The sequence below is a fragment of the Clinocottus analis genome, unplaced genomic scaffold (assembly GCF_023055335.1).
Source record: "Clinocottus analis isolate CAN_PGR_092001 unplaced genomic scaffold, fCliAna1.0.p SCAF_18, whole genome shotgun sequence".
NCBI lineage: Eukaryota > Metazoa > Chordata > Actinopteri > Perciformes > Cottidae > Clinocottus > Clinocottus analis.
The window spans coordinates 11,550,583-11,622,671 of record NW_027175909.1 but is presented as its reverse complement, the minus strand read 5'-3'; the positions used below and the strand labels follow the sequence as shown (position 1 = coordinate 11,622,671).

Sequence of the window (72,089 nt, the reverse complement as noted above, 5' to 3'; positions counted from 1 at the left end):
GGTCAGAATAATCATCAGAAAGCCCCACATTTTCAGAATTTACCTTCAGTGTTTAATTTTTGTATTTGACTTTTATCCAACCGGATAAGTCAATTGATAACCAGTTCTCATTTGCGATGATGACCTGGACAAAAAGTCAGCAAGAGGCAAGTCGTTACAAAGAAATAATACATAGAAACAGCTCAAAATCATAATGTGTAGAACTATAATAAACAAACGAGTGTTCATGGAGGAGCAATCTCAGAAACATTTGCAGTGATCAGAGACGATCGTTTGTAAGGACTTATTGACCGAGGGTCAAGGAATGAGGGTCAGGGAATGAGGGTCAACGAATGACGATCAAGGAATGAGAGTCAAGGAATGACGGTCAGAAAATGAGGGTCAGAGTATGAGGGTCAGGGAATGAGGGTCAGGGAAATATGATGTGGCGTTTCAGCTCCTTCTGCAACTCATTCCCGTCGCCCGAAGCAGCAAACTGGAGTGAGAAATGGCCGAAGGCGCTGAGGACTTTTGGAATCACCAAGTTGATGAAATTGTGGTTACTGTTGGAGATGATGAGCAGTGAGCGAAGATATGTGGGGGTTTCACCAATGATAGTGTGATAGATGAGCTGATACCAGTGATGGCCAGTTGACTAGAGAGGACAGGCTGCGGTGATGAATGTTGAAAGGACCCCCGGTGACGAAGCGGATGGCGGTTTGGTAGATGACATCTAGTTTGATGAGTTCCTCTCCCGACTCTCCAAGGATGATGACATCTTATCGGCCCTCAACATGTGGCTGTTAAACAGACAGAAGTGCATTTAGCTTGTCTGAATTGACACATGATGAATGTGCAAGTTTTAACTGGCATGAGGATTTGTCCATGACTAAATTGTCTTCTTTTTTTTTTTAAATACATGTCTTTCAACCAGGGCTCATGTTACCAAAAAAGGATCAGAGGATTTACTAATGTTCCTTTTATGTCTTCAAGTCTGACGTCTTCTCAAAATAGGAGAATGTTGGGGGAAACCAAAAAAGGAAGTGTAATGTGTTCAAATGTGTCATCATCTCTCTGAGCCCAACATCATTTGACCTTTACCAGGCTGAGTGAATCCAGCATGGCTTTATTTTTGTCACTGCAACCCCTTCTTTGTCGGAAATATCTCCAGGAATTTCGTAGTAGTTGCTCCAGATAAACTGCCGTTATTCTTCTGAACTCCTCTTTCAGAGAAGAAAAAAGACAATAAAACAAACGACATGACCAAGATGATCCACCTTGCTAAAACAATAAACAAGTAAAATGTACTATTGAGCAGCAACACTAACTGCAGCCTCCAAATTTACAATAGATTTTAACCAATATCTACAACTCAACATCAACGTGCATCATTAATTCAGACTATAACCTACCCCAGTGGCTCTGGTCTATGAATTTTCTCTTTTTCGGTTAAACTCTGCCGTCCCTGCTCAGGTCTTGCTATTTCCTCTGACATTACCCAAGTGCTTTGTCTTTGTTGTGTCAGTTGTACAATTCAAACTGATAATCAAGATAATAATTATAGGGTCAAAAAGTATCTTTTGTCAGTCCTGAGTTGCTATTGATTGTTAATATAGAAGGCCTTAACTCAAATGGCCCCAGCTAGACAGCCATTGGCACACTTCACAATGCACTGCGACAGTCACAACGCCGATTTCTACATTAACAACCATTTATGATCAGTGTGTCTTTTCATATTTATTTGTGTCTGATTTGGCGACTTGCTCAGTAGATTTAGGGACTTATGGAGCTAGGTTTGCTCGCTGCTTTCGTTGGAAAAGAGACACATTTTTTCCCGAAGCTGATGTCGGAATCAGTTAAGGAGTGAGCCGTCTCGCTTCCTTACCTTATATGGTAACTTCACAGTGCACATGCACAGTACCATTCATGCATTTGTGAGAAAATGACAGCAGGCAGAGACAAAGTTTATAAGGTGAAGTGCGGATTTTCAATATTCTGGAGACAGGAGTTTAGTCGGGTGGCCTTCAAGAATGTGGGAAAAACTCTAGATGCATTCACTTAAATTAAGATGACACATCTGTTGGAGTGATACCAGACCGTTGCTGCCAGTCATCTTTTTGTTTTTGCTTTTTCTTTGTTGCCACTCACAACACCTACACACCATTACACACACATGTACATTACTGGTGTTACTGACTGCCACACTTCAGGTAACTATTTCTTTAAAGGTTAAATAAACATCTGAAGTATCCTCAACTGTTGTCCTCTCCATATTTGTCATGGCCTAAGAGCCAAAGAGGGTTATGACATACTTTAATACAGTGACTTACAAGAATCTAACTGAGACAATAATTAATTATTCATAACAATCTTGAGTTCAGGTCAGGAGAGAAAATACCTGATATTCCAGATGCACTTCAGTTCGCTTTTGGAACTACTTTTTCAGAAGGAAAGATTTATTTTAATGTTCAGTTTCGAAACAGAATCCTTTATTAAATCTATAAAAGTCTTTATGATATTCATAAAATCAATAAACAATCCTCTCAAATAATAATATGGTAATTAAGAAATGGACCTTAAGATCTTTTTTTTTTAGAGGGTCAATGCGAGGTTTCTTCAGAAGTGACTGCACTACTGCGTTCTTCCAAAAGATTCATTCATTACTTGATCAAACTAAAAAAAAAAAATAGAAAGTCTTGGTTCTAGACTCTCAAATGTGAAAATATCCTTTTTTTTCTTTTTCTCATATGATCCTAGACTGACTCTCGTTTTAGCCATATATCTATAGTATAGAATTGATGTTGGAACAAAACCAACATTTTCAAGAAGTAATCTTTGGCCAAACAGAAACTATTTGGCAAGCTAATGCAACTAATTGATAGTTGCAACCTTATTAACTGGCTTATTTTCTCCAGGCAATGGTCCAAAAAACAGATTGAAAGATATTTAGAATCTTTGAAAACTAATATCATGCAGAGAAAAACAATGCATCCTCACACTTGAGAGGCTAAAATAGACAACTAATAAATGTAAATGAGCCGATAATCACGAAACGAACCAACCACGTCTGTCCCAATAATCGTTTGTATCATCGTTTCTCGATCAGAACACCAGTGTGGCTCATGTTTGCTTTTACTATTCACAGTATGACATGAGCAGGTCCCGGGGATTTGTAGGCTGATTCAATATTGTGAGAGCAAAGTGCTTCTGGTGTCATCATTTATCAGACACAAAGAGCAGGATGAGAAGCAATTCCGTTCCTCTGCCACCTGATGTTGTCTCTCAGGACCGCACTTTTGGTAGATAAGTGTCCTTATCCTTGGGTGATACGGGACCAACCTTGAGAAGAAAAAAAAAAGGCTCATTCTATTGTTCCTCTGCCATCCAGCCAATACCTCGTCACGGTTATTCCAGACATCCGTCATAACTCCCTGGACATGATCGTGGAGAAGCTACACCGAAGCTCCTCCATGAGCATTCATCTCTTCTTCTACTTGTCCAGTCTCCTCTGATCTTCTTGAAAGCAGGACGCGCTGAATAACAATTCTCTTTGACGATCCCCAACTATTCCCCCTCTCTGCATCTCAAACTATACTGCCGCCAATATATGTGAATCTCCAGAGGGAAATATGTGGCGGCTTTAAGTTAATTACAAAATATATGGGCCATTCAATTTGTTTGTGAGGAGCGATCGGGGGGGAAAGAGCACATGCTTTTTATTCCCTTGTCAAAGACATCGGCGCCTCATGCAAACATATACTTATGCTTTGCAGATGAAGCTCATTTCTGATCACAAATCCACTGAAAGTGCAGAAATGTGCCAGGCAGGCAGCCACATTAAGCGAATATGCATTGCTGTTAACCCCCCCGCTCGCCGCCTACACCCACTCTCCCCACCTCCACCCGCTTTCTAGCCCCAATGGCATTCCTCTATTCAGCTGATGAAAGAGATTGCTTGGGTCTTGCACTAATGAATTGGCATTATTATTAAATGATGTTTGTAAATTATGACCCAGTTTGCTCCCGATGAATGGCGCCGGAACTCAAAACCCACATCATCTATTAGGGGATCACAGGCACCGTGAGCAGTTATTTTGGGAGTTAAACTGGATTTTGGATGCGAGCGGAAGTTTGGGAATTCCATTTGCAGCTCACTGCCGCTACCTTGTGGACCGAAGACCAACTTTCTTATTTTCCCGCTTCAAGCAAACGCTCTCACAAGTAGGAATACATTCAATTATGAGTTATTGCAAATGATATCTGAGTCCCACAATCAATTTAAAAGAAAACGGGTTCTATGAAAATAAATATGTATGTTTAGTATAGAGAAATCCCTTAACAAGCATAGTCCGTTGGCCAAAGCATCCAAAGGCATGAGTTAAATCATCTTAAAATACATGCTGCGAAATCTAAAAGCGGCTCTTTCATCAGGGCTGATTTTGTGTCCCGTTCTCAGCCACAAGGGGGAAGAAGAGTGGAACGGATTTAAGCACAGAGCTTCTCATCTCAGTGATCAAATGTTTCTTTTTCATTTGAAATTTCGCTTTGTTGTTAATGATGTTGACGTCAACTTCAGTCAGCTTACGATGAATGAGCGTTTGACGAATGCAAATGTGGATTAGGCTTTCACTGCACATCTGCTGAGGTTCATTCTCACAGTGATACCTTGTGGAGGTGGGCAGACATTAGCAATATGTTAACTTTACACTTAGGAGAACATGTGTAACATTCACTATGTCTTATGGTCCAGTTCTGGTTATTGTATGCACTATAGTGTTCACCTACTGCATTTCAATTGTCCATCCCATCATCATATTAAGTGTCTTTGGCCATTTTGGGGTTTCAGTTATGTTTTCTAGTTATATATTCTAAACTCCATTTTGTATTTATTTAAATAATATATATTTATATATCTATACTGAGAGTCCACCAGTTCCATGTGTCGTTATTGACCAATACTTGTGAACTTTAATTGACCTTAAAGTACACAAGCGCCTATCTCCCTCATCTTATTCCCTGTTCAGTGTGGACAGCTGTTGACATCCAGCACATTGAGTGTTTTTATTTGTATGGCCAAGTACACACATGTAGTAGTGGTTTCAGTTCACTTTGATTTTAAATTATATTGTTGGAAGAATGAAGGAAAATCAAAATGCTTTCTTGAGCTGCTTCCTAATATGCAGTTAATTTCCAAAAGATGATCAGGGGTGTTCCTAATTTAGTTTGCTCTGTATTACGTAACCGGGACTTGTATTTATTGCATCTCATATGTCAAAACAACATCACCCGACCTCCCATGTGTACAACAAATAGACTGTTGCTCTTCCTTCAGGCACTTAAATATGGTCGATATTATTTTAAACCTAAACTTAAATAGACTTTCAATGACCATCATTATCTCTATCTGCCCTGGATTTCCCAAACACCGAACCTCCTGGGAGTGAAGGTTTAGTCTTACAGTGTTACATTATTGGCTCCGTTCGACTCCCATCCTTCACTGACCAGATGTCTGTCCCACGCAGCAGAGAGGAGTGTATCCAGCCATAATCTATAACTGTTCACAGAGCTCTCCCTCACGCATAACTTTAAACTTCGTATCCCTCTTCATCATCGGTGCAGGGGACGTTACCTCCGTGGAAAAGATGTCATTTGCGGGAATATCTTTTGCTTCTCTGTGAATATATCTCCTCAACAATCCCGGCAGTGTTTATTCACATTCAGCTGTGCGTCTGCGTCATGGTCCCATTTAAATACCATGGTATTTCATCAGATTTCAGTAATAGCACCATTCATTTTGGCATTTAGCTTTATGGTCCGTCCATGCCTGCACATAATGGAAGAAAAACTCACTTAATGCCTATTTTTGTGTGGTACAACCCTACAATTTTACAAGTCTGGATTAAAGCGCATCACTGCAAATAGCAGTTGGGGGAAAATACCCAAATCGTGCTTTCATATTTGGACTCTTATTATTTTCTTCATGCAGCTTAAAGTGCCTCAAGTTAACTTATATTATGATAATGCCTCCTTTTCTCTGGCTCCCCATGTGTTGGGAGGTTCCTGCTTTTGAACCCTTAATACTCTCCGCTGCAGATGAATTTCACAGCTTTGTCACATCCAGACATAACAGCCGTGGGGGCTGGGTGGTGGGTCAGGAGAGCGAGAGGGTCACATTCCACACTGAGGCTAAGCGGAAATGATGTCACCCTTGCCTGAACTACCATGACTCATTAGTTTCAGGCTGGGCTTCATTGGTGCCCTACATTTGGACCTCTGGCAGTTACAACTGTCTTGGCAGTGCTTCAGAAACTTGATGAGGAAATACACCTCTGATGCCGCTACACTTCTCTGTCAACTCCCTTTTCTTCTTGTTTTTCCAGCAACGGTTTGAATCATGCTCGTCAAATGTTCCCACAACAATCTTGAATCTTTCTCACTGCTCTTTTATACATAACAAATACATTTTAGCGCTCAGTTAGCAAGCTGTAATCGTATTACTTCCTGTAATACATTCCTGTCTGCAGCAGTGGAGTGTGGCTCACGTTTAGAGCAATATGCAGGATTGATGGTTTGGGGTTTTCCACAGGGGCAAGTCCTGCAATTTACATTATTTTCATTCCATCATGGCTCACTTGAGAGCCGTTTGACATCATTATTACAAATTGTGTGGACTCCTGACTTTCCCTGCCAATATACATACACTTTTCTTATACTATCTCTGGATATCTGCATTGTGATTAGTGCCGTTGTAGAGATGGTATTCACACAAATGCATGCAAATTGATGAATAGCCTGCCAGGTTTTATAATTTACTTATTTTCCTTCTGTGCAGTGCAACATAAGATTAAATATAGTAGGGAGCCACTAAACCTACACACCATACATGCAGCAATACGGAAAGTCCAGCGTGGAGTTAGACTGTGAGATTTCAGGAGCAGAATCAGCACATGGTGGGTGGAACAGAAGGCAATCAACACACCCAGCGCTGAGTACACAACTATACATAGCTGGGTGGCCATGAGTATACGTTTAACTGGCTTCCTGCGCAAGTGAAAATTATAGGAAATTGTGTGTGAAAGTGCACGTAGGCAAACAAACTGCAACCACAGATTGACCCCCATATTTCAGCCCTCTGACTAAATCAAATGAGTGGGTTGAAAGATTCTGTGTGAGTGGGTTTCGTGTAGGATTGCTCGCATACAGCCCGGTCTTGCATAATACAGTTGCTGTATACACTTAGTTACTGTATGTGGTCTAAAGATTTGCTTAAACGTTACAGTATATTCATTGTTTTAGGTCATACGGAAAATCATCTTGTTTGAGTTCTAAACTCTTCCAATTGTGTGTTTCTGCAAGATGTGAATGCAGTCGAGGTTTTGGGGAGATGACCCACCAGAAGAGATGAGTTTCCCATATGCAACATAACCTATTGCAGCTGTTTAATTCACTCTTCATGAGAAAGCCAGCATAAAGACAAGTGATGAATTGTAAGGCCATCTGTTGTGTTTCTGGTGGAGGGGAAACTTAGACTCCCCTGCTCTTCCCAATCCTAAAAGCCGGCTGCCTTTAAGAGGTAAAGTTCCAAGAAGCAGTTTCATTGATGATGATTCATAATAAACCACAGAGATGAGTATTACATGAAATAACAATAGATAAGTAACACTAAACCCTAAACGTCCCAGACAAAACTTTACAGAAACCCACCACAATATACATCCAACTTAATGCTGGCCAAGGTAGAGTAGAGCAAATTGCTGTCATTGGAATAATGTCATCAGCTTATCCATTCCAGAAGAAACAATACATACATTTTGGGGAAAATTCTGGGACACGAGGTGTTTGTCATCACCCTCCCACAAGGATACAGACACTGAGCGAAAGTCTTGAATACATGTATGAAATGTAAAGATGTCTTTAAAAAATAATAGTTTTTAATATTCCCTTTTCTGGCATCAGTGGCCAACCAATTCAATACAATTTTAAAAACCCATTGTTTTACAAATACTCCAGTGTGAAGTTTTGCCAAATTGGTGCGTCACAGTTTCAGCAAGCAGCTGTCCGATTGGTGCAACTCTCGACACAGACGAGAAAGAGGCAAGATGGCTCCCTCGTTTGCTGCTTCCATCATCTATTTCACAGGCAGACATCGTTTTTTTTTTTTCTGGTGCTGATGATGGATGCAGCTAACGAGTGAGCCACCTAGCTGCTTTCTCCTCTTCGTTGAGAGTCACACATGTGCGCAGTGCTGATCAGGAAAGATTTACCGACGTGGCATTTGTTGTTGATGTGATGTTAAATTATATAACCACGTGACATAGACATTTTGGGTAATTGTTATCAAGCCTCAGTGACATAATGGTAGCTGGTAGAGAACAACAGTTTCCGTGGTTTGAGGTTTAAAGCCCTGCGCGTCAGGCTTTGCATTAGGAAAGCTGGATTTACAGAAGTGGAAACATATGTCTGCTTTCAGGGTGCACACTTCCTGTTATGAATCATAGGTATTATATAATTCAGAAAGGTGGATACAGAAAGAGGTCTGAGAAAGAGAATATACATTTTGACCCTGTGAACCAGTCTGAGGCTTTGCATTCCTGGGAGGTAGTGCTGCTGGAGAGAACTGTGGGATTTCTAGCTTTCACAGCTCACTTTGGTTTCTAACCTCTGTGTTTATGAGCGTGCGTTGTTAGCGGACGGCAGCCCGAGGGTGGGGGCGGGGCTCCCTTGTGTGCTCCAAAATGACCACCATTTGACATTGGCATTGTGCTCCACGCTTCTTTCTCAACCCAAATCCTGACCTTCATAGACTGAATTTACCCTGACATCTTCCAGAGAGGTTTACTCTGTAATTGTATCGAACCAACCCTAATATTAAACAGGGCAGCACCTGGCAGATATAGCAGTAGAGCAGTTTATCTCCTGCCACCGAAAATATGAAATAACTGATATGGACAATAGTCATTTTCTGATAAGGAGAGGAGACACTTTTTATAAAACGTTACCTTGACTGCAGCTTTGAGGTGGAGTTATTTATTGTGACACAAAACACTTTGAGAGCAGTTATTTGGGACATGGAAAGCTCAGACATGGCGTTCAATTTGTTGTTCAGTTTGATAACGTCTTTGTAAAATGTGTAAAGATGCAGTATTCCAGCTTACTGTTTTTGATTCCCTTTTACCATGTTGGACCATTTGTATTGAGTGATTTGAGACATGACTGGGATTAGCAAAAATAGAAAACACAAAAGGATCATTTCAAATGCTCATGTCAGATCAACAATTTGCTTCTATTTTTGTGCCAGTCTGAGGATGCCAATGACAGCTTTTGGTCCACCACTTTGGATTTAAGTTAATCCGTTTATTTAACTTTCAGCAAAACAGGAACAAGCTGCAGAACAGCCATCATTGCTTTTGTAAAAGTTATTTATCAATACAACTTCTTGTTATCAAGTATTATATTGTTCTGAAGGTGCCCCTAACAGTAATATGCAGTATAGTATTGCATCATTGTCAGGGTTTTGCTATCGACTTTTTATCTAATGGTCAAACTTTTTACTTCTTATCTCGTGACATTTCTTGGCATTTACTGGGTGGATTAGCACAGACGGATGGTTGCCAGAGGATGTGTACTCATGACTTGGTCTTTTCCTCTTGCGCCACCATCAGATTGACATTTGTGGTTTTGAGTTGTTGAGATGTGTCGGTAGCTGGCTGAAGAAAAAACAACCTGAAACCCATCTATGGTTGCTATTAGCTTTCCTTTTTTTCCCCTTGATACAGCATTTGTTTGCGTGTCATGTGCCTTCCTAGAAAAACTCCCCTCATGAAATCTGATATTAAAGTCTTGCATGGCTAGTTACACTTGACCCAGATCATAAATTATCCCTCTATGTAAACTTGTGAAAGTCAAAACCAAATGATGTTATGGGAGGGTGCCCGGGCGGAGGCACAATGCCACAACACTGAGCACCGACCACAACACCCAGCTTTCCTTTGTACATGCAAGAGAGGTATTCCTTAAGTGGAAAAAAAAAATCCCTCTCTTGTGGTTGGTCTTTTAAGTTGAAGCCAGGAAACCAAATAAAAGGATTAGGGTGGATCACCACTGTTTTTCCTCGATGTGCTGTGGTCACCGGATTGCTAGTCTGCTCCTGTACTGCTTCTGGCTCCTCGGAGGGCAAAAGGTTCACATGGATTGTTCAAAACAAACACGCCCTTCCTGAGCGATTCTTCATCACATTTAGGACCTTAGGTCTTGATAGGACTTCAAGATGTGCTCAGTACAAATCCAAAAAGAGCCACGCAACTTGGAGCATACAATTATATCATGTAGATAGCTGGCGTGAGGTCACAAGCGACGGTGGGAACGCTCTCATGTCACGAACAGGGTGACAACCCTGCTCTTTTTCTCTCGGGGCCGGGCACTGCTGCAACTACTCACCCATGATTGAATTGTTGGCATAAATATAGACTCGGACATGGAAAATATGAAAGTGGTTGATTTCATTTTGTGTTCGGAGATAAGTCGCTGACGCCTTGTGGCACATTCAGATTAGTGAGACATTTTACTCCCACTCTCATATTACAGCTGATGGATGGCAATTTCAGCATGTCAGTGTGTTGTTGAAATCTACAGTTATGCTGAGGGCATCTGAGATGATTTCAGTGATGTCTTCTTTCAATTTCCATTTCTTCCACGTAGATATAGCTGCTACGCCACTATCAGTAGCCTGAACTGACAGCTACTGACTTCAGGTACCAGGCCAGCACAACGCAAACATCTATGTTGTCAACTCAAAGTCTTTTATTTTCAGATTGATTTTCAAAAATATTGAGCAGGCCTTACTGATGTTATGTCTTAAGACCTACGCAGACATCGACACAGAACCTACTTTTATACTCTTTGATGAGGGAATTTACGTCACACGGACCCTCTCGTACTCACAAATGTGGAAGGATGATATAGGTTTCAACAACTAACAGACAAAAGGCATCACATACTTAGTCAAATGCCTTTTTATTGGAGATGGTTATGGTACATTGGCTCTTTCTTCTATGTCACTACAGTAAAGATGGTAAAAATCACACATAGCCTGAGTAAAATGTTCACCTGCAAGGCTTAATCAGGGAAATAAAGTGTCTGTGTGTGTGTGTGGCAGCTCTTATTCAAATGCTCTACTTTACAACAGAAATAAACATTTATGCTAATTTTCACATTTGTAAAAACTGTACGTGTTTTTGTACAACTTGCCGGTTTAAATACATCAAGGCTCAAACGTTAAGGGACTGTTAAAACGTTGGAAGAATAACTTTTACTATTGATTATAATACTTTGGCCCTGCATGTCTGATACATCAAATTTGGTTTCTGGAAATGGGTGAATAATTTTTGGACGATTATAAATCATAAATAGAGACTTTTTTTAAATGCCAGATTCCCGTGATGTATCGTGGACATGGCGAGCGTGGGTGGCCATCACCAGCACTCTGCCAAAAATAACAAACAAATACGGATGAAAGTAGCACGGAAATTGAGTGCACGTAAACATAACAGAGACAGTTAGAGACATCAACAAACATTGCAGCAAATCCGGTAGCATCATCTGACATTTGGGCTCTAACGCTTGTCTACAAGAACCGTGAGGACAGACTTTTAATTGCTTCATTGTACCTCTCAAAGGGCAACAATTCACTCTCCCGAATTTTCAAGATGATTTCATGAGCGTGCTTCAACCATCTCTCACTAAAAGTAAAGTTATCTGCGTCTTCAACGTGAGAACAAGTTGCAACAATCATTGTTAATTCAGTACAAACAGAATATTGTATTTGATACAACGGCCTCTAACAACCAGTCAAGTCAGAATTTTGTGTTTTGCTTGCAGTGCATCGCTCCCTGAGAAGCATATACAAGTATTTGCTCTTTATTACATCATAGCTTTCACTTGTCAACGCTTGATTTGCAGAACCTCTTTGGACCTTGAAATTGCATCAATGCTCCTCACTTCATAGTGGAAAGCTGTGCCCACACGGGGGCTCTGGGGGTCTGAACACCGGCCTCCTGTCGCTCCTTTTCCTACACCCATATTGACCTACGACACGCAGCATCCACATAGACCATGGTGCACGCACGCACACACACACACACACACACACACACACACACACACGCACACACACACACACACACCCTGACTCCAGAATACTCAACACTCTTTTTCTTTCATTTGCAGTTCAACTTGCAAAGTACTAATTGAAGGCACAAAAGCAGACTAAACACACTGAGGGATCTTTCAGGCGACCCCGTAATGGCTCATAAAAGGCGCTTTGTGCAACTTTTATTCCTCTCTGCTTACTATAAACTGAGCTTCTGTGGCTTTTGACAACTCCCCATCCTCCACCCGTCTTCTATTCCGCTTTTGTCTTTTCCATAAATCAATATCTGTCTGGGAGTGTTGGGCTGCTGTGTAATTTGGCTAAATGGTACTTGCACCCAGTTTACTCTGAGATGGTAAACAGTCTGTCTGGTAAAAAGGGAGTGTGCTGATAGTCTTCAAGCCTACAATCAGCTATAATTGGTGTTGTGGACTGTGGACATACCTGATTACGTACCTGGGAGATAGACATGATGGCAGGCTCGTGATAATACGTACTATTTTGGTTAGATCACAATACAGATCACATTCACTTCATCACGTTTTACCTGACACCTCTGAATCCAGTCATTTTTCACAAATATTATTAGCCTAATATCTGTTGGAGAGATTCTCAGCACAAAAGTATCAGGGACTTTGCATATCGGCTACATTCACATGGACATTTTAAAGAGCCCATTAAATGTTTTTTACAATGTGTTGGGTCTGGTTCCGTTGCCAGAGACGGTGGTTTCAAGTTGTTAAAATTAAAGACATAAAGATGCTTTCTCTTCAGCCGGTAAAGCACTTGAACTTACCCTATGGTGATGGACATTTAATCAAATATCAAATGTATATAGAGTCCAGTTAAATGCAGATTATTGTAATCTTTATTAGCCCATAATGGTGGACATTATGGACAGTGTGCTATATTAGCCGCTGTAAAACCTTTATGTCTTCATGCATCTGCTCAATTCCGTTGGTTTAGTACCTTTCTAACGAACACGTATCAAAACAACAGCAAGCCTCATACTTGTACCTCCTCGCTCTCATTTTTCAGGGAATGTTAGAAATGGGGGCGCTTGGTCTTTAACTGCCAAGTAGCAAATTACACAGAGGGGGTCTTGTTTCAAGCTTTCAAACATTCCTGTATGAAATGTATCTCGCTCAAGCACACGGCTCCTTGAATACGTTGTTCCCTGAAGTCTCATTTGTATGAAATGTAAAGTCTAATAACGTTGACTTCTCTTGAACTGCACACACAAAGAAAGAACGGACACAAACTCATTCAAACGCAGGCACACACACACACACACACGGACAAATACACACACACACACGTACACACACTGCATCCGTGACCAGCCTCATTGAGTCTTTTCTCAGTACTTTCTATCCCAGTACTTTTCCACTAATGTCTGACTCACAATTGCACTGTGCCTGAACCCAGATACCCCCAAATCGCTCCACCACTCCACTCGGTACTCCAAACATAATTTGGTAAGTTTACAGTGAGTTGACAATGCATATATCACACAGATGTAGTTGGCATGCTTTACATGCTTGTTGGATCATTGTATTCTACACACACGGTTTAGTCTCGTCTTCAACTCCATTTCCAGTGAGTCAGTTGTTGAGCACATAGAGTATCTGTTTCAAAGCTGTTGCTTTACAAGGAAAGTATATGAGTGGCTGATGATATTCTATATTTTAACTGTCAACAAATGTGCATTCAAAGAGTGATGCAGCTTATTTGTCTGTTCCGTAGACATCTGTTGTTTCAAAAACGATGTCAAACCCAATGAGCCACACATACCGTCCTGGTGCCAGATATACTCAGTCGTGTTGTTAAAAAAAAACAATGCCCTGCTGTTTTAGGAAATTAAAAGGGAAAAAGGGAAATTAAAAAAAAAGGAATTTTAGAATTAAGTTAATTGAAAGTATATATTTGTGAATGTGTCTGTATTTATGTGTTCAGGTGGAATGAATGGGCTTTAGTTCAGAAGTCACTGACATGACAGATGATGCATTGTTTGACTTTTTCCAGATTCCTTGTGGCACATACCAGGTCACAAGCTGGTACTATAATGCTTCGGTCCTGGCCAGGTTAATAGGTGACAACGTAGGCCGGAAACGGCTCATGAATGCCAGGAATGCCTTCGAACCACGGACACCAGATATGACCACACAAAGACCGGCCTTAGGCATTTGCTTTCCCACCTCATTGCAAACACTTTAAATCCTTTGTTTAGTCAGGACTGTTAGCCGCAGTAATAACTACATCACTATCTGTCACTGGGCACCCTGCAGTTAGTGGCACAGTTGTGTTTACTTTGGTAAAGGATCACGTTTCCATTCCTACACTCAGTGACCCCAAGTATGGCTATAAAAAACAGGGACTGGCTTCTTGGTTAGTTCAGCTTTGACTGGAAAAACATGCACTCCGGAGTTGAATCTTCTTATTCCAAATACCCCCAAAAGATCCGAAAAACAACCTGCATTTGGCTTTCAAATACCCTGTCTGTCTTTGTTTATTGGAAATAAACCAAAGCTAAAAACATGTTCCTGCCTTTTGATACAGCTATTCTTGTGACTACCTGCTAGTTTAGTAGGTATGCAGGTTTTTCCTGCATGCCTCGCTGGGATCAATGTCACCTTTCAGAAGGTCTGAACACAGGGCAGACGTGGGGAAATGATGGCCACAAAGGGCTCTTTCAGCAGGAGAGAGCCTTTCCCCCATGCTGACCTAAATCTCCTCCTTCTCCTCTCGGCCTCGGAGCAGCTACTCAGACATTCAGCCTTCAGAGCGAGCAGGAACGTGCGCCTGGTCAGGGAGTCCACCTCGCCGGGTAAACACATGGTCCTAAAGGGCGGAAGAGGTTGGGGGGGCGGGGAGAGGGGTTGTCTCCAGAGACTCTGGGTGCTAAAAGCTAATGAGATTTGATAGGAAGGTGAGACCTTATATGATGTTTCATAAGTGAAGTACTGATCTAAGGGGGAGATTGTATTTGGTGTCTGGGTGGCACAGACTGAGAGGCTTGTTCCTGCACACAGTTCATCTGTTTCCAGTATTCAACAGTTGATCAAGTTTCATCAGTTTGTCCCTGTTGCTAAATCCTACTGGCTGATTATAAGGGAGAAGCTACAAATAAAAGAGCACCGATACTTCCTTGTAGATCTTGCAGATCTTCCGTAGAGGCCCTACCTTCCATAATGATAGAACTGTCATTAGTCTTCCACGCCCCAGCTGTGCACTTTCACAAGGTTACACGTCCATGTTTACACTGAGCCCCTAAAGTAAGCTGAACTTCATTTGCACTGATGTACATCATCACACCACACCCCAAACCCTCCAGTGCTGATCCCTGCAGCAGAGCGCTGCTCCAGTCCCGGCCCTGATAGTTCCTACTTGTGACGTGTTCGGCAGAGAACAACTTGACAGTCTCTCAGATGAACCGATGCTCAAAGAGGCTGTCTGCAGCGGAGAGTGATCTTTTCCAGACACGGCTTTCCTTCTGCCAAGTATCAACAGAGAAGACGGAAAATCTTGCCGTTGAATTGTTGAGTTATGCTGTGTATATATAGAACTATTGTTTGCTTTAACGCAACATCATTTGTGTGCCTTATGTCAATAATTCTTAGTAAATGAGAAAAAGATTCTTTTTTTTTTTTAAAAAGATTTTTTTATTTAGTTTTGACAATAAGTTAAACAACTTGCTCAGTTAAAAAAAAAAAATCCATTTATACACATTTCTCAGAAAGAAATATTGCAGAAAAGTCTTCAGGAAAGCACCAATTACCAATTTCCAATAAAGAAGGACTCTTTCAAGTAAAACAGAATATTGAACTTCATTCAAACATAATTCATATTGAATTCTGCGGTCTTGTTTTTCTGGTGTGCAAAATTCCAAAAATCTTTTTTTTTATCACAGGGAACGTATCAAACTTTATTTTCACTAAAAATCACAAATGGAATCTAAACCGTTTCAGAGTAGAAAAACACGGACACTCCGCCAAATATTCACTTCAATCTCGAATGCAGAAACACAGAGTTGATAAGCACCATGGTCACTGAAGCATTGACAGGTTTTTATAGTAAAAATGCTTCTGCGGCATTTGACCTAAAACACAAATAGATACACAATGTCCATGTATGCTAGCATGACACAGCTAAATGCCAGCAAACTTATCATGACAATGTTAAATCAGTAGAGTAAAAATAATAATAATAATAATAAGCTACAGTACCAATAATTGCAGCTCGGTGGTTGGTTTTAAATCAATGGAATACTTGAAAGTGGGAGTGGCACAATTGTGTACCCAACCAGAGCATCTTTATTTTCCTTTGTGTGAATTATTTATCTTGCTTTCCTTTCCCATCTACACTCTGTTTGACAGAGAACCCTTTCATGCATTTATTGATTCCTTTCAAAGCTTTAGTTTTGTAAAAAGAATTGCTTCAGCAAAACATGTCGGGGGAAGGAGGAGGAGGGAGATGAGGGGGGGGGGGGGGGGGGCACAGAACGAAACAAACATGACAGGAAACAAAGCAAAGCGGGGGCTAAAGACAAATGTACAGTACAATCAGACAGTTCAGGGGTCGATGAAGGAGATTGCGATGTAGCGGGTGCCGTTGGTGGTGGGCAGGCCTTCGTGGAGGTGAGTCAGCCGTCCTGGGTGCATGAAGCTCCAGCCTTTGCGTGGGGCACTCAGGGAGCAGTTGTACCGATGGAAACGGCAACCCCCGCCCTGGTAGGGAAAGCGAGGATTCATTTACTTGATTAACGATCGTCGCGAACGTTCGCAGGGCTATCACGGATGTTAGGAAAAGTGCAATTGGACGACATCCAGATGCGCTGAGGTGTTGCACCATAATCACGATGTCGCGCATGTCCCCGAGTACGAGTCCTTACCTGAAAGTCTATGTCTTTGTTATTGAGGGCGATGTTGATGGTGAAGGTGGAGGAGTCGTGATGGGGCCTCAGGTATGCTTGCCTCTCAGGCGTGTATTTTACCACGAAGTTCATTATCGAGTAACCCTGCAATGAAGCGCATGAATCAAGTTCGCTGACAGTCAGTGTATCATTGATTCTATCCAATAAGCAACCTGTCGGCCACTGTTCAGTCACATACTCAACATGTTGGAACAGGTTTCCATGAAAAGAGGTAACTATCTTTAAGTTGAGCTCCAGGGCGAACGCAGGCGTCGACCACGTCAAGTGTGTGTCGTTCTTGCGTTTCCCCACGCGGTCACACTGACCTTAGTGAAGTAGCCGGAGAAAACCTTTAACGTGATGGGCGATATGAACTCCCGGATGAAGTGGAGCCACTCTTTGTCGTAGCCGATTTGCTTCATGTGAATGTCGTCCGTGGGCACGGTCTCGTAGCCGCCGGAGATCCGCTTGTCCTGAGAAAGATAGTAAAGAACAGTGCAGTGTGACTGGCGACGGAGAAAAGAAATTACCCTCCGTCCTGGATGTGAGCGATCACAAAGTGATTCAGACAACGACGTGTCTGTGTGTGTGTGTGTGTGTGTGTGTGTCTGTGTGTGTGTTTCCCAACACCGCAGGCTGCACTGTCGTCTGCCTGCATGAGGCTTAATGACCCATCCACTTCAGCCGTTCCCGGAGTTAGTCAGAGTATCTGTATACATTTAGTCTCCCGGGAAAACTTTTTTTTTTTTAGACACATTAATTACCAATTTCAAACTACATAAAACAGGCCACATGAAATAGACACCATTAACATAAAACACAACATCATAACCATTTTATATGGTTATATTCAAATTACGGACCTGGAGAGGATGGTTATAAAAGTAAGCATGTGTGTACAAGTAGGACCCTGAATACCACTCATGTGTCTGTGTGATATCGTGCATGTCCTCGCAAAAATATGATATCAAAATGTCAAAAAGTAGTGACTGCCGCCTGCATCTGGCAAACAAAAGGCAGAGGTAGAAACGTAGCTTGAAAGTAAGAGCTCACCATCAAAGACAACAAAGCTGTCATAATGAAGTTTACAAGGCAACTTCAGGGATTATTTCCTTTCTTGTGCTTCTGGGTTGGATTAATTACAACAAACACTTAACCACAACGAGACGTTGAAGGCGTCATCCAGCGCTAATTATCAAACTCAGGCCATTTCAAAGTTGTGTACGTTTGAAGCGCCTGCTAAAATAAATTACAGCAAATGGATGTTTCTGGGGGTGAGAACATGCGCCCCGATGTTTCCAACTGTGCTGACTGTGTGAACTATTACAGGAAAAGACGCGGGCAACCTATCGTCACAGACTTTTGATATGTGTTATTTAGCACGAAAATAATGAATTTGCTGAGAGAAAATTGTTTTTTGCGTGAAACAAAGAAGCTTCAGTTAATTCATTAATTAAAAATGTTTTTTTTTTTAGCCATACTCGGGACATTAGCAAGAGGACATCTGGCAACAGAACGTGTGTACCACATTGTTTGATATTTTAATAAACAATACATTACAGTCTACTTAAATGAATCAGTACAAGAGCCATAATATTATTTGACACACATTCTTGCCCTTACAGAAATGTGTTTACACAACCACGGAAAGAAACAAACAAATGTGTGCCTGCAGTGTGTTGACTACCGCTCTGTGTTCACTAACACAGAGTTCACAGTACTGACCTCATGTCTGCCTCCAGACCATGAACCGTAGTGCTCCATTTCCCCAACGAGTTCATCACAGGCCTTCTCTGAGAAGACTGGGAACCAGAACACATCTGGACAAGGCTGCAACACACACACACACACACACACACACACACACACACACACACACACACACACACACACACACACACACACACACACACACAAAGAGACCAGTGAGAATAGACTTGAGTCACACCTTCACCTTGAGCTGTCGTGACTGTAATGTAATACAAGCAACGTTAAAAACAGATGTGGAGATATCACTCCTGTCTGTCTGTATCTCCAACACACGCAGATACACACACGCACACACACACACACACACTACACACCTCCTCCAAGTAGTTCTCAGTGAAGATTTGAGTGTAGTTTCGGTGAATATATTTCTCCTTCCAGTCCTGTAAGAAGAAAAGAATTTAGGATTAGTTAGTTTTGTAGGACTGTTTGCTGACCCACATACCTCACAGAGTTAATCCCCTCTCCCACAGGGCAGGTCCCGGCGTGCCAAACACAGCCGTAAATCACAAAGCCTTATCAGTCAGGAGTCTTATCACGCTGAGGTCATTACAGCAAAATTGTCTCGCATCTGAGATCCTTCCATTATGGCTAATAACCTTTACAGGTGGCTGCTGTTTATCTCAGCTATTTAGAAGGAAAAAAAAATAGCTTTCTTTGTGCATGTAGAAGGAGAGATCGTAATGACTTACCACGGGGTTTTCAAATATCTGCCACAAGTCATTGTTATAATGAGAAATGTTATAATTGGCTGTGGAAATGAGCCTCCCAAAGTCGTGACGGTTTGTTATGTACATGAAGACTCCCTGCAGCAAACAGGAAAAGTTCAGTCAGTTTCACAGAAGTTGAATCCGTTTAAAGTTTCACAGGCAGGATCTCGAACAGATTTGTATCTACAGAACCATAATACAGGCACTTTAACACACGACAGGTTATAATTATGAGGCTCATAAAAACTGACAAAGTGTTATCGTGGCAAACTACTTCAAACCCTAATTTTCCCGAAAAAGAAAAAAAAAAAAAAAAGAAAGTGTGATTTCAGTGTGTTTTTACACACTGAAATCCATTAGATTCAACGTGGAACCAAAAGAGACAAACATACCATATAAATAATCTGGGATTATTTATGGGTGGTGGGTGGGAGGGCTGCAGGGTGTCGGTGGGTGGGGAACAGGAGAGGGTGGGGCGGTAAGGTGAGAGCAGTGGTAGAGCAGGGATAGGGGGGTGGGGGGGGGATGTTTGGGGATAGAGGGGCAGTTTGGGACAAAGCGAGTCCAGGAATGACATTTCCTCTACAGGGAAGCATGAGGGAAGGGAGGGGGAGTGTGGGGAGGGGAGGGCTGGCTGGACTCACTATCAGACTAGGCTTTGTAGGGAAAAATAAATTATGAATTAGTAATTTAGCAATATCCTTGGTGCAAGTGTTGCAGAAAAAAAGATATTGTGACAGCTGTGATTCAGTTCAGATGGTTTACACAAGTGAAAAGACGTATTGTTGGAGCCTAGTCTGAGATCAGCCAGTGTGTTTAGAGGGAGCAGATGGTTACATGTGTTTCCTGGAAGGTTTGGCCTTTTGGAGTAAAAGCATCAGGCGAGGGGACTTGCATATGGATGAACTCTTCAACCTTCTTTCTCTTTCTTGATCTGCTCTTGTATATTATTATAAAATAACACGGCAGAAAACAAGCCTTTGTCCCTAAAATATCCGACTTTGGTCCTTAACTCATGCAAAAAAAAAAATCAACATCAATTTCCAAAGAGCTGCCAGGCAACCTGATTCCTTACGTAAGGATAAATAGGCAGCGGCATAGACAGACTATCAATATTCCCTTTTATAAATTCCACAATTATCTAAGTGCCCAATCTGAAATAATGATTGATAATGCTCATATAAATTCCAATGGAGAAATGAGTGTTTTACTCCTTCAATACCTACACATTTAAAATACTGAACTCGGGTTCAGGTAAAAGTCGAGCCAAAGCTCAGAATGGCTCCATAGTGCTAACCCATTGGAAATGGACGTTTCATAAAGCAGATAAAAACAGAAACCTTTGGGGGTCTGAGCATATGGAATGATTCCGGAGAAGGAGATTCTTTTTCTCTGTGACTGGTCTGAATAGAAGGAGAAGCATCATGTAAACAGGATAACATAACGTATGCTTTCAGATAACAGTGACAGGTCAGATGTATATGTCACATACATATAGCAACTCTGGAGATGGAATGCGCCTGCATGAAAAAGGAGCAAGGGTCCCTCTGAAGCTGATGTTTTCGTGTGTTAACATGGGAGGAATGCATGCTGGGAAAAAGGCCAAGCAATCCAAAATTACACCAGTGTTTGGATCAGACATGGAAGTTGTTTAGTTTAGAGCACAGATGACATGTCAGTGACATAAGAAAACACACAGATTACAAATGCAAAGAAAGAGACATAACAGACGAGACAAACATTGCATTGCGGCAGGTTGCACCGTCCGTGTCATATGACAACAAAGGCAAGAGAAAGTGAAGGATGATGGGAGCACAGAGCAACCCTAATCAGAATAGGTTCATGCCTTGATGACAGACAAAGACATTTCATTTGTTTACTTGCCATTCTTTGCAACGTTTCCATTGAGCTGTTGACTTTTGCAGGGTCGAGATTCTAAACTAGTACTATGAATCAGTTCTATATGTAAATATACAAGTATATTTCCAAGTGTATTCGTCCCATACAGGGACTAAGTGCCCTAATCCTGACATACTATTATAAAATAGTAAAAAACAATATATATACACTATTGAGATGAATCCATTAGGATGGAGGTTGAGTATTCTTACCATTTCTCTGGCATTTCTACACAAAGCCATATCTGGGTCTAGTTTCTCCAGCACAAAGTAGTTCCTCTCTTTCAGTTCATTCCTCAAAGCACTGCCCTTGACAAGGTATACGTGTGCCATGAATGGAATGTTCCACATACCCCTAGAAACGACAAGACACGGAGAAAGGAAGAGCTTATTTTACAGTAAACATTCTTGCAGTGCTGTCGAATAGATCTTTCTTTACGCCCTTCCTCCTTCTGAATATGTTGTTTGTACGTCACTGTTCTTTTCCTCTGAAATGTACTCTGTCTCAGTTTGCTACGGTCTATTCCACCTGCACTATATAATCTGTCCTTGGGTTCATCTGCACATCCCAACCCTTTCCGCCCACGCACCCACAGACCAACCAGGATGAGCTGCTATAGTGCGGCGACAAGGACCTGATCCCTTACTGTCTCCCACCCCCACAGGCCCGTGGGCGATTACATCTGACGTTTCCACTTTGGCGGCTTAATGTTTACTCCTTTGCGCCATCTGGCCGCCATTTCAACTTATTTCCGAACACATAAAGAGAGGAAGAGCGAATGGATGAATATGGATATGCTTTCGTCATGCTACTGCTTTGGTGCTTAGCAATAAATCTCTGCTCAGGTTGATTGTGGCTATGACTCCTCACATGTGCGGCCGAGGATGTAGCCCCTAATGAAGGCATCGTATGTGTGTTGTTGTTTATGACAAGATTTATTTTAGTCATGGACACGCTGAGAGATCTAAATGTGTGAACCATAAAAATGCAAATCCATTGCTGTGTGTATGTGTGTGTGTGTGTGTGGCAGCCTTTTTGCACTCGTGACTTACACGCGTTTTCTCTGCACAATGTCGACATAATCTTCAGAGCGTGCGTAATAACCATCCAGACTCAAGGCTCCCCAGAAGTTGGACCACAACTTGCCGTGACGAGTGACAAGGGGACCAATTATTTTTCTGTAGAGAAGCAGGGGGCACAGTGGAGAGATGGTAATTCTGTCAGAGCAGATAAAAGTCAATGATATCTCACAGACAGCCAACTACCTAATGTACTGGGTCCGGCAGTGATGCTGCATCAAGGAGATCAACCTCTCTGTGGAAAGATATGATCACGGCCAACAGATCGTTGAAGTGCATAATGTAAACCAGAGTCTTGGATCATGCAGAACTGCATTTCAGTAAGGATAACTGCTTTCTGCAGCAGGCTGTTTTTTATACCATGAATCTGGACAATTTCTTTGAATTTGAATGGCTTTCAGGAACACTGGATTTTTCCACTGCTGCTCATTTAGCTTTTACAAACCCAAACCACAATATAAGGTTTTTTTTTCCATGAAATAAACTGGGCAGACTTGAAAAAAATGGAGCAATGAATCACAGTGTTGGTTGATATGGATGCTGTATAAGATACTAATGCTCTCTTTTAGTAAGGATGCATTGGCATATTCTTGCCATTTCAGTGCCAGCAAAGAATTCTCATGCTGTCTTGAAATATCCTGGAAGGGGTTTTACACCGCATGACTCCCAGGTCACAATGCAGGACCGCTGCCACAATGACATAGTTCATGGGTTTCTTAACAATCACAAACTACAGAAGCGAAAAAGGGTTTGCCTGTTTGTTTTATGTGTAATGCAAAGTGGCATTTCAGGGTTAGAGCCATGGACTCTTGCACTGTTCCCATGTGGCCGAGCAATAACAGGAAGCCAGAGCGGCATATTTTTAAACTTTTTTTCAGTCAGCTGTAATGTTCCTGTGGTGTTGCCACTTGCAACGATCACAACAACCAGGGAGGCTTGTTGAATGAGATCCAGTGTGGTTTCTTTTCCAGCCACCATATGATTACCTGTTCTGCTCAATGAGGAGCTTCAGAGTCTGCCTGTTGGTGAGCATCACATCGCTATCCAGGCTGAAGTAGTAGTCGCACGTGGCATCCTTACGGCAAAGATCCCTAATGAGATCAAAGACACCGACACGGCACAGGAAGCAGTGATTATTCAGGCCGGGGCTGATTACAGTTCAATGAAATACTCGGAAGTAATCACGGCCATGTTGAAATGCATTAAATCCTTAGGATGAGATGTAACTGACTCTCTTTAGGCCTCTGGTGGATAATGTGATTTTAGGAAGATTAGAGCCTGCTAATAAACTGTAGACTTCTTCATTACAGGGCTGTCTTCAACGATGCTTTAAGGCTTACTGTGTTTTTGATAGGATCGCACAGATTTAATTATCACTGTGACAACAGACTGCTACTCACTATGGCATTGACCAATGAGAGAGCGAGGGCCCATATAGAGGGAATCAGAGGGGAAAACTGCTCTTACTCGACTGCTGTGTCAAGAAAGGACACGTCACAAATCTGTGCATGCAAGCACTATCGAGAGACTTTGACACAAGCAAGTTTTCCTTGATTTTGAGATCAACTGGGGCCAAAAACACCATCTGGTTTAATTTATTTTGCATTTCAAACCACGGGTTCTGAGAGATGATGGATTTAGAGACATACATGCCCATGTTTCTGGCCTCTCCTTGGCTCAGATTTTCTTCTGGTCCCACAACCTTGAACATGTTGAACACATTTCTGTTCTCTTCCCAAAACTTCTGGATGTGCTTCTCGTGGTAAACCTCCTGAGCAGGGAGCCAATATTAATGTATTAGAAGCCACATATAAGGGACCCGTGCAGGGTATATCTCTAGAAGACCAAAAAGCAGACGCAGCTGCCTACACTTACATTGTTGTGGACAAAAATGTTGAGTTTATCTTTGGGGTAATCCAGGGTCAGCAGCCGCTGGAAGAATTCAGGAAGAAATGGAGTTGGCTGCTCGATAAATACTCCAACCAACACATTTGGATACTCCTGTTTAGATAGAGGAGAGACAAATGAGTATAACTTCACAAAACGGGTCTTGGCGAAGGAGCACTGTTTAACATAAATCATGGAGGATTTGACATTTGACGTCTGACATAAGCAAAAAGTGAAGTTGACACAGATGTTGTTCATGACGGCATTCTTCAGTGTAGGAAGGAGGATTGCAATGGGGGCAGCGTTAGAGGGCTTCATTATAATATGTTTTAGTCTCTTATTAGCTTCTCTGTGATACAGACTCTGTTGCAGAAACAAATACATTGAGGTTGGAAGTTTTTTTAGTTTCCCACTAAATCCAGATATCCAGGCAGCTGATGGTTACTTCTGGTATCTGGCATTATACATTTGTATAACCTATGATAATCTGGTCACCATCTCCCTTTCTCCTTGTACTCATAGAACTAAAGTTACATCCAGTAACTATTCATATTTGTCTATTGTGTGTCTTTTTGTTGTTGTTTGTTCACAGCTGCCACGTGTATCTCTCATGTGAAATCAGCGCAACATGAAGGCCCAGACAGTGAGGGCAGAGAAGATATAAAGAGGAATAGAGCAATCCACTCAGAAGAGAGGAGGGAACATTTTCCCATGACAGCTCCAGCCCACACAGCCCGTCTGGCCTTCTCATCCTCTTGACCAGTTCACAGCAAAAGGTCCGGGCCAGGGATGAAAAGGGATCTGAGCCGAACCGTCTAATTTGCGTGTTCCGCAGTCTCAGGCACAGAAAAGGGGAAACTCGAGTATTTCGCCAATGTGAGCTTAAAATGTTATGGACATACCACAGAGAGGCAGCGAAAGGAAAGAAGTGGCAAAAAGGGCAGAGGAACAGAACAACTAAAGCATGTATCAAAGCAGAAAGAAGACTTTTAATAGAACCCAAGAGACAAAATAGGTAGAGACAGGATCTGGCGTGCTCAGTTCAGGGTAGACGTGTAACACCCTTTGCAGAGCCTGAGCTTATTCCCAAAGCCAAAGGACACAAAGGACCAAACTAGACAGCCAGTGGTTTTGGGTTTAGCCCACAAGAAAGGCCTGGATACAGTTTGACCAGTGTTTCCACATGACGTGATCTTACAGACGGCTTACAGAGTGGCACAGCGGAATGAAATTCTTCGCTAACTCGCCTATTATTGAGAAGCGGCAATTTTCTTTATTTGTCACGGAAGGTCACTGAGACTTTCATTCAGAAGCATTTCACGTTGCTGGGTTTGTATTGAGTCAGCTCCAGTGAAACAATTTAGGCACATTTGTTTATGGAGCCGATAGAATCAGAGTAAACGTTAAGGGATTCATGACTCGTGGAGAGCGAAGACCTTGATGTCATTTCATTGCAGAGACCAATTTTGTTGCACTTTTGTACCAAACTCAATTTCAAAAACAGTGATAATAGAATATAATAACTTGAATGTGTATTAGTCAGTGGTCCGCAAAAGAGAGAATTCCCAACAGACGCAGCCACACAGCCAGCATCATTTGGTAGTGCCTGCCATTCATGCTGCCTATGTGTCGCCAGCCTTGGCCGAACTCTGTGACAAATCTTCGGCGTGACCACTATAACTTGCTATTGCGGATAAAACCCATACTGAGAAAGCCCACTAAAAGGCAGGCTGGTCAACAGTGACTCCCCTTTAAATGAGCCCTTCTGCAAACCCCAGAAGCCATATCCTGCACCACAGCAGTTCAGGGCTTCCTCTTCCCCAAGTAGTTTCCCTGGCACTTATACTCTTTTAAAAGGGTCCAAAAAGGACCAACGGGCACATAACCTGTTATTGTTGGGAAGGGAGTGTGTGCCGCACAGGCCGTCTTGCATATCTGTTGAAATTTAACAACTGGGCTCCACTCCTACTGTCTAGACAGTCACTGATAGGTGGATGCTTCAAACTGGAAGACCAGGCAATATTTCATCCAACTCCCTATTTCCGCAGGGAGTTGTCTTAATGCAAACTGTCCATAACATCACTTTAAAAATGGACAAAAGAGAACGGCAATTATCAAGAAAATGACTTACTTTTAACTGAGACAGGTCCACAACATCGTCGTCACAGTGGCTACAGCCGTGCTCGTAGTTCCACGAGTTGGGGACATAGTTCGCCAAAGAGTTCAAGTACACCTGTAAAGGAAAGATTTCAGCAGGTTACAGAAGATTCATGTCAGCATAAGCAAAAACTCCAAATATTTTTAATAGTTTTTTTTATAATGTTTTTGGGAATACTTGAATAAGTATTCAATCCTCTTCTTTTTGGAGGAACTAGCTGACCAGGCAGAATAACTTTATGAAATGACTTAAGACAACGAGCTATAATTGTCTCTTTTTGTGAAATGAAGACTTCACAATCTGGTATAATTATCCTTCTCGGTTCTCTTCATGAATTTCAACATATTGTCACAATCAACACTTTGGTTCATTACCAAGGGAGGACAGAGACAGACGCTGGCGGTGCAGTGAGGCTTGTGAAGCGATGGGGGGGGAAGGGAAAAAGACTGAGAAAGAAAACCCCTCCCCGGAATGATGATGGTATCTTACAGACATCCTGCTTTTCTGCCAGTCCATCACTCTAATTTAAAGAGAGCGATTGTGAAAAGAAAAGGGGGCGGGGGGTGGGACATATGGTCAGAAGCATTGTAGCCTAGCTTTGGCCAGACCACTCTCCTCCATAGAAATAATGAGCTGGATTTCATGGCTAGGAGTCCAGGAAAGTATCGTATGAACAGTATGTATATACGTGTGGGAACGTATGCAGTGAAATGAAATCTTTGGTGACTAATGCACATTGGATAAACATCTAAAAGACGTGGGCCAAGGCAGAAAGTCGACTGCAAATGGAAAAAAAAAAGAGTTCAATAACCCAAAGCTATAGTCCATAAGGCTGATTAACCTAAAGTAGCTTTGCTGGGCCACAGTGAGCTTTGAAAGGTGTGCCTGAAGGCATGACTCCTTACTTACTTTGGTGTTTCCGTTACCATGGACGATCACTGGCAGAGAGTCGTACACTGTGTTTCGAACTCTCACGCGGTCTGTTCCAAACTTGAGTAGCACTTCATCTGCCAAAAAGAGGAACAGGAGACTTCAGGCCAGGTTATGAAAATGGACTTGCCACATGGGCTGGAGCTTTACAGGTTTATAGCGCATTGGGTAAATTGCCAAGCCGACAAGTTCCCTGAAAACATCCAATCGTTACACAGCGCGTGAGCAAAATAACATGGTTTTTAATTTTCCTTGCTCGCAAGAGCCAGCATACAACTGGGGTCTCAAATCATTTAGTTTCACATTTGACATATAATATACAGATTGATTAGGTTTCTGTGATTTCTCACCAACGGCCCCATTCAGGTTCTGGAAAATCTGGCACTTGTGGTCCAGAGTCATATTGAGGGTTTGCTGAAAGACGCGGAAATGTAAATTGGATCTTAGTCATCCGATATGTGTTATTTGGAGATGTATTTTAATCCGAAACATTGACACAAGACACTTACTCGCTGTAAAGGATCCAAGTACATTTTGGTGTAGAAGAGCTGGTCATCATCATTGTCATGGAGGTTCCACTGTGAAACCACTCTGTTTATGTATGGGGCATAGCCGATAATACCTGCAAGTAATAAACAGCATGGTAAAGTATAGGGTTGAGAGCCGCTTACAAGATTTTTGGTGATAATTACAGTTTACCGCCTGAGGCATTTTTTTGGCAATAATCCAAAGCACACAAAAAAAAGGGACAACACTCTCTCTTCACATAGTCTGTAGGTAGAAAGGAGTGCCATAATGGGAGGTAGGAAAGCTGCAATATATATACATTATAACTGCCTCCTCGCAGTGTGTGCTGGTACAGTACCTCACATGCTCTCAAATTGTACATTCTCATGGCCATCTTTTCTCAAGGTTTCCCATCTTCTATTTTTCCTTCTCTGGCTCAAGGACACTGACCACAGTGACAGATTACAGGGTTTGGATATGTTGCTGGTGTGCAAAGTTTTGCATCCCATGATTAAAAAAGGAAAAAGAAAAGAAAATGCCGTGGACACTGTCAACAAGTTGGCGGATAGACATGACATCATGGAAATGGCAAAAGGATTTAAAAAGTGAAGAGATTTTTTTTGTAAATCATATTGTTTGTATTATATTCTTTAATTATCCCAGAGAGGGCTAGGAAGTGCATGCCTTTTTGACGCAGTGCAAAAAAAAAAAAAAATCACTCTTTTACACTGCTGGAAAACACAATGGAACTTCTTTTCATATCTGTCAATTTTGACAGAAACCGTTTCATTTATAGCTCTTGCAACTGTCGCTGCTCGCCCTGGTTGTGCCAGGTCCTTTGTTACAATCATATATATATATTTTTTACATGTGATTAGATTCACTATATGTAATTAGAGACACTCAGACACACACACAATCACAACCCTACTGTATCTTGATTCCTTGCACATATTACTGTACCCTTTGTGACAAAGTAGTGTCCAGATGCTCTAAAACCTTCCACAATGATCACATGGGCGGTAGCCTTAGGGACACAAACAAAACCTGCAATTTTATACAAACTCTGGCACACTCAGGGGGCCAAAACAAATCCACATGTCATGTCAATGACAATGAACACTAAAACCAGTCTGTCATCAGTCTGAGACGGATAGGCTCCAATACGGGAGGTCAGCCCAGAATGATGACCACAGCGAAAGCAGTAATTCACTGTCCTGAAGTGTCCTAAACAACTGGCAGGTTACAGCTAGCAATGCATGTCATGTCCTATTGTTCCTTTTGTAAAAACAACTTCTGCATATTTGCGGACTTCTGCGTTTCCCTCATTCTGCATCTTGCATGTAGTTAATGTCACAATCACATTGGACATGAAATTACTTCATATGAAATTCAGAAGAGCGCCCACTGACGAAATCAAGAGTCAAGAAAGGTTGAAAAGAAACAGGAAGTTTGCGGTTCCCCTAATATTTACATTGATGGTCTTCTGTCACCTTCTTTCCACTTGGACAGGAAATACCAAAGTAAACAGTTTGCAGGAAAAATATTCTTCCATTTTACAGCAGGAGACAATAATAAAGTCTTGTGGTTTTATATTTTAAGACTAACTCCTGTCTGTTGTCATTTCTTAAAGTCGCTCCACTGCTCTTAGGACCAAAAGCACTGAGCCTGCTGCACGGCTGCTCAGCCCCCTGAATTCCAACGAGGCCTGCAGGTCTTCAACGTTTGACAGCTGATGGTGGAGCGTATAAACCAATGCCCACCGATAGAAGTTAGTGGGTTAGCCACCAGATTACTCAATCCCTAGTCCACCCCAACAACATATTGCTACGCACATAACATACATTACATTTTGTCAAACTTTATGATTGTGGAATCCAAACATTATATTATTATTATTATATTCATACAAGAGAAACACCATGACAAGGATGAAAATTATACTTGTCTTCACCGGGTAGCTGCATGATTAAGGGTGGCCTTTGCACAATCCAAACTCCGTAGAGTGCAGATCTCTGCCACGTGTGTTTGATTAAAGTCAAAACAGACTTTATTCAAATTTAACAACAAGCAGCACTGTTATGTTATGTATATACACAAAGGGATCAATGTTGCCGGCTGACTGGTGGCAAGGTGCAGCAGTGGGTGTACTGGTAGATCTGTCAGCCAAACACGGTGTCCAAAAAAGGACTCAGAAGAACACAGCCGACTCACATAAGCTTACACCTGAATGTGTTCAAACAGTATCCTGTCAGCCACCATGACAGACGGGATCCAACAGGTCAAAAAGTTTCATTTTGATCATATTTTGAATATTTTTGGAACCCACCTCCGGAGTTGAGGTAGCGCTTGCCACTGCGGATTGAGGGGTACTTGTCAGCTAGTTTCTTATCCGGCCATATCAGTCCCTCTGCAGCAAAAAGCACTTTGTGGTTGGCCTGCTGGAACTTCCTGAGAAGTTCTTCTGGTCCTCCAGAAAAGACAAGATCATAGCTATAGAGCGAAAATAAAATACAACGGATCATTATCATTTATTTCCCTTTTAGGGACAGTTTCACAACGTTTTCTTTAAGTTGATTCCTTTTTATCTAACACACAAGCTCTGTTTGTACTTGCTTGAGATGGATAAACATATCAATCATAACAGTAAGTATTCTTCATGCATTTCTGGATTCTACTGTAAGGTATTTCCAAAAGTGTCCCGCTTTGACAAACATTAACACACAAGACAACACACACACACACACACACACACAACACAGTTCTGTGATAGTGCCCCATCCTCTTTAAACCGGTCTCTGGGTGACTTGTTTTAAAATCAGGCTGCTATGCAAATAGCTGCTATCTTTGAATGTGGAAACAATTACTACTGAAGTTTGTACTTTGAGATGTGAACTCATAACAATAAAAGAGCGAAAAGAGACTATTGCACTGTTTCTGGATGTGACTTTGATTCTGTTGTGTTTGTGCATGTACTGTACCAGTCTGAAACCTATCCAAAATCAATTCTCTATTATATACACACAATTTATAGAAGGTCGCAGGGAAAGTGAAAGCCAACCCAGACAACATGAAGAGAAGACAAAAGGTGGGTGAAGAAGCCTGTTTGCTCTACTGGATCCACATCTGACCGACACATGTTCACACAAGTACCGTCTGTCCCTATTAACTCATCAGTCATGATAATTGCTTCAGTATGCAAGTTCTTCATTGACACAATATTCATGACAATCTGCAGGGGCTGCCGATATTATCTAAGATTGCTTCATGTCTTTGCTTCTACAGCAAAACGGTGATATTTTGTTTGGACTTGGTTTTAAAGTATAAATCAACATTAAATTACAGTATTAGTAGTGGAGTCACGGGTTGGTCTTTTGACTCTCAGAACCCATTTACGTAGAAGTCTCATCAACAGCAGTATTAGATTAACTCCATCAAAAGCTAGCAGGTCAGACATCAGGCTGGTCGTATGTCTTCTCTTCAAGCAATTCACAGACAATAATAATTACACTTTCATTGATGCACAAAAGCTTCTCGCTATGTTTGTCTATTGCGTGACACTGTTCTATTGGGGTCAGAGCGACTGGAAATGTTGACAATGGACGTCTCCGTTTCAGGTATTTTGAATTGCATGTAATCGTTTTCTTTTCATTTCAGGAATTTCAGCCCGCGCTCGGAAGCCAAACAACACAGTTAATGGATTTGAATTTCACTTATATTACATGTCGGACTAAACGTGTCACTGTAACTGAATCAAACCTTGTGAAAACAGCCGAAATGGCCCTTCAGGGATTATGGATTTTAAAACACCTTTGGATAGCTCAATCTTCTCTGAAGTGCAGATGCAGTTTATTACACTGCAATTATTTCCTCTCAGGGAAGAAACATTCCAATTTTCTGTTTCAAGGGTGTGACAACTTTGCACAGCAATTACAGCTTACATTATTAATGTGACATTGTGCACTAAGTATTATCATCATCGTCTTCGCCATTTGAGGAAATATGGCCTGCAAAGCTATTATTATTGTAAACCACTCTCATTAACTCAGTAAAACTTTCGCTCGGCTTTGAGAACTCATGATTCAGCTACCTGTGTGTGAAAATGACACTTATATGCCTTTGCTCTGTAATAATGCCTTTAGAAGAATGAGTGGGGGGCGGTTTGGAACTATAAAAGTGTCGAGGAACCTCTCAGTGAGGATGCATCACTTTCATAGCAAGGGATACAGTCTGTGATTGTGAAAATGCGTTTCACTTTTAATTCATACATCCACATAGCAATTAAAGGTAATTTGCCTTCCTCTCTTGTTAAGAGAACTATATCTCTAACAAGTGAGCAAAGAAACTACAACATTTTGATCTTTTTTTCTTTATTCTACTTGTTGTTTGCAAAAAATATGGAATGAGAATGAGGCAGCTTCCTAAAGTATTGAAGGTAATATGTTGCTTGGGAATATGACAATGATAGTCAGTAAATATCCAGGTTAAGTTAAGCTTTGAGATATATTTGCTACTTAATCCAAATGATTCAGACAAATCTGACTAAATAGGAAAGGGAGCATTGTTCTACACTTACCATGAAAATGTTAAAATCATTCTGTCATGTAAAACGAAATAGAACAAAACACATAAAAGCAAGAAAGGTCTGTTCATAACATACCTATCCACGGTAAGGACAACAAGATCCTCCTGGTCAGCCAGAGCCTCCATGGCCTCCTTCAAGAGTCGAACCTTTTGCCCTCCACCGATGGAGCGACCCACATCGCCACCTTTCCATGTTTCCCCCATCCCCAACACCTGCGACAGAACACATGAAGTTGTAACGCCATGAACTGGTTGACACCACACGGCACCCCAGCAGCACTGTAATAATGCCAATCGTCTTCTTTATCTCTCAAAACCAGTTAGCAATTTTGCCAGTGGGAGAGAAGAAAAAAAAATAACATGTCTTTGAATGTGTGGGACATTTCCAAGAACTGTTCTAGAATAGGGCGAAGTAAGAAATGTCCACTAATATCTATTAAAAGTAAAATAGTATATAAAGAAGCTGCTTTGAAAAAAAAAGAGGCAATTTTGTTACCGTAGCTAAAATGGCACAGTGTGCACAAGTGCTGCCAAAATACACTTCCACATAATCTCACCGCGAATGAAGAAACACAGCTGTATAGGACGACGTAGATAAGAGTGCAAGCCTTAGAGTTTAAGCCAGCTTCATACTGATTATTCACATGGGCGGAGTTTCCTGCTGAACTGAGGTAACACCTAAGTTGCAGTCAAATTATAAGCAACGAGATAATCAAGCAAAGAATATCAGAACATGCATGTATGTTAGCTCTTATTCTGGATGGTCTCAGTAAAGGCCCAACAAAAATGAGCCAAGTAGCTTGCAAGTATGTGCCTGCAGGAGATTGGATAAAAACAGGTGCAGCACGGTCACACATTAAAGCAGAGGACCACCCAATTTTGGGCGGTGTCCTAAAACCCAGTGTTTTATTTTAGTACTCGTTTCAACCTCAGAAGGGAATTCTGGACCCATTTTGAGGAATATCTCTTTAAGATGGAGGTTTTTGCAGCTTGCCCTACTTCATTGTTTTCATTAACAGGCCTAATCAATCAAGTGTGTGTTGAAAACATTTATGTGTGGGTGTGGGTGTGTGTGTGAGTGTGTGTGTGACAGTTTATCCCGTCCGGGATAAACTGCACATTAGTGGGCATCATTTCAGAAAAGAAAATCTTACCTTCACAGTGTAATTGAAATAGTTTGCAGACTGCATGAAGCGCAGGAAGCCATCCGTTTCCTCTGTTGCAACAGTTAGGACGAGCAATTTCTCTGAAAAAATAAAGAAAATTCAACAAGCTTACTTTCAGTCCAAAAGCTTGGACCTATAAAGTCACCATTGTTTGTTTTTGTTTTTTCGTCTACCAAATTATAGGAGGGTGTGGATCTACTTTTGCAGCTAAAAGTTATGAATTCAGAGCAAATTCTTGTATGACCAGTGTTTGACGCCTTTATACAGACTAAGTATAGTGATTCCCAATTCTGTAATCCAGGTTCCTTAAAAACCTCAGACCTCTATCAACAAACTGGTTCCTATTTGGTTTAGCAGTCTAAACCTACATCTCAAATTAGGAACATCCACTATAGGTTTAATTTGATTCAAAAACAGAAGCATATTCCTAAACTTGTACTTTTCCCTCTTTGGTCAAAATTTCTTTTGCCTTGGGTTAAAAGTGTCCCACAAAACACCAGGATATTGCCAGTGGCCATGAGTGCTGACGTTTGAGGTTTGAGGAAGGGTTAGACCGAACACAAGCTAGCACCATGACCTCACGTGAAGCTACAGAGAGTTTTGGATCTTTATTAATCCAAAAGATCATTTTAAAATGTGCCAAATGTTCTTTTGCCCGAGTAGGCCGGCCAACAAAAGTTGACAATTCACAATATGTTTTTTTAGAACCACTTGAATACTAATCCTGCTTTTTATGTTTCAAGAACCACTCTACCTTATATTCAAAATACTACTAGCCCTACTTTACATGAAACCCTTGTAGATAATTTATTAAACATGCGCAAGTAGTATTAGTATGAAAGAACATAGCAGGGCCGTATAAAGGGCCCCAAAAACACAGTTTAAGAGCTGGAATACAAAGATGTACATGCTTTCATTGTTGTTGTTTTTTTGGAAGATATTACACCTTAAGGGCATACAAAAGACTAGGTCCTATTCTAAATCCGTATTTGTCAGCGCAATCAAAAACACCCACTTCCCACCCACTCATCCACACTTAAGTACATTACAAGCAGCATCCTTGCTGCTCCTTTCCATCCATATCCTGGAAATGTGACTCAGCCGTTCTCTCATCCCTGTCTAGGCTGTGGCCCTGTCGCGTCCTTTAATAGCTATTCCAGTTCTCCCCTGACACAGAAGTTCTGTGAAAGGTTGGAAATAGTTTTTGCCTCTAACCTAACACAGCATCAGGGGACAGATCGCCAAGACCTGGGCAGATTCAGAACAACGCGAGTTGCTAATTGAGCACCACACAGAAGGCAATGCTACCTATACTGAGCCCCACACAATAAGTGTGTCCATGTCTATGTGCTGATCTTTGGATGACAGAGCATAGTGTCGGGCTTAGCATGTCCTACATCTGGGAAACACATTTTCAGACACTTAGGTATACCAGGTGTAATATGTGCACGCATGAAAACGATTCTATTACATTGTCCAAACCTATTTAGGGTTTCTCGAGCCGATCCCAGCTGACATTGGGGCGAAGGCATGGTACAACCAGGACAGGTCACCAGTTGTATCACAGGACACATATAGGAACAGACAACCGCGCTCACATTCACCTGTGGGCAATTTGGAGCCTTCAATCAACTTAAGCCAAGTGTCTTTGGACTGTGGGAGGAAGCTGGAGAACCCGGAGGGAACCCACGGTGCCATGTGAAGAACATGCATATTCCACACAGAAGGACGGGGATCGAGGTATCTCCCAGAAGCCATTCATGACGTTACAGACACAAAAAGTGCCATTAATAAAAACTTTTAAAACTAAACTTTAACTATATTAGTTGCATAGAGAAAAAAACAGAACGCTGTTCAAACGCAGCTTACTTTCTTAACTATGTCCAGTTGGAAAGTCACAGCTTTAGGTTTATGCTTGACTTTTTGATTGTTTGTTGTGTGAAGAAATAGTTGGACACGGCTCACTCAATCCAACAGAGGAAAGGTAAGAGGAAGCACAGAGCTTCTCCAGAACTATTCAATTGTCTGGCAAGAAGTTCTGACTGTGTATACTGGCACTTGTTTTGGAAACGTCTAGGAACTGTCTGTATTTCATTTGTCATCCTATTGATTACCGTCAGGACATACGTTTTGTATTTATCCCTCTCTTCTGCCTTTTTACTGAATTCTTAATGTCCCCATATTATATAAAACATATATCCAAAGCTTTATCTGTAGTTGAGCAATAACAGGCTGAGAGCTCACACCGTTTACCCCTTGACTTCCCCATGACCTTAAGGAACCGCCCTTTGTAAAACATGCAGATCCCATTGGCTGCATCCCAACAAGAAAGCTCCCAGTTAAATACAGCCTGGGGTTGCAAACCACCTTTGATGTAAAATACACGAGGCAGAATGTTATTGCTTACATTTAACATAGTTAAATGAGTCGGCAAATCTAGTATATGGTTTTCTCACACACAATTCTTCCATACCATCCACAGTCTTATGTTTGTAAGTTTGCAGATCTAAAAATATGCAATGTTTGTTGGTGCATTCTTGGCTTCTACAACAAAATTAATCTTGTGGTAACCTTTTTTTCTCCTTACTACTTACTACATACTGAACATTTTAACGAAGTATGCTTGTCAGGTCAATCCTTGAGCCTTGAGGTTTGTATATGTTTGTTCCCGCCGTCCACAAGCATACTGTGGTATTCATTTCTGTGTGTACGCAGATGACATCTAATTCTGTGTAACACAGGATGATTGATCTGCATTCATTTATTATGAAAATGCACATTTACTAATCTTCTGTTAACAACCATGAGTGCTTTTCTGTTAGCCCTAAAACACAAACACCAACAAAAATTCACTGTGATTGAAAATAATAAGGTTTCATTTGATTTCTCTTTGCCTACTATTTAGAAATAGTGTCTGGATATTTGCCCTTTTCATACTGTTATTGATTTATTTTCGTGAGGACTGTTGTCTCGTACTGCTTCACGGTTCAAAGGAATCCCCAAGGAGAAAAAAAACAACACAATTGTTTGAGGATAACAGAAGTAGAAACCTACCTTCCAATCTAACCAAATGTCCAGTTCTCTGATGTGTTTTAATGTCAATCACATGAATAAAGAAGCTTTATATAAAAGGGAGAGACAAGTGGCAACACTCAAAAGGAGAGTTTTTTTAGACAGATTTTGGAGGATGAGTGACAAGTCAGAGTAAACACAAGAACCTGTCAGTACTGTATGAACAGTCCACTGGCGGAAAGGAATGCAGCTCATACAGAGCTGCTGTTACCGTGTATGGACACCAAGTGGGCCTTCTCCCTCACTCTTTGTCTGGACCACATGGGCCTAGCCGTCTAGGTAAACTTTCCCACTTCTATGTGCAAAAGTTCTGACTCACTGGCTGGGGCGAAGCTTACGTAAGTGTTTCCTGCAGAACAAAAAACACCATCATGGGACTGTTCCCTGGACTCGAACCTCAGTATAACAGGATATTTCCTCTTTAACGAGACAGTCCTGGACCTTGAGCACAAACTCCTGTTCTTTCAATGTTGGTCATCCAAGTAACACTGTTCACACAAGGTTTCAGGCAGGCACAGGAAAGTAGTAATTCAGTTTTAGACCAACACAAGGGAGCCTGAATGTTCTAAATATGTTTGCATCAAAAATAGTATTACTGACAGCGATGCAAATGTGCTACAGTAGCAACACCAGCTACTGGTATCCTTTTGACCCAGAACAGAGAAATACACCTTTAACCAACACAAGGGAGCCTGAATGTTCATATTTCTTATCATTATAGCCTACTTATGACATTGAATCTAACCGATGAGAGGAAATTAAAAACCTTTTATAGCCTGTTAATGCTGCCTAAGTTTAAGTTCAATTTTGAAGTATTTAACATGTCTTCTTTATATCCTTTCTATAAGACATGCGTCTAACAAAGTTGTGATTTATCAAATGTATGGCTCTTTAAAATTACTAGTTTGCTTATTCAAGATCATATGAGGTGATCAATCGACAAATGGCAGTAAAAATGGTCAAGATAGTCTATTCATGCACAAATTCTCTCTTCTTACTATTGTGAGTTGAGTCTTAATGATTTGTCCTTTTTAAAAAGTGGGTCCCCAGGAAAAAAAGATTAGGAAACACTGTAGTAGACATTTTGAATATGTCCATTCCACTAAATGTGGTTGGTCGATGTCTTTATTTGTCGTGTAAAAGATCAGATGAATCAACCTTGTTTCCTTAATAATTATGCCCCTATTTCTGTTGCATTAGAATAACACTCTGTGTGAAAGTACTCATGACTCCTGCGTCTATTTGCTGAACCTATCTTTAACTCCAGTACAGCAACAGACTTTGAGACGGGAAAAGAAAATTGATTGATTTTAATCAAATGATGATTATAACAGCAGTAATGATGTATTCTGCTTTTTTGAGTGCGATCTAATGTGCCATGTCTGAACCTGGAGATTTGCCTGAGGATGTGGATTTAACTTATACTCAAGTCAGTGAATTGAAATAATGAAAGGAGACATTAGGGTTCAGGGAGAATATTAAGAAATGGTTTCAATGAATGTTAGTGACTCCCAGGCGTTTATTCCTCATGGACGGGGCTTGGCCTTTGAGCTGTGCCAATATGTCAGCAGTGATGTGCACTCGAGGTTGCATCAGAAATAAATCATAGGAAAAAACAGCTTTCTGTTAGTATGCAATGCATCGAAGAAGTATACAAATAGAAACAGACCTTTCACACATGTACGTGGTTAGTGAAAGTTAAAATCTTAGCAGAGATAAATAAAGAGGCAAATAAGTTAGAGGCCTGATTTTCAAAGCAGGAAAGAGAAGACAGACATTTTGAAGAAGTTACAATCCATTCTTTAACACTGAACAGGTTTAATCAGAGCAGAAACAGAGCGTATCTCTCTCCACAGAGACCTGCATAACATTCCTCAGTCACGCTCATCCATCTTGCGAAAGATAAAAGGGAAAGTGTCATGTTCTTGTGCACCGTAAAGGTTGCTGTTACTCTGGCACTGCTAAATACTTCAGCTTTGAAAGGTGCAAAAACATTCACAGAAATAATCATATTGAAATGGTAGTGGGATTGGAAAATGTGGTCGGAGCTGTAACCAGGACAAAGTTTAATCTCATCAACAGTGCAAACGTGGTATTAATCCAACTGTAAAATAGCATGTAGCAGTAATAGTTTGTTAGCACCTTTTATTTTAGATTTGGGGATTTTCTTAGCAAACAGCTGCTTATTTACACATCCAGCAGTTATGAAGCAACATTATGAATCATCTGGACTCCCGTTTCTCGCCACCTGGCAAGTCCAATGTTATTTCTTAGCAGTTTTTGGTTTTCTCGATCAACTCCTCGGAGAAATATCTTTAACTGCCATTTTGTACTGAGCAGGTTGTGTACACTGGGTTTATAAATCTCTCTCACTGAAAACAGCTGCCTGCTGCAGCTGAAAACTGTGAGAGCAGTGAGAGTGAACTCAATCAGCAACGTTGTGGGGCGGACAGCTAAACAATGACCAGGAATTCAGCTATACATCTCTGTACATCCAAGGGAGCGGCATATTCAACCGATAAGTCTCTGAAGACTTCTTGAAGACATCTGTAGATTTTGTCTATAGATCTGAATGTACATACAACAAAATAAACCAAGCAATTGTGTTACTTTAGCTATACATTTACATACATACAATGCATGGAATACCTTTCTGTAGCTTCTTAGATTTTACTTTAGAAAATTGCTTCAGAAATATTTATTGCCAAAAAACCCTTAATCTGCTTTACTTCTCACCTAAAGAACACCTATGTGCAAATTTGAGGAATGGATAGAGATGTGAAAACCTAATGCTTGCAGGTCGGTTAGTTGGATATTATTATAGTTGTCCACAACCCATATGAAGTTTATTTTTTTGCGACGTTTTTAAAGTCACCATAATTGACAAAACACACCATTTTCATAGCACACGTGCTGTGTGGCACATCTGCAGAAAATGGCTGTGTTTTCAATTACACATGTCAACCACAGGCCCTTCAACCCTAGGATGTGGCATGATGTCACCAGCACTGGGCCAGGAAACTATTTTGTAGTCTTGTCACGTCATTTTGACATAAGAATAGCTAATTCATTTTACCCGACCAAAACAGCTAAATTGCAGACAAAAACAACTGATTATGGTTTATGTCATGCAGTTCTCGTGTCGTGGAGAATGGCTCCAGTTAGGGTCATTTCCTTTGTCGACCACAGTCCGGTGTTTCTGTAGAGCTTTAAATCCTTCACTGTGGACAGGAACACACAACTAGTTTAATTCAGCATGATGCATTTAGAGGTTAACGATTGAAGTTCAAACAATTGGCTCAATTTTCTTCGGCTGAAATTGCTGTAAATGGAACGCAGAATACCATTTTCTGATATAAGCGATTATATTTTGATAATATTCGCTAAAAAAAAGGTGTATGAGCCGAGTGTTTGTTTGATGTACGACCACATGCTGCCTCTTTGGAATGGCTCCTGCTTCTCTACCCGGACAGTGAATTGAAAATACTTTGAAGAGCAACAGCTCTGCTCCCTGAGAGCGTAGTTTGGCACAATGCACAGTTGATTTATTTTAACAGGCTTCAATGAACTGAAGTGCAAACTGAAACCACCGGCTCCTAAAAAAAGACTACCGGTACTTTGAAATCATTAGAATATGTGTTGTAATTCAACCGATGGAAAACTTCTAGTAAAAAGCTGCTAGTTGGTCCTGCCTAGTTCTTACAATTGTTACACTTCTCTCCTTTTATACAAATATATCACATTTGTATGTTACCGTAAATATCTCAGCCTTGGTACTTTTATACTTGAGACTTGAAGTTCTACAACTTTAAAAACAAGACGTGGCTATTTCAACAGTACATCCCATCAGTTGTGTCGGTTCAGCCAACTCACTGTAGGTCCTGCCAAAGATCAACAGCTGTTAATTCACACTTTCTCACGGTCGCCATTTAAATGGCTTGTTGAGGAGCACAATGGGATTTTTGTGCCAGTCCTGAAAACTTTGCTGGAATGCCACTTTGTTTTCAGTATTGCATAAGGGGAACACATTGCATCATGGGAACTATGCACCTCGTATCCTGCTCAACTTATCTATTTGAAGGTTGGCAGAATACCTCAGACAGTGAAGACAGAAAGAGACAAAAACACAAACAACACGGCGCATATTTGGCTGAAAAGAAGCCACGGAGCCAACTGGTGGCGATAAAGCGACAATGTTCAAAGGCATGACTGCAGGGTTGGCCCGCCGACAGGGTTTGTTAGTTTGTTAGACTGGAATTACATGCAATCGAGAGCGCCATGATACAGAATATGAGGCATGGACGACTTTAGGTGGAGTTTCCTTTTCTTCTCTATAAAATGCTCCCTGTGTTGTTGTCTGGGAAACGTCTAATCTGAAGATGCCTATCCCATGAGACAGCGGAGCAGACCAGATCACATCGAGTGACGGCCTTTATCCTAAGTCTCCCACACACTCACTCACCCCAAAATGTGTTCTTGTAAATGTCAGGAATTGTTGAAAAGTTGTTTCCAAGCAAACGCCAACATCTCTCTGTTAGATAGTGTTGATGTAAAACAGATCTCATTCAGATCACCTCCGCTTTTCCACTTTTCAGAGAGTGGCTGCTTCATGTAAAACGAAAAAAAGGAAAATCCAATAAATACTCTGACTGTTACTCAGTCTGTCAGAAATAAGTGAAAGGCTTGTTTCAAGTGGCTTGACAGCGGGGGAAGGCGGGTGTCTACTCCGCCCCAGAACCGACAATCCAAAAGCCACGTCGGCTGTTCACAGTGACTGGTAAGGTGCACATAGGTGAGGAATTGGCAGAGCCCTGCATTCCTACTTATTCCCCTGTCCACTGTCTTTTTCCTGCTGAATAACGGAGAGATATCAGAATGTACATTAAGTCAGAACCAGCAGAGAAGAACACTCGCTTCCTCCATCTGTACAGGTGGCATTCAATATAAATCAGGGAACAAACATGTAGTTTTTGGAGCCTTTTTATTGGTTCTTTGCTATTCAGCAGCTCACCTCACCTAATAGGCTGTCATTCTGAAGCAGTCTGTACTTTCTCTTTCATATATTTAGATGCAACATGAGCCCAGCAAGTCAACAAAGTGTTTTGCTTCACTTTTCACTTCAATACTCGTCATTCTTCTTTGTTCAGGAAAGAAAGGAAAAATAAATGCTTGACTGAGAACTGAAGGACAAATGGCTTCTATTTGGATTAGAAAAGTAAGAAAACAACAGTACATCTCAAAGTTTGTAATAAAAGGCATGTGTATTGTGATGCCTCATTAAATGTGATTTTGATTTTGTGATGTAAAAATGCAACAACACAGCGTTATGCTGCATAAACTGCTAATTGAGTCAGTGGCTTGTTTCATGCTTCACTGCATACTTATTTGTTAAAGAATGACTAGTCTAAATCACATATTTCTATGTTACACACTGAACGAGTTATTTGCAGAAACATCTGTGCATGATGTTCCTTTGGCAGTAAAACATAATTAAATACAATTTGGAATGTATACTTGTGTTGACCCTCTATTTCTCCAACAGAAATCCAGTCTATCTAAACTTGAATGACTATATTGAAGAAAAGAAAAACAAGCGTTTCTTCTTATAAACTATTGTAGCAAGGGGCAGTTAATTAACTCTTGAAAGTGTCTTTGTAAATCTGGCACCTGGTGGAATGAAATAAAACTCAATCAAAATAAAAATATTGATATAATAACATGTTAACACCATTAAATTAAATGTCTGATGCGTGGCCATATACAGTATGAAAGCCTTCTTTTACAACTACAAACGTACCTTCAAATGCAATCAATCTCTGAGATTTTGAGCAGCTTTATAGCTGTTACCTCCTGATATCACGCCTCAGGTGTGGCAGAATTTCCATAGGCCAACTTGTTAACCCTGTAACGTTAATGTGGAGACTGTGTGGGAGACACCCAGTCAATCCAGACCACAGGACAAAACAGGCTTGTGGAGACTGAATGCAGCGGTTGTGCCCTAATAGTAGTCTGCCTCCCCAGACAAAATGCATCATTAAAAAAAAAAGAGACTTAACTTACACATAATCCCACAACACTTATGACACCAACACTGGCATTAAAGAAACATATGTACCCACTTATGCTGTTGTTTACAGGTCTTTACAAGATGCACTGGGACTGTGAAAAGAGATGTATTTAAGTGAAATAATGTGAGGGTAATTTAGAGCAATTGAGCAAAGGGGACATGCCAACAAGTCAATAAAACTGTGACACGCACAACAGGGTGCCTTAGACCTACACATGTAGGTACAGTACAGGTTGAGCTCTCAAACAGGTCGTCTAACCTTCAAACTACCACACATGTGCAACCCTCTGCTCTCAATCACACACTAGCGTGTTCGCTATTAACATCTAATACGAATGCAGTCTGATGGTAAATGCTGTCTTCGAACTTAATTGTTCTGGTTTGCATTCGTGCGTAAATGCAAAGAGTGTCAACAAATTAATCTTGCCTCCAATTGGTTAGTTAGATCTCGCACTGACGTTTAACAGCCAGACATGTGCCAATAAAAGCCGCTGCCAAACAGCATCAAATAGAAAGCAGGGTTGTGAGAAACCGCAGACGGTTCTTTTAAGTTAAGCACCGTCATGTAATTTTACGCTCCGAACACGTTACGCTTGACATCCAGATCCACGCACTGAGCCACGGGCGACCTGCAACTCTTTTGCAGCAACGGCAACATGTGCAACGGTAAAACACACTTTCGAAAGTGGATTATTGTAACAATTAGCACGGCAGACGCACATTGCAGCCAGAATATGTCTGGTATACAGTGTGGTGTCGCTGGAGCATCACGCGCATCATGGAGTTGGGAGTTTGGGACGACTCGCAAACAAAAGGAGGGAGAAAAAAGTTTCTTACCTTTGGGAATGGGCGCAGGAGCTCGGGGTGCATCAGTAGAATAGACACAGTTTGAAAACGTCACACAGCATGAAAACACAAAACAAAACATGAGGTACTCCATCGCTGTTATTGTGCGTTTCCCGGACACAGTGAAGGTGACAGTCGGACTATTTTAGCCCTCCTCCCAACGCTTGTCAGGATCGCAATGGAGCCGAGGCTCTCGCGATAACTATAATTAAAAAAAAAAAAAAATCACAAAAAAAAAATCCTTCAGTTGATATGAAGTTGTCTGGACGAGCAGCTCCGTGAGAAGCTCGTGCCCCCAACAGAAGAGGGGTATAAGTACTGCAAATCAGGGGAATTGGAGAGCAACAGGCGGGGTTTCTTAATTGCAACTGCAACTTCTTCCCGGTGGAGTTACAGCCCATGAAGAGGCGAGATAACGGTGTTCAGCCCTGACAAGGCACGTCCTGAGCGAAAGTGTAACTAAGCACAGCTGTATTTGAACCCAACACCCCTTAACTGTGACTTGGCGTGTCCCTCCCCCATGGTCCCCTCCCCCCAGAGCACCCTGCGCCTGCCTGACCAGCACGACTCCCCCTTCTGCACCAGGCTCATACACGCTCATGGGAGAGACTTTTCATTCAGCCTCATCGGTGGAAAACCATAAAACACATATGGATTCGGAGTTTTGACTTTCATATGTTTTTTTTTTTTAGTGTAACATGCATGTATAGCAGTAATGGAAGACGTCGCTATTATATGTGTGGTATGTCAAACTTTATCCATCAAACTTTATTTGTCTTTCATACAGGTTAGTCGCTCAATGTGCTTCACAGATGACTGACAGGCTGAACAAAAGTCAATTGTGGTCTGTGAAAAACAGAGGAAAGACAGAAGCAATTCGGCAAATTACCAATTCAACAATTGTAGACTAATACAGTCCAAAGGTATAAGAACAGTAACAGTAGTTAAACGGTGAGAAATATAAAATAGAATACGATTCCAGCCTCGAGTGATGCAGGGATGACGTGTTGTCGGCCAACTTTGAAGTTTGTGACACACTGGTTCCCAAAAGCCGATTGGATTTTGTCCATTGGATTTATGGTTATTGCAGGAAATAAGTTCTGTGGCAAACCAATGTTCATGACACTTTCATGTGGTTCATTAATATGACCTTCACACATGAAAATCACCACTTCTTATAATTCTGAAGTAAGGATGCCATGGGCAAAAGTAAAACACTAACATCAGCCTAAAAGTGAACTACACCACCGCCGCATGACTTCCTGTCACCCTTATAAGCTAAAGGTGGACTGTATAGTGTTACAGTTCAGTCTCATGAGCCACATGTTAGCACCTGCATTATACAAGACACGTTAAAGCTTCAAATTTCACAAATTGGGTCTGAACTGACGTATTTGTACGTTATAGAACTAAACCGTGTGATCTCTGGAGCTTGTGGTGACCACTGACCTTATTTCTGGCATCGAACCAAAATCTTTTTTTTTTTTAATGTAAATCTGGCGCACATACATAGGAGAGAGAAAAAATGACGAGGAAAACAGAAACCAAACATTAAATTCAGCCCTCATCAACCTGTCTGTCAGTGTGTTAGATGACCTTGGAACTACTACTTTGTTTATTTGTCTTCTTTGTGTCTTATTCTTTATTAGGAGAAACAGACTTGCCCCCCAGCGCAAACCATTCCTGTCTGGCAAACACTCTGCACAGTTGCTCTCACTGCCCATGCCCAGATTGTTTTACTTAATGACATCACTGGGTTCACAGTTTCAATTGCAGATGGAGTAGAAGCCAGTGTTTTTTCATGAGCTAAATGATTTCTTTCCAGAGAGGCCCCCGGTAAAACCAGAGTATGCAGAGCGCTGCCAGACAACACAACATACTCCACTTGGACTTCAACTATTCTCTTTAATGCATTTCGGCATGCAGTTGGCATTTAAGTGAGCGCTTTATGGAAATGAGTGTGTCATGAATGAAACTACCACTTTGAACCTACTGTCGAACTTCAAACAAAAAAGGCAATCTGATTGCGAAGCTCAGAAAGCGCACAGTGATACCACACATTTGTTAAGCTATCAAACCCATTATTTGCGATGAATACGCGCCTTAAATAATGTTTTATAACGTCTAAGTGTCAAATATACAACTGGGGATTTTGTCCCTGTGTTTTAGTGAGGGAACTCTAAGCATCTGGAACATATTAGGGTTTGTGGAGCAAAACCTCATGCTGCATGTTGGCAGCGCATCGATCTGGAATAAGCGCTTGCTTCAATTCACTGGCTCAATATCTGAACACCCACCGTACGTTTGAAAAGTCCAAAACTGTCCTTTGGATTTCATTACACCCTGACAAAATGTCCAGAGGTTATATGAGGGGTTTTATTTCCCCGTGGGAGGCCTGAACCCTCCAGATGTGAAACATTGCAGCCTACAAGAGACACAAGGGCATAGTAGTTGTTTCACCTTTAGCGGGACACGTGTTAAGGGCTCATGGTGGCGGCACAGGCACTGATGACATTTTAATTTGAGATGCATGCGGTGTGGGTGATGAAATTACATTTAATTACACAAAATGGGCGCATACCGAAGACTGGGTGACTGCTGTGGTGAGTGACGACAGAGTAGAAAGCCAAGAACCGTTCAGGACACCTGCACATAATTATCCCCACACCATGTCAGCCGGGGTATCTGTAGAAGTCAGCAGACTTTGGACTGGAGCGCACATGAACCTACAGCTAAAAACAGCTGTTTATCAAACCTTAAAAGGAAGCGCAGACTAGTTGGAACTTCCTTACAGCACAGGTGGTGAGCTCTGTAGTCTGCTTTTTAATACTGGCTTATGTCAGTGCCAAATAAAACACGCTGTCCTCGAATTAGTAAAAGACTAAACAGTGTTTCAGCTCTATGACAACATAGACCATCCTCTATTTCCAGCACTGTTGTGGAGACGGCGGGTTTACAGGCGCCGTTTACATTTAATCAAGCCGAAAGAAGAAACAGATGATTCATCAGGGAGGCACACTATAAAGGAGATGCCCACGATTGAACTGGGAATTCAGATGATGATGAAGAGAACTCATGAGAAAGGCAACACATGGGGAAATGAAGCGGTAATTATTCCTCCATTCATGCACTGTTTTTTTTTCCATACTACCATCAATAATGGCGGGCATATAATCTAACGGACATGTTGACCCTTTCATCTGTGTGACTCTACTACTTTCGGTGATATCTAGACCGAAAGCGCACAACGGTCAGCGGTTGGGACACACCTTGGATTTCGTTCTATTTTTGACTCTATTTCTGACCGTCTTCTGGCGGTACAACAGATGGTTTTGCAATTGCACTGGTGAGTCACATATCCTAGACACTTGGTCCCCTAAACCTTGCTTAGGAACCCACAATTGCACCATGATTGTGAAAGAATAGGTTTTATTTCCATCCTGAAGGCTTTGATCACTCAGCAGAAAGTGTAATTACTGCTCCAGATCAATGGAGAGGGCAGCACTCCTTTCCCTCGCTCGCTCATCTTCCCCGGAATTCATCTTTACGTCGTCCCTGGCTCAGGTCTGTCTACGTTGGTCCCACTTATGAGGCCACGGGGCATCCCTCGGCTCAGGGTGCGGTCTAGGGGTTGCTAGGAAAGGGATTCATCAACACTGCATTTAATCTCAGACCACAAACTTTAACAAGCACAGCAAGTACACTTTAGAATCAGACTAGAGTCTGGCCACAGAAGGAGAAAGAGGATCATGGGAGGTCTGCCTTCTGTTGTCTCAGACCACAAGCTTTACTTTACTGTAAAGATTTAAGCAGCAAACTATAATAAATTCACAGTTGAATATTTGTTTGCGTTGTCAAACCGTGTGCAACTTTTGGTCGTATACGTTTGCATTTCTACTGCATAGACTGGGGCTCGGGAGCAATGTTCCCTGAAAATTACCCATAATGAGCTCTTTTGCTGGCCTTTCATTTGAATGCCATCATTAGGCAGCCATGTTAAAACCACACGGCTTTGGAAAGAAGCAGACCAGAAGTAGGTCAAGAAGAAGAGGATTCAACCTCGCATTAATTCTGTCCTTCCAGTTCCACCTTTATTACCCTTTTGCACATTAGTAATTTGCGATGCCAAATACAGTTTGGAGGAAACGCAATGGTTGCCTTATTTTCTTTTCCAAAAGTCACAGGGAGGATGTCGGTTTGGGTAGTTAGATATACAACGCTCAGGACGTGGGTAACGTTGACTTGGATTGGGGTCCTGTGTCCGACATGTTGTTCAGACGAGCCACCTAAACACTTAACTTTGGATTAATTTTCATAAATTATTCCTGCTTTAATTGTAAAAACAAAGGCACTACTTTTATTCCGCATCACAGTCTGTTGACAGAAAGCAGCAGTATGTTTCCAGACACTTTTAGGAGCCCGGTGAGGTCCAACATGTCTCCAGTCTTCGATTTGTCCTCAGGAATGCTCCTGTTAAAGTAAATAACCATCCCCCATTTTATATTTCACGTCTGCTGTCTTTCCCCCCCCACCCAATTGTGTGTATACAGTGTTTTCCTTGGCTGCGTTTGCACATATGTTGCCTCAGTCGTTTGTTTGTCGCAGTGGGTCGAAAGTACCAGACATTCCTGGTGCTGTATGCTGTCTGTGGTGAGCAAACTGCACTCTCTATTTGTAGGTGTGTGTTGGGCTCCAAAAGGAATCAGAGCAGAATATTTGTTCCTCCGTGTTGGCGCGGAACAGAGTTTTAACATAGTTTCCAGAATGACTCTGGTTTGAGTGATTTGTTATCACAGACCTTCAAGACTTATTTATTTAGAAAACAGTCCCTTTGAGTCTTCACAATGTCAGTTGCATTCATAACCGAGATGTGCGCAGTAATTCAACCCAGAAGTCCAAATTAAACAAACAATTGAAGAACCTCAGCCCGCAGCTCCTGCATGTGTGTAAACAGATTAAACCAAGATGCTATTTGCTCCAACTTCTGCAATCACTGAAGCAAAGCCTGTTGAAGTTGTTCCTCATGTCGTTAGAAACCTGACGTCATACTCACTAGTGTCACCAATAACTTCGGTCTTTTTCCAAGACATTTACTTGAACACAAAACGACCAATCATTGTTTTTTGGGCTCTAAAGTTATAATTTGTGGTTAATTATAAGGGAAGTATGTCAAATTGAATCGGTCTGTGTTTTAATTGATAGCAAATATGTTTTCATCTGACTGCACAACTCCTGGGAATCCAGAAATGTACATCCTGTGACAGAATACTCGTCGAGGAAACACTGAGTTGTTATACATTAATCTTTGCCGACACAGCTGTTCCTGTACTAACTTTTAGTCTCCAAAGTTCACACAGCTCACATGTTATGGAACCAACCCAGCACCACATTTGCAACTGAGGAAACAGAAAATTTGGCTAAAAAATACTTTTAAGTTACAGTTTATGAAGAAAGTCGAGTAGTATGCTTCGCCAATGTGCACTCTGGGTAAGACAGCTGCTGAGAATCTGCAACGCCATGAAAAATAAACATGGATTTTGGATGTGGGCCTTTCCTTTAGGGACTGTGAAGCATGTGAACGGATATATTGTGGCTGTCCAGCAGGAGCACATCTCTGTGTGACGAGTCAGCGGCTCCGGCTACATCCACTTCCTTCCGCATCTATTCATTTGCCAAGATGGGGCATGAGGTCCAATGACGTTAACAAGTTAAGTGAGTCCTGTCACCATACAGCGGTAAAACACATAGCCTATTTTAAAAGACAAAATCTATGTAAAAGATATAGAAAGTTTACTGATTTAAAGTTGGAGGGAACTTGGAGTTGAGGTGAAACTCCTTCGTGTCGAAAGGAGTCAGCTGAAGTGGTTTGGGCATCTAATCAGGATGCCTCCTGGTCGGCTCCCACTGGAGGATTTTTCGGGCACATCCAAGCAGCAGGAGAGCCCCGGGAAGACCCAGGACACGCTGGAGGGATCATATCTCACAGCTGGCCCGAGAACGCCTCGAGATCCCCAAGAAATAGCTGGAAAATGTCGCGAGTGAAAGGGAAGCCTGGGTCGGCCTGCTGGGCCTGCCGGGACAAAACCCCGGATAAGTGCCTGATAATGAATGGATGGACCCACTTAAAGTTGGACATGCCAAAATGATAGTCCAACATTTGTTAATTCCACCAAACAGAGTGCAGCTGAGGTTGATTGGCGGATGCCATGAGTGTTGCAGGTATTTGATCATGAAGGAAAGTATTGCAGCAAACATTAAATTAGACCTATTGAGAGAATAGACGATTGAATTCAAGACATGGGGGAACCTAAATGTGTGTACCAAATGTCATGACAACCCATCCGATGGTTGTCGGGACAACCACAAGCGTTACCAGGTTCCTTTGAATTCATCCTCTGGGAACCATGACTGTCCGTATTAAATGTTGGGTCAATTCATCGAGCAGATGTTCAGCTTTTCTCAAGGATACAAACTTTGACCTATTAGTCGCGCAAGAGTAACATTTATTAGGATTCGTCATCTGGACACGAGGATATCTGAACCAGATGCCATGATAGTCCACCAATAGTTGCTGAGACATTTAGGTCTGGACCAATATGGTGGATCACCTGAATAGACAGACTAACATTGATGTCTCAAAAGCCACGCCACTACCAGGACTAAGAATGATCCCATGGCTACGGGAAAATGTAATCATCCGTGCCCAGGTCCTCTCTGGCCCTCCATGTACATGCCTACACACTTCTCATTGTTTTCCAACCACAGCTTTCATTAACTGTAGCGCTCGGAGCGGCACTGCGTCATATCTTCCAGAACGTCATGCCAGGCAGTGGGTAAAAGCCATCATTATCACAAAAGGGGGCTTAGCCATGACTCAGAAAAATTCTCTGTCTAAGATAGTGCATTGTTTTCATGTGACACACTGAATGAGACCTGTGGCCAACAATTATTTGGAGTATATATTTGTTTTATTACAACAGATAACAGTGGTTATCTCATGACACTTTATGAAGAGCAGGTCTAGACCCTGCTCTTAACTTTCTTTATATTAAAGGGACTGTGAATGAATGAAACGGGCATGAACGCTTACACAATAGGGATTATTTTCTAATCTTCCGTTAATCAAATGTGCTATTGTGCAGAAGAAACTGCTGTACGAGGTGTTCCAAACAGGATTCAACCTTCTATTCAAGCCTTGCTCAAGTAGCTCTTTTCATTGATATGTGATTACAAAAATCTATAACAGGCTATTTTAAATGAGTTTGTTACACCCATGGTTAACAGCTTCAGGTTAACGGCTCACTTGAAGAGTGAGAACATACCATGCGCTCATTTCCGTTCTCATGTTTTCCTCCAAGGACGTCTGTACTCGGCAAGCTGGATTTTTGCAGCAAAAAAAAAAAAAATGTCGTTCACATTTCATGAGAGCGTTTAAGGAATGCTATTTAAAAAAGGTGAAGGTGGCACAGCAGCTTGTAAATTAATTAACAAGCAAGGTCGAGTGGCTTTACATGACAATTAACAAGGTCTGACCATTGAACCACCCCCAGTTTCAAACTGTATCCAAGGCCTGAAGGCCCCTGAGAGTAACTTTGGCAGTAAAAAGTCTTTTGAGGGTCAGTGGTGCATGATGATAAATGGAGGATCAAGAAACTAAAGAACCGCACACAACACAATATATATATATCTATATTTTAATTGAAGTGTTTCTATGGACTATTTGCACAATTTAAGCTAAGCTCACAGAGTTTGTTTGCATTCATCGCATGACTGAAAGTAATTCACAGCATTAGTGCAAATGTATAGTTATTTTTAGTAAACACATAGTTGACTTTGAATAGCTAAACTCCCTTTATATCACATTCTGACTTTCATTTTTGGCTTTTAAACACAATCAAAGAGCCTTCACAGGATGTAGCACCAGCATCTTATACTATTAATACATTCAACCACATAATCAAGGTAATCTTAATGGCGAGAATGCAATTCAAATTTACTTGTTGAAGAGTTGAACACCAACAATTTAAGCCATGTAAACAGTAGAAAATTACCAGCCATTCCTCAATATGTAATTGTGTCTGACAATATGTTTTTGAAAAAGTTTTAAACAAAATAAAAGCCTTTAAAGCTTAAATATCTTGAAAATGACTTAAGATGGATGTTTACTTAAAATGTTGGGTTCAATGTTCATGTAGCACATAGCTAATGCCTCTGCTACAATACTTTACTTTTACCATCCCTAATCAGACTGATGGCCTCAATTATCAAACCCTTTTTCAATTTTTACGTTTTTTTTTTTTTACATGGACGGCTGTGGAACCAGCGACTGAACCAACAGTGAGAAAGATCAACATTAAAGTTGATATACCAGGAAATCTAAAGCCGTCGTTATATTTGGATGATTTATTCGTACAAAATCTCCTCCAAAAGATTACTTGTTAATAGTATCGGGTGCAGGTGTGTATGTTCTGGAGTAAGCAGGAGCCATAACTATAATACAGTAGCATGCATTTCAACCTGAGTTTGTCCAAAGACATACAATGTTATCAGAAACAAGTATTGAATTAAAACCAATGGCATAAGCAGGTATTGAGATTGTTCGTTTGGGCTGTCAGGTTATTCTTAAATGAAAAGCTAGCTCCCTCTTGTGGACAAGACTGGGACAACATGAAGCCATAACCCATCCATTGAAAACTGATATTGTAATCCTATGGTAGCTCATGTTTCAGTTCAAATGCACAAGTACGCTCATAGCACATACACGCACACAAAGCAGTGCACACACACACACACACACACACACACGCTCACACACGTGTTGAAAATGTGTCAAACAAACCAACATGTAAATCAATAAATAAGGGCTTTGAATATCTGAACTAGAAAATACTACATTACACAAGTATGTTTGTTCTCACACAATATAGCTACAAGCATAGTGTTGTATATAAATTAACATATTGACTATTAATATGACCAAAATACAAGTGCTATTTGGCACAACTTTCACAAACTGTATAACAGCACTTGCCTGCAATGGTGTTCCCTTTTCATGTACTTGTATATATGGATGTTATCCTATTATTCAAGTTTTTTTCTTTTTTTAAAGTAGTAACGAAAGGTTCTGGGATCTGGGCCCCAGATGGGCTCAGCGACCATCATGTAAACACAAATGAAAACTTCTTGACAAGCTTTGTCGAAGAACACGGCACGGTGCATTCACAGCCCAGTAACGGGTTTTAACAACCAACCTGAGCAACTAAGACTAAAACAAACCTTCATTTCATTTTTCATGCAACATTTTAGCATTTAGGTAACTTGGTAGTACCTTTTTAAATGATCTATTTGAAGGTTGTTCTATACTAGGGTATTTGGGACTGATTATCATGGCTTCGTGGCCTTGTTCTTCCAGGAATGTTTGGATGCTCACATGGACTTCTTGCTTGAATCCTAGTTAGCAGTCTCAAAGAACATGAAATCCTGTGTAGAGAAACACCACAAATGAAGTGTTAATGGCAAAGCAAATGCATTTACTTGACACAGTATACCTACATGAAGTTAAAATAGATCCGAGGGGTAGAATTAATGCACTAATCTCGAGTCGCTGCCAAATAAGCTGTGAAAACGTCCTGAGAATTTAGCCAAGAAGCTTTTGAGCGAATGTGGGTTGTGATACTCCGAAGTCGCTCTGACAAGTTTGGTTTGCATTTGTGGTGATTGCGTTGGTTTCGAGTCCCATTTCCCACAAACTGTAGGCTTCAGTAAGTGGTGCATTAAGTGGTAGGTACACTAAGCTCCGACTAGCGGTGTACTGGAAGACATCCTTCCCCATGAAAGTTAGGTCATATGGGGCTACTGCATCGTAAACAGCCACGTTGTTTGGCACTGCCTGCCCTTATCTTGCTATGGGCGTATCCCAAAACAAAATTGCTTCCACAAGGAATTTTTCAACTTTTGTTGACGTTGATGAACAACTAAAGACACGGTGAAAACGCCCGTCACTTTACTTACAATGAGAAAACAGGCACCGATCATCACAGCCTTCATTCTCACATCCAGGTCCATGGGGAACTGGATGCCAAAGTTGTCTGAATCTGTGAACACTTCCCGGAGGAGCCCCGTCCACTGCTTACTGATCTTCCCAATCTTACTGACTTCATCCATCGTCATAATCTGCGGAAAGAGAGGACACGGTGCAGACATGTGTTGCATTAGGATGAAGATCAACCCCTAAAGCCCTTTTGGTTTTATTGGAAGGAGATCATGGAACAATTCGTAATCCCATCCAATTTCTGCTTCTTTGCCCTCTGCCACAGTAACTTGAATGTTCTATCTCAGTAATGACTTCAAAGCAGCAAGGGAAGAACCGGGATGGTAATATCATGCTTCAGTTACCCCTCTTCTGGGTCTGGTAAAAGGTCTCTATCATTGACCCAAATCCCCTTGACAGCTCAATCTCATAAAACCAGCTGAGCCGTGCAACAATGGCCACACTGTACCACACAAGAGCGTGCCCTGTGCGATGGCTTCGTCCAAGCTACAGCCCGCTCTGATTGGAAACACATTTCCTGCTTCGGAGCACGAGGACGACCCCTTGCAAAAAAAAAAAAAAAAAAAAAAAAATGTCCAGAGGGCCAGAATGTTGCCGTGTCCTGTTTTCACAAATGTAATGGTTTTCCGTGTTTAGATGAACCCACCTCAAAGTCAACATCTGGTAGGCAGCTCCATCCACAGAAGGGCCCATGGATCTTCAGTACAGGCTCCTGGTGTTCGTTGGCGACGATGAATTTGGGGGAGAACGGGTGCCACTGTTGTGTAACGTACCCCACTGTGTTACCAGGGGGAGACTGCACCTCCAGCTGAGCGAGGGATTGTAACAGAGTGTGACAACTGAGCAAAGCAAACACCCAGACTACCATAATCTCATGCATTGACACGCTAAAACGCGGTCTCTCACCCACCTCTTGCAGACAACACGGGAAGCAGCATGACATGCACTTGAGCGGCCGGGTGACGGTGATGACCTCCTGTCCAAAATTGTCCAGGACGTGGATGCTGAAGGAGCGCATGGGGCCGCAACACTGCCGGCTCAGACAGTCGTTCTCCTCCACGGCGTAGAACACGTTCTGACCCAAGCTGTTGCGGACTTCGTATTTGTTGTTGCTTTCAAAGCCGACAAGGGCTGAGCGGACGAACAATACAAAACAACAACATGAAGCATAACTAGCAGCATGACGCGTGTATTTTTACTTTTTTTTTTGACATCCATATTTATACTCTACCTTCCACAAGCTCAACTTTCTGTTTGATGAGGAGCTGATCCACCTAGAAAACAAGACAACACACACACTGGATTCAACGCTACGCATGTTTGCCTGTTAAATGCAGCAGTTCAGTTGAGTGGGTGTAGTTGGAAGGGAGGGCCTAAAAAGTTAGAGCAGAGGTTTTTTTCCATCAGGCGTGCTTTTTTTTTGGACATTGTTATGTTCTTCTAAAGCACCACTAATGTGTATAACAACTCCAACAGAGGAATGGCAGCCGGCCCACAGTAGCTGGGTTTCAGATCAGTTTTTACAGTAGACCATTTCACCTGTCACAGTAGCATCAAAGATGGCTGGGATCTATTGTAATGCTCCAGCGAGCTGTGACAGTGAGTCAACAATCATGATCGTAGGGCCCTGAAACTGAAGCAGCTTCCTTAATTATTAACACCTGTGCTTTTCTGTGACGCGTTAGAACGTCTTTACAGAAGAAGAAAAAAGGCCCATCTCTTGTAGCGTTACAATAGCCATATCTATTTAGATTGTGCGAAATATGTCTGATTGCATATTATGTTTGTCGTATTTAAGCCACGTTCTGTTTCTACTGTCACTGGACTATTTGCTGTTATTGTATCCGAGGTGTGAAGTTACGTAATTTGGGAATGAAACAGTCGGTAATACTTGCCCTTTTCCTCCGCTCTTGACGACACACTGAACAGACGTTATTCAGGTCACGGGCCACGGGACTAAATGGCACTAACATAAAGAAAACAAAGACTTAAATTGCTTCATTTCTTCTTACCTGAGTCAGGTACTCTAGTCCCGGTGGACAGTCTGGCATTTCGGGGTCGGGAATCTCATACATATTCATCTTGTCAGCCTGGGAGGAGCTCTGTTGATGAATGGAATGATTAGTAGAGTGAGAAACAGCGCCATCGTGAGGTGGCACTCAACTAAACGAACGAGCAGCTGCTAATATGTGTCTGTGTGTGTGTGTGTGCGTGTCTGCTTGTGTGGGTCTGCGTGGGTGTATGTCTGTGTATTGTAAAAGTAGCACGAGCCCTGTGGAGAAGCCGTATCATCTTTGCCGTCACATCTAAGGCCTAGTTGTGGTGTAAACAAGAAGCGAAACAGGAGGAGAAGGGGGCGGGGGACACAGATAATCCTGTTTGTATCTGTAAGCGACGGGGTATGGAGGGGGAGGGGGTGGGGGTCTTACGGGAAGACTCCACCATGAGAATTACTCCGTTTTGTTTACACGTAAACAACAGGCCTGTAAGGCCAACACGAGCATCACCGCTCGTGTCCGGAACCCGAGTCGCTTCAGTCCGTATCCGTGGAGCTGATCACGTCCAGAAGAGTGCGATATTTACAGACTATGAACGTTTCGTCTGTTAGTAAAGAGAGGGCGCGCGCGCCCGCGATCTGCCTCCCCATTCACCCAAGGGAGACGGCGAGTTGTTAAAAGCGACGCGCGGCCGCCAGCGGGCGTCTTCCGTTGCAACCCGCACAGTTTACAGTACAACACAGACAGCTGTTTGATCACAATCACGATTACTCACCGAGATTTCTCCTGCTACTCAAAAATAATAACAGGCCACTCCGGAACCAAGCCCACGGAATAAAGCTATAATCTCATTGGTTGACGTCATCGCACTTCCCTTTTGTCACGCGCCAATGGCAAGGCGGGAGTGTAGAAGAGGACTCAATAGAGAACTAGAACAACATATAGTAGAGCACGCCAGACTAACAGTGAGTGCTGATTGGGTTTATTTAAGAGCCTGCAGTAGAGAACATACATGAACATACACATGACACATATTGTGTTTGATTTCCTGATCAAGAAGCACACTAGAAGCTGAAAATCGGTTTTATTGGTCGTGTTTCAGATCTATTTTTTGTTGATAAATTGACGTAACCCAAGCGAAAGCGAGCATAATACGTACATGTTACTACAATATCGTCATATGTTCTGATATGATTACATGCACAGTACAATGGGATGTTGTTACCAAAAAGTTTACAAACACATTGTGTATAACAAAACTCAACATCTACTCGATGTACTATATTTTATTTAATCGTCATTTTGCTCAAGGATGTGACTTAGATTTAGTATCTTTGAAAATGCATATCCATTCTATTCTATAAACTGCTTTTTCCTATTTAGGGCCTCAGGGGTCTGGAGCCAATCCAAGCGGACGTTGGGTGAGGGCAGGGTTCACCCTGGACAGGTCGGGTCGCCAGTCTATCGCAGGGCACACAGACACAGACAACCATTCACATGCACCAATTTAGAGCTTCCAAGCCGCATGGGGGGGAGGAAACCGGAGAACCCAGAGGGAACCCGTGCTGACACAGGGAGAACACGCAAACTCCACACAGAAGGAGACCGGGAACTGAACTTGGGCCCTTCTTGCTGTGAGGTGACAGTGCTAACCACGACACCAACAGTATTGCGTTTGGTGGGAGATGTGAGCACAGTGAGATTTACCACAAACATTGTCCCTGCACGATGTAATCTGTGGCGTTTATTAACTCATGTCATATTTCTCCTGCTTCTTTGTCCGTCCATCATTATTTACACAGAAACTCTTGAGCCTCTTATGAGTCGTCCTCCAAACTGGTAACAGTTTTCACCCTCGTTGTTGTCTTAAGGGCTAAGATTTCCCCCGTGAATAACTTGTGTCTTCGCTGTTCTCTTTGTCTCTTTGTTCACTAAGAGGGGGAAATTCTTTGAAATTGTCATATGTCTCAGAATTGCTTGGAATTTCGTCACGAGACGCAACTTTTGGTGCGAGGGAGCTTTATGAATACTTTTTGTAATCTTGTACATGTACAAGTTGACCAACTACAATCAAGTTTATTGCATAGTTTGTCCTTAAGTCTACTGTGAGGCTTTCTTTTCACCCTATTCAATAATATAGTACTTTATCAGTTAAGAAAAATAAATTAATAAGAGAAATGTTAACTGGACAAAACTGGACTTTGATGAAATCTCAAAATGTCTCACCCAAAGACATGTCAACATTAATACATTGCATCCTTGAATTTAAAAATATTTTGGCCAGTGATCGTAAGATATTTGTAGCCGGGTGACATAACCCAACGAGCATGACCTTAAACCGCTGCGTAGCTCACATGCTGGTCAACTCTCAGCTGCAGTGTGAACATCAAGTGCTCTGAGTGTTTAAACGTGTGCTGATACACCATTGACACAGTGCACACGTCCTGTTATACATGCACATGAATACTTCCATGGAAAGACAACATAAGCCTAACCCTAAAAGTCTCATTTCCAACCCTACACAAATGTTTTATGTCTTAATAATCCAGTAATCATCCCTATAACACATTTTAACAGTGAGAATAAGAGTCTGTGCAGCTTTTAAGAATACATATGAATCAGGAACGGTTTATTGCCTCGTACGTTTGCACATACAAGGAATTTTGGTGGGTGACGTGCATAACAATAAACACAGTATGGCATGTAATAATGAAAAAATGATATACAATAGAATATATAAACAAACAAATTAAGAGTACAATGAAATAATCCTTATTTGTATATTTAATGTTAAGATTTGACAGAAAAAAACACATATACATCATAAAGAATGCACATAAAATATGGAATATGTGCAGACTTATATATATATAAATGAATGCAATCCTCTGAGAATAGCATTGTGTTTGTGTTAAGGTTATATTTATACTATCGGATGTCAAGCAGTGGTTGGGTTGCATCTACTGTCTTCTAGCAAATTGCATGTTATGAGAGACACCGTATCGCGTTGCTGTCCCTGTGCAGTGGCAGAATAACTGTTGACAGCGGCGTAACCACAAAGCTGCTCCGGGTCACTCAGCTGCACGCTCGAGCGATGCCGACACGGAGGGAATTCATAAGTGCAATGTCAAAGAGTACTGTAGAGAAAGAAAAGTCCAATCCAACTGAAAGATGAGCTTTCTGAGGAACACTCTTCATCATTCTGCCGTGTTTAGCGAGCTGTACGTCAAAGACATGGAGCAATTTGAGCGTCCGAATCCTGTTCACAATCTTACACTGCATCCCATAATAGCCAAACACAAGTTTTCCATTTTTTTTTCTTCTCCCAATCCTCATCACACACAACTGATGCGCACTTGAACTGCATGTGTGTGTTTTTCTACCTCGTATCCACTGGAGAGCAGTGTTGAGCTAATGATGCTCGGCCTCATGGCCATTACCAAGACTAATGCAGAAATGGCCTTTTCATTGTGAAACAAAATAGTCCCAAATAGACACACACACACACACAGAGCTATACACACAGTACACACCCACAGATACACTTACTACCCGGTTACAAATGACACAACGTTGTTTGGCCGACTATCCTTATTTGCGGATACAAATTACCTGATTTCCTCAAGCGCTACTGATTTCTCCCAGAAAGCCTAATGAGAACAAACGATGACTCGCACACAGATCTGCTGACACTTCAGGCACAGACAACTAAAACATGCTTTAATTGATTATTGTTACTGTAATTGCGTACAGTCACCTCATATAGCTTAACAAGCACAGCATTTATAATAATGTGTTTTCTGCGCGACATATATCCTTTTTTTTTTTTTTTTTACTTTAGCTATACATATTGAACTTGTGAGGTCTTTAATTAAGCTTTAAACACATTGCATCACACTCAAGCTGCACCGTTGGTAGCGTCAAAGGTCCTTTTTTTTTTTAATCACCCCAACTTCCCAACTAGAACCCTGAAACTCATGTTCTTCATCAGTGAGACCCAAACAAAGTATTGCAATGACTTTGAAATGGTGGCGCTCTGTGCTCCCATCTGAATAAACAGACCGGACGGTCAGGGGTCTTTGAAAGCTGCAGTCAGATTGTCTTTCTGACTCCAAGAGCCCAGTTACTCCCACCTGGGGTGTGTGTGTGTTTGTGTGGAGAGGTGTGTGTGTGTGTGTGCACACCAATTGTACAGTCTCTGCTCTCTACATTCCTACCTGCTTTACAATTTTTCTGTGTGTTTGTGTGTTGTTTTTTTTTGTAGGGGTTGTGGGGAGGGGGGCGTTAAGGTGCTGCTCTTTACCCGCACGGGTAATCTTTCGTGCACTCCTAACGAGGTTGTCATATTCGGCGCATAATGAGGAGCCTAAAGATGAATGTAAAAATGCCTCCATTACACCGCTTTCATCCTCTTGTTCATTAGGTTAGCATAAGGTTACAATACATTACACCGGGCCCAACGTTCCACACACACAATTGCATGTGTCACTGAGGGGTTGTGTGTTAGTTTGCCGTGATGCTATTTATTTATGCACACACAAGCATGCATAGTTGTACTGTACTTGCCCAAATTTAACCCTTATCTGAACCTCAGCAAAGCACGGATTCTCTACCTAAATCTGACTTTTTTTTACGGCCATGTTAGTAGAGTAGGTCTTTCAAATGTCCCCATCACGAGGGTTTTCGAATACAATGTGCCTGTAATTCACCCCCCCACCCCCCTCCCACATACACACACACACAAATGCAAATCTATTGTGCATGCTTTCATCATCTGTGGATGTCCAATTTTGCCACATTCACCCCTTTTGTTATTCCGTCTCTGTCTCTTCACCTCTGCCCATCCCTCACCTCCCTCCCTCTTTTTAGTTCTCCCATTTCTGCACCCCTGACAAGTGCTTTGTTTGCCGTGACTTTCCATGCGGTTATCTGAGCAGAGACAGTATGCCTCACCCTGGCACAGGACCTCAGTTTCCACGGCAACTTTATAATTGTTTTGGATGTGTTCCAAACGCCACTGGATACCGAGGCATTATTGATGTCAAAAGAAACATGTATGAAATGAGGAGTTGTGGAGGCGTCCATATGGTTCTGTACACAGCCTCATGCAAAGCCATTTAACCGTTTTTCAATGGGAGTTTTGTGATACCGCTGAATAGGTCCCACATGTGTCGCATGATATTTCATAATTTTGATCTTTCTATTTCACAAAAGGATAATGGCACGCAATACAGCTACTGAACTGTGCAATATTTCCTCCATTCATGTCATTAAGTCATTGTCACAGTATGCACTGCTGGCTTGAGTATGTCGAGCATACTGAATACAATATGTCCATCATCATGCATTTACAACAACAACAAAAAGAGACATTCTGAACCGTGGAGTCCATTTCAACACATGAAGGGGAATAAAAGTCTGCGGCCTCAAAAGCTTCCTCCAGTTAAAGTACGTCTCTGCCAGCCTCATTCACTTCAAGTAGCCTAGTCTTTGTTTTGACAGGAGAGGCGGTATGAGTTATCCCTGTGCTTGTCACCGTAACCATATTGTGACCCCCCACCAACTCCTCATGCATACACACACACACACACACACACACACACACTCGCGCGCGCACACACACACACATACACAGCTTAGCAACACCTCTGAGCCATGAGCTGTGGCCACATTAACCACTACGCCACAACACTCATTAAAATAGCATATAGTGTCAACAGCAGTGTGGCCCCAAGTGGATAAATCCCCAAATCCTCTGTCTTAACTTAATCCACAGACTTGTCTCTGCATCAGATAGTTGCTCTCCAAGCAGCAGGTTCCCTTCTTAGTGTTGCGTGTGCAACTTTTGACTCTTTCGGGACCGTCATCTCACAGAACGTGTGATTAAAAAACGAAACTGAAATGAGGTCCTGACTGATCTTTTCCTCTGATCTCGAGCCTCCCCTCCCTCCGCTTAATTTATGACCTGTGAGGAGGAACCCAGGGAGTGAGAAGTGAGTGAGACTGGTGTGAAAGCCCTGAATAGAGCAGGGGCAACAGGCCCTCCAAATAACACAAAAGAGGCACCACAGCTGTTTGGAGGCAACACAAGCCTTCGCGAGGCACTGTCTTCTGCACTGAGCTCCCAGACTGGCACCCACGCTGACTTTGTGAGCTGGGTTGTTATCCGAATACTGTAACACAATCATCACAAAACCTTTCAGGACATGTGAACCAAGTTTAAAAGAAGACAACGAGAACTGCTCAAATAAGTTTGCCTTTTTCGCTGGAATAAAAGCCTTCATTTTTGTCAGTGATATTTATTGTTGAAGGAGAACGCTGACATTTGCCGTTGATTAATTGGTTAATTATCGTTCCGCGATGCTCGCCAGCGAACAAGAGGAGGGAAAGACGCAAATAATGTGGGTAAGAGATCAAACCGGCTGTATTCCACAGTGAGAGAGAAAGAAAACAGCACAACAGCTGATCACCTTTGCAGATGGCCGGATCATTTGAGGACCCTGCTGAGATGCAGGAAAGTGTCACCGGCCCTTCGTGAGCTTGCTGTCAAGTGCCGGTTACTGACTGTCAACTGCAGATAAAAATGATTTCAGAATCTGGGGTTAAAAGTTCAGCGCTCTGTTTTCTTATCCCAGACTGGTGGAAAAAACGCTGTCACTGTGGCCCGGCCTGTAATAATTTATCCCCCCCTGTACAAAACTCTTTTGGCTTCCCGTTCCTACGACTGCGCTCTCGGCCATTAGCTAGCCACATGCAGGACACGTGTGAACTTTCATGGCGGCTTTTTTTCCCTCCGTATAACTTAATTGCGGCTCACGTATATCATCATGACGAGAGGAGGGACTGTTGTTAAACTGATCACCGTGCAGCATCTTTGTTTGCGTTTAGCGGGCCACATCTTCAGTGGTGTATTTGCACACGTCGACAGCATTGTTAAACATGGACCAGTTGCTTCCATGCATTATGTTTTCAATGTATATACTCAAAAGTGAAACTGCATTATTAGAATAGACGCATACATTAACTTGGCAAGGTGAGATCATATTTAGATCTAAACTGGCAACTTGGACAAAAACAGAGCTTTGTCTGCTCTCTTTTTTTCCTCCTCTCCGCCTGTCCCATCCGTCCACAGCCAGAGTATCCGTAGCCATCTGCAGACCACGAGCCATCCCCAAACACTGGGGATCACAAAGGTGTTATTTTTCAAAGCTGGCCCTGTCCACCTCCTGCCGAGGGTTCGCGGCTGCGGTTCAAGGGAAGGTGGGAAACTTCTGAGGCCCTGTTCCCCGTGTACCCCCCTCCCTGTCGCCTGCCTCCTCGGGGTTAGCCCTTTGAGGGTGTCATAACCGCGGCCTGTATAACATGGGTTACTGCTGACGGCGGTTGGTCACAGTTGATGAAGCCTTTAAAGAAGCTTTCCCTTCTCATGGTTTCTGTTAAAATTCTGGGGAGCAGGAGCCCGGCCCCGGCTCCCAGACAATTACAGACGAGGTAATGGGAGGACTCTGGAGCCGGCCTGCATTTTGACTTGCGATGGGTAGAGGGTGCTCCAAGTCCACGTTTGAGCAGAACGGCGTAAGAGTGCGTTGCAACTCTCCACTCTCCACTACCGCCTTCTCTTCCCCTCCAAAAAATGAAATCACCCTCTCCATTTTAGTTTTTGCGCTTCTTACGCCTGCGAGTTGCCTCCACAAAATGAGTCCTACATGTTTTGTGCTACAGGGCGGTCTCCATTTCACGAAAAGTAGTAGGGGAAATAAATCCATGAAGACTATGAAATTTGCAGCAAATGGACAAAGCTGCAGAACATGCAGCTGTTGTGGTGCCATCCTGTTGTCTTGCGGGTTGGGGGCAGGGTGTAGGCAAGGTAAAATGGGACAGAAAGCCATGACAGTCTGGTGGTAATAACATGAGAGGGTCTGCAGCACCTGGTACTGACCTCTTTCTACGGAGAGTCCCTGTGGACGAGGTGTCCTGCTGGCACACCGTAAAACTTGATTGTGGAAAACACCATCACGCTGAGACTGATTAAAGAAAAAATAGGATTTTTTTTATTTATTTTGGTTTTAACAGCAGAGAGAAATACATTTTTTTGTCTAAATAACATGTTTTAATGTTTATTCCAAAACCCTTATTGATTTATGACAAATGTTTGTTACGGAAACTTCAATTATTTTTGGAATGGCAGTTACTCTTTTTCTTCTGAAAACTATCGCACCGGCACAGAATGGACTGATTTATGGTTTCTACATTCTTTTGGTTATTTTTTATTTTCTACGAATTCACCACATTCTCTGTTTTTATTTGCCTTCATCGCTCATATTTTAGTTATAGAGAATGCCTCTAATAATAATAATAATAATAATAATAATAATATAATAATAATACTTTAATTTTATATAGCGCTTTTCTAAATACTCAAAGACGCTTGTTGTGTTATTCAGTCAGGCTTTAAATTATGTTCAAATTATTGTCAATGAATCAAAAGTGATTGGATTTTGAAAGCAAAATAAAAAAGCTGATGACCACATGCAAAATATATTGTTTTGATTAAATAGAAAATCATTAAAAAAAAATAATTAAATTTTTCTTTTCTTTTCTTTGTTTTACCACATTGCCTTTTCAATATTTCTTCATTAACATCCTTCTGACACATTGTACATTTTAAAATTTCAAATCTATAAAATGTAGAAAAAAATGTAGAAAACTTCAGCTTCCATACACGTGCTGAGGATCGTGAGCCAGCGTTGAATGTAAAATGAGGAACAACTGCACGCGTACAGTGAGTGTGCTGTTTCTTCACGGCTCCGGGACTCGGTTGAACCTGGCCTGACCGCACAGACCCAGCGAGGTCGGCCGCCTCGCCCCGTGTGAGTCGGTGTCAGTGCAAAGTGCAAAAGGCCGGCGTGGTTCAGGACTTCTCCTCAGGCCGCGTGCTCGTGAGCTGCAGCATGTTGAAGACGTGCTCAGAGCGGACCTGAGGAGCCTCACCGCCGCACAATGCTCCTCTGTTCTTTGTGCTGTACTTCTTACTCACTCTCCCTTTGTCTCTCTCTTTCTGCGCTACACACACACACACACACACACACACACTCATGCATGTACACTGAAGAGTTCTCTCCACACAGTTGGAAAGACAGGGGTCACTGACTGGATGCTCCCAGCTGAGTACTTCAGTGCAGCCCTCTCTCTGAAACACATGCACACACACACCCACACGTGCACTGTGTTAATGTCTTTTTCCATGCTGGCACTCTGCACACCCTGGCGGTGTTGTAGTCTGCATTGCTCTCTGAAACTCGAGCATTAACTGGATGTTTTCTCGTTCATTATATAATCAGCAAAAATTGTTTCACAAAAGCACCGGAGGGAATGCCGAATGTTGCTAAGAACAACAGTCGTGATAGTAAAATGCTCTAACAGCGTCTCTTTAAACAAATTCTCGTTAAAACTGGAACTATATCTGTTTCCTATTCATGGTTTGATCTTAGTCTATAAAGAAAGACAAAAAAAAAAGACAGATGGCGGTCTTAAATTAAACTAAATAAATAAAGTCATTGCGTTAGCCTTGAGGAGATTCTCTAAGTCCACAGTCATCGTCGCTCTTCAACAGGAGCTGCTTGATATGCTGTGTCGAACCCAAGAGCAAAGCAACCTTCAGCCTGGAATCATACTTTGGGTTCCCCATACACTTAAACATTTCTTTGTTTAATCCTTTTTGATATTTTTTACAAAAATGCGACCCTTAATGCTTCTGCAGAATTGAAAGCAGACATATAAAATACTTGAAAACAATGTTTGAACGGGTCATGAATGTCACGCAGTAATTAGCTGGAAAGCTCATAAAAGGTCCCTTCATTACGTGGCAGGTTTTTCATATTATCCAAAATGGCATCAACTTAAAATAGAAATAATGTTTCTCAAAAAACAAACAAACAAAATAAAACGGAGGGATTCGTTCAATGATACGTTTAATGGACTTCACTCTCACGGAACTGTAACTTTCCGTGGTCGTCAGATCATTTAATCGACCGCCTCTCAATGCTCGACTAAATTAATTAACGCCACGATGCTGTAGTATCGATCAATAACACGGTGACACCGTGGCCGTTAATCATTTGTGTCAAAATCAGAGAAACACAACCCAGCCAAGCGGTGCAGGGGGCGTGCGGAGGAAGTGGAATGCACGAGGACCAGGGAGGTTGATCCCTCTGCTGCTTTGACGTCAGGCATCCATCTACGAGTATTATTCCTTAATCGGATTCACTTGGCCGCTCAGCAGACCAGTGTTGCCTGTTGGAAAGGTTTCATGTGTGTGTGATGGATGCTATTGTCAGAAATGCCAAGGTCAATATGCGACGCAGCAGCAGCATAAAAAAAAAAAAAAAGGACTTTCTTATTTCAAAAAGTGCTTCCCATGTATCATCGTCTCTGCAATCTGACCTTGCTTCCCTCTGTAATAACATTCAGAGGGGAGGACAACTGCTGGGTGCATGCTCATGGGCTGGCGATGATCTTTAAAACGGGTCATGGCACCGCAGAGAAGAGGCCCGTGTCACTCATGACAGTATGCAGGCGTATTACTTACCTAAAGACGGATTTGGAAATGGAGTTGTACTGTCTGGTGTGGAAGCTCGGGGGACAATTATGTCTTGATTTGAGCATTTTAACAGAGCGGCCCCCATATGACGGCACGGTTTCCCGTGCAAGAGCAATTGGGCTGTAATGGAGGCACATCGTCACATGATCAAGTAAACAGATCTTGAGTAATGAAATGTCAATTCTGGCAAAAAATGGCAAACAATAAAGAAGTTGTTGCATAAACAGATGCGGAATCCAATCTAACAATTTGTCAGTTTGACTGACAATGTCAGCTTGGTTACTTTTGCTTCACATTATGTGATCTACTCAACCACATCTCCATTAAAATATAATCTCAGCACTGACAGTTGTTTGTACCGCACGACGCAGCGGGCAAACTTTTCTTCGGAAGTTAGAAAGTGGGATTATGTTGACAACATCTCCTGATGCAGGGAAAGTGTTGGCTGATGCAATCCTGGTCATGTGAATCATCTTTTCTTCTAAAATATACAAATTAAGATAATAGTGATGAAAACAAAATAAGACACGAGTTACAAAATCAAGTCTCAAAAAGTGAGTTAGAGATGAGAAACGTTCCACCTTCAGAAGACGAAACTCTACACAGTGGAGGTCAAACATCCAAGTCACAATCAGAACCATGCATTTAAATGTCCCTGCTACTCAGTTAATAGCCCATACTTACTGATAGTTGTATTGGGGTTGTGTGATAACAAGGCCGTGATCCCCCAACAAGGTGGACATCACATGATCGTGAGTACTGCGTGATGAAAGGAAGACGCTGCTAACTGGAGTGGCGTTTCCCCACTGAGCCCTCATCTCCGACTGTCCACTGATTCCCCGGCTCCCACAGGGGAGACCGACCTCCTCAGCCACCTGGGGAAGACCCCCTTACACACAGTTAAATATGCTCACAGGACGTAGCCACAGAGGAGAAAATCATGTCGTTAAGACGCCACACCCGGCCGCTGTGTCCAGCGTCCTTTATTCTAAAGCCAGGGAATAAGAAATACCACAGGTCCTGTAAAATGACTTCAATTAACCATAATATTAATCACTAATGCTCAGAACAAAAGTCAAGCTGAGAAATCCCTTGATGGAGATTGTTATAATTGCCCTAACAACGGGAATGAATATTTCTCCCTGCTTAATTACATGTGACTTAATATTTAAATATACCATTTGCGGGTTTTAAAGTATCTTAATCACAGCCATTAATTTTAAATATCTAGCATTTGGAGTGGCAGGGGAGCAGACAAACACCTTTTACAGTGTGACTGGTTACATGTGGCAGTAACGTTAGCAGAATGTCAGGTATGTATTATGCACGAGATGCTGTTGACGGGGCCCGTGTGCCTCGACAAGAACAGGTAATTGTGCCTTCCTCGTGCGGTGGGAGGTGAGGAAGATCTGCTTCACACACGCTGGAGTCGGACTACAGTTCTGACCCGTCCGTCGTAAACAACGGCGTTTTTCAAGCAAAACTCGATAAAAATAAGACAGTTGCGGTTATGTGCTGTAACAACGCAATTTACACGATTTACACTTGTGCTGAAGTGCTTGGTTGACAGGTGTGTTGGCCAGGATCACCAATAGTTTGGATAATCAGCGAATGGTGGATCTGTCGAGCAAAATAGCCAAACATCATCCTTCATATTTGAAAGATTGTGTTCTGTTGTCACATCATTGTAAATTCAACGTCATTGGGTTTTGGACTGTTGGTCTGATACAATTAAGTCATTTGAATCTGGCAAATGTGATGAACATGTTTTACTATTTTTGGAAATATTATTGTTTAAGATGTTAAATAACCAACAATAATTACTCCACAGTGTGAACGTGAACCTCCTTTGTCTTTATTCTGAGAAATTGAAGCAAATCTTTTGTCCAGATTATTTGTCATCCCCTGCTCTCCCCATCGCTGTTGTCATTTAGGAACTCATGGCATGGCTTCTCAAGGTTCAGGGGTGGCAACCCCAGAGTCCTGGCCAGCAGCCAACAGTGACTCTCCCAATCTGGCCACCTAAATCACCGCCTCATCTAATTGGCCAAATCACCCGCTGCTCTCAGACCCCCGTTGCTGCGTGGCAAAGGCCTTCTGAGGAATCAGACAATGTTTGCAAACTGGTAATGCTGTGTTTGGTCAGTGTGCTGAGACACTTTGAACAGTTGAGAACATACAGGTTAGAAGGGCTGGGGGAGGGAAGAAAGGGGGGGAGGGAGAAGAAAGTTAGAGTAGTCTCATTTTATCCATTCAACGTTTGAATAGCAACAGTGCAGAATAAGTTTCCGGCTTCAGAGCAATTACTGCAATACACACAAATCAACCAGACACTGGGATGCGGCATTTCCGCCACGCTGTCACTTATCGGGAGTTGACAATAAGCCTGAAATGCTGCGGGGCTGACAAACACACAGACATGCATAGAGAAGCTCACACATCAACATACAACTGTGCACACACGCGCACACACACACACACACAAGTTAAGCAGGCCTTTGGGTCACGCAGTGTGAGTGAAAAACAGAGAGTGGGAGTGAGCGAGCAGCTGCAGGAGCCATGGGGTGAGTCGGGCCTTACGGCGAGCAGCGAGGGGCTGGGGGAGGCTAAGGGAATGGAGGAGGCTGAGGAGGCTGGGGAGGGCTGTGGGGAGACCCGGAGCTAGGGGCTGCCTGTTTAATTGGAGCTCATTTACACAGCAGTGGAGCAGGAGACACCTGAAGGGCCTTCCCTGCCTTATCAGCTAAATGGCTCCGGCTCCACATCGTCGACAAGTCGGATTCCTCTTTTTGCTAATGCACCTTTTTCTCTCTCTCTCTCTCTCTCTCTCTCTCTCTCTCTCTCTCTCTCAGAAAACCATTACTGCGTCTTATATTCCAGTTCTTTTTTCTTTCTTTCTGAATTGCCCGAACACCCGATGCCCTTAAATATTAGACCTTCAAAGTGAGCCCATTATAACAGTTGTCATTAAAAACAGCGACGGCAGCAGTGAGGAAGTTCTGAGAACACCGCCGCACATACAGGTTGTCGACATGCCTCGTAAAACTGAATTATAAACGATCTGCGCCTGCAATGATTTATGCTGTTGTAATATAATTAAATCAGGCGGTGTTGACAATGATAATACCCACCGTACCAACTTCCTGTAGCTTTGAAAAGAAGGCAGAGAGGATGGCGAGGTGGAAAACAGAAGGGAAACGGGAGGGGGAGTATGATGAGGAGGAAGAAGAAGAAGAGGAGGAGGAAGAGTAGAGGAGCCAAAAGAAGGAACAACTTACTGTAATCATAGTCATGTTCAATCAGACACCTGCTATTAAGTTGATAAATACACTTTTCCCAGTGTGAGTCCGGATACACTGAGTACCCCTAAGGCACTGTTCTGCTCTTTAACTACCCACTCTGCCTGGCTTCTTCACTCAACCACTGACTCTCTTCCCATTAGCTCAACATTTCACCCGGTCTCACAAGATGTCCCAAAATCCATTCCTTATTGGGCACCGTATGATTGACTAAATGTACTCCTCAACAGTGCGACCGAGAACCGATTTGGTGAGTGGTTTTTCTGGCTGTTGGGGAGTGAAAGGGTAGGGATTTGGGGACATTTTTAGTCCATTAGTAAGTACTATTTTGTCCCTTTTTTCCCCCTTCATGCTTACGGTAATAAGAAAAAATGGGAGCTGGTTGTATGTGTGTGTCTGTGTGTATGTGTGGCGGGGGTGGGGTGGGGGCACGGAGAGGTTGTTGTGTTTCAGGCAGGGAGGGTGCACAGACAAAGCTTAATCTCTTGTCTCGCCTCTTCAGCTCCAGTCGGTGCCCACATGCTGGTGACGGGGCCAAGAGGATGCCTCCTGCGGAGAACCTTACTCAGCACGGTGTCATGGCCGCCACGGCACCTGATAAACATTAAGTACAGCCTGTGATACCTAAGTGTTATTATTGTTGTTTATTTATTCTACGTCCCTTTAGTGGTTTACAGTCATCTCGACTTGTTTGGGACGATAAGGGAGCGATACAGGGGTTGGCGCGTCTTTAAGATCACTTTTCTCTCGACCTGGAGAGAGTGTGAAATAATTGATTTAATTCCAGCTTCCAGATTTCAATGGGCTCTGGGATTTAATGTGCTAAATTACCCAGATATTGTGTAATCCTGCTTTGTGTGTCAGGCACCTGCACTCGGACAAAATACCTTCCAGCATCTTTGGTCCTTCTGGCAAGTCGTACATCCCCTGAGCGGCTGCCTCTGGCACGATCACCGGCCATGGGGATGTATGTGGTGAGGCTGCTGTGTGCAACAAATACAATATTATTAATGATTAGAGTAAAAACTAAATGTAGACCACTCCTATGTATTTTGGCTATGTCCGGAAATTGTACATTTCTGGGTAAATGTCCATATGGATTGTCAAATTTCTGGGCTAACGCCCCTAAGTCCTGTATGTTTCTACACTTTGGTAATATGACATCAGATACTGTGTCGAGGGAAGACAGATATCTGGTGAAAATTCTGCTGGCAGCAAGTAAAAAGGCTATGACAAAGAGATGGCACACGATAGAAGCACCATCACAAGATGGATAGTTGAAAAATGGGACTGAAATATATGATGTGCAACAGTTAATTCACAAGCTCAAGAGGAGCAATGTCGTGACACAAGATAAGAACACCTGAATGATTTATCATGTTTTTGAGAGGACAGAGCAAACCAGACCCTTTTTTGTTATAGTTATTATTATTTATTTTTCATTTCTGTATGTTTTCTGTTTGTGGTGAAAAGGCAAATAAAGTGTAGAAAGAGTCAACATTCGCGAGCCTCTAATTCTCTCTGTTTTTTGGCAAAATAAAGTTGCTCAAACACCGTCTTAAAATATAATTTCTCCCTCAGTGAATGAGCTCATGAGCGTCCCATGATCAGCGGTGGAACAATATTGTATTTGGGTTGTTTAAGTTTCTTGCGTCAATATTATGAATGGAAGAATGAGCAAAACAAACTTGTGGAACCAGCATGGTTAAATGCCAGACTTCCCAAAGTTATTGCAATCTAAACTTGCTTTGAAACATGAATATCCTGTGTACATTGTGTCCAAAATATTTTCCTTAAGTTCCACTGAGCCTTTAAAGAAAATTCATAACTTCGTGGTCAAAGTTCAAAACCGTCCCCGGCTCGAACATCTGAAAAGGGGAAAAAAAAGGAAAAAGAAGTGGCATAACATACAATTCCCCTCTTAAAATCGCACATGTCACTGATTGAGTTGCAAACTGTCTGGGACGAGATGCGTCTGGAGGCATCGGAGGGGGGTCTCTCTCCATTTTTTTTTCCCCCTGCTCCTCCACTCCTCTCTCTCTCTTTCTCGATCTATCCAGCGACTGAGTGGAATTCATCATCTGTTGCGAGGGCGCGACACACGGTGAGCATGCAAGTGGGTGAGATGTGCCGCTATATCACCGGGAATGAATGAACGACCTCACTCTGACCCGACCAGGGGAGGAAAACACATGTTCTGCTGGTCTTGGCTGGCTGGCTACCTGCAGAGAGGGTTGGGAATTCTTACAGCAGGAGGGATGGAGGGATGGAGGGATGGAGGGATGGAAGAGGTGGAGGAGGAAGAGAGCCGGTCTCCATGTGTCTGCGGCGCCGTCACATTAATGGATGTTGACATGTTGTCCTTTTTGATCAGACATGGCTGGCGTCTCGTCGAAAGAGTTCAATTATTCAAGACTTATGAAAGTGAGAA

At 42.1% G+C, this 72,089-nt stretch overlaps 2 protein-coding genes across 2 annotated transcripts; both read right to left on the bottom strand.

The window, feature by feature from the left end:
* Positions 1-16,611: 16,611 nt before the first annotated feature.
* Positions 16,612-44,150, bottom strand: plod2 (procollagen-lysine, 2-oxoglutarate 5-dioxygenase 2). Its single transcript, XM_068581801.1, has 20 exons — positions 43,703-44,150; positions 33,715-33,806; positions 32,637-32,773; positions 30,306-30,469; positions 27,979-28,091; positions 27,820-27,883; positions 27,449-27,546; positions 26,513-26,614; positions 24,370-24,495; positions 24,144-24,265; positions 23,481-23,585; positions 22,468-22,593; positions 21,628-21,769; positions 20,857-20,919; positions 19,499-19,612; positions 19,124-19,189; positions 18,765-18,869; positions 17,366-17,512; positions 17,019-17,144; positions 16,612-16,854 (listed from the first exon to the last, which is right to left on the bottom strand). Exons 1-20 carry the CDS (start codon positions 43,803-43,805, stop codon positions 16,699-16,701), a joined length of 2,271 nt encoding a protein of 756 aa, XP_068437902.1. The 5' UTR covers positions 43,806-44,150; the 3' UTR covers positions 16,612-16,698.
* Positions 44,151-50,718: 6,568 nt separating this feature from the next.
* si:ch73-206p6.1 (phospholipid scramblase 2) lies at positions 50,719-56,586 on the bottom strand. Its single transcript, XM_068582362.1, has 7 exons — positions 56,535-56,586; positions 55,775-55,864; positions 54,994-55,036; positions 54,673-54,893; positions 54,409-54,570; positions 53,723-53,884; positions 50,719-53,191 (listed from the first exon to the last, which is right to left on the bottom strand). Exons 2-7 carry the CDS (start codon positions 55,841-55,843, stop codon positions 53,162-53,164), a joined length of 687 nt encoding a protein of 228 aa, XP_068438463.1. The 5' UTR covers positions 55,844-55,864; positions 56,535-56,586; the 3' UTR covers positions 50,719-53,161.
* Positions 56,587-72,089: the final 15,503 nt, after the last annotated feature.

Bases quoted from the DNA above. Each gene is read 5' to 3' on its own strand.
- plod2 (XM_068581801.1), bottom strand. From the start codon at position 43,805: ATGGAGTACCTCATGTTTTGTTTTGTGTTTTCATGCTGTGTGACGTTT. The intron at 26,615-27,448 runs GTAAGTAAGGAG...TTTCCTTTACAG, and splicing joins ATGGTAACGGAAACACCAAA to GTGTACTTGAACTCTTTGGC. The intron at 22,594-23,480 runs GTAATCATATGG...GCTTCTCTACAG, and splicing joins CTCCTCATTGAGCAGAACAG to AAAAATAATTGGTCCCCTTG.
- si:ch73-206p6.1 (XM_068582362.1), bottom strand. From the start codon at position 55,843: ATGAATATGTATGAGATTCCCGACCCCGAAATGCCAGACTGTCCACCG. The intron at 55,037-55,774 runs GTAAGAAGAAAT...CTTGTTTTCTAG, and splicing joins GACTAGAGTACCTGACTCAG to GTGGATCAGCTCCTCATCAA. The intron at 54,571-54,672 runs GTGGGTGAGAGA...TCCCTCGCTCAG, and splicing joins TCCCGTGTTGTCTGCAAGAG to CTGGAGGTGCAGTCTCCCCC.